This window comes from Silene latifolia, chromosome X (assembly GCF_048544455.1).
Source record: "Silene latifolia isolate original U9 population chromosome X, ASM4854445v1, whole genome shotgun sequence".
In the NCBI taxonomy this organism is placed as follows: Eukaryota; Viridiplantae; Streptophyta; class Magnoliopsida; order Caryophyllales; family Caryophyllaceae; genus Silene; species Silene latifolia.
In genome coordinates, this window is record NC_133537.1 from 38,437,393 (window position 1) to 38,509,481 (window position 72,089).

The 72,089-nt window shown below is 39.6% G+C and overlaps 1 protein-coding gene and 1 non-coding gene across 2 annotated transcripts; one reads left to right on the forward strand and one right to left on the reverse strand.

Moving 5' to 3' along the window:
• The first annotated feature begins 17,748 nt into the window (after window positions 1–17,748).
• Window positions 17,749–17,855, forward strand: LOC141625936 (small nucleolar RNA R71). The gene has a single exon (XR_012535677.1). It is a non-coding gene; the product is annotated as a small nucleolar RNA R71 (small nucleolar RNA).
• Window positions 17,856–38,408: 20,553 nt separating this feature from the next.
• LOC141617208 (uncharacterized) lies at window positions 38,409–39,932 on the reverse strand. Its single transcript, XM_074434393.1, has 3 exons — window positions 39,617–39,932; window positions 39,375–39,526; window positions 38,409–39,260 (listed from the first exon to the last, which is right to left on the reverse strand). The coding sequence occupies exons 1-3, from the start codon at window positions 39,930–39,932 to the stop codon at window positions 38,409–38,411; spliced, it is 1,320 nt and encodes a 439-aa protein (XP_074290494.1).
• Between the last annotated feature and the right edge of the window lie 32,157 nt (window positions 39,933–72,089).

Consider the following 72,089-nt stretch of genomic DNA (forward strand, 5'->3'; position numbering starts at 1 on the left):
TGTCACCATTGTCAACCAGATTATGCTCATTTATATTACTCACATCTGTCATGTTCTCATTCTTCTCAGAAGCATCATAGCCATCTGGTATAATATTCCCTTCTGTACAACTTACCTCCATTCTTCTCTTCTTAACCCTAACAGTCTCATTGTTGTCAGGGACACCAATATCATCGGTACTCTTCTCTTTGTTTCCAACTACCTCATCTTCTATCTTCTCATCCCCAACAGTCTCATCACCCTCGTAGAATTCTTCATCGACGAATCCGTTTTTCTTTGGGAAGGGCTTCTCTTGATCTTCGCTTCACCTTTGTTAAAACGTCATCACAAACAATGTTGCACTTGGATGAAACCAAAGTGCAAAGATATTTGATTCTCAATATTCGAAGTCCATCCATCTACAAAAGTTAAAATATCTTGAGGATAGGTAACTTATAAACAAGAATGTGCTTTTAATATTTTAAGAAAGATCATTTAATTAAACCAAAAGTACATTTACAATTATTGGATATAAATTGTTTAGAAACTTACGTTGTTTTTTGTCAACCCACAAGTCCAATATCGGCCCCCTTGTACGTTTTCATGTGTTTCATTGTGTAAATACCACAATCAATAACATTTTGATGGTTTCTCCAAGGCATTTTCAATACAAAAGGCTCCATTGCTCTTACTCTTTCCTTCAAATCACCAATGTCATTGAAATATTCTGCCAAAGCATTACGCTGCATGGAAAAATTCAGATCAAATCAGTATAGAGAGACCGTGCAAAAAATATGACATTGTAAAAGAAAAAATAACCAATGAAAGGCAATGAACAATTACCATATTCCAAGGTTTGTTTCCATAACGAGTTTTTGGGGTTTCATCATGCTGTTGATTATCAAGAATGACAAACTTGTTCTTCTCCATATTGAATACGAACAGGTAAAAATGCTTGTCGGATATTATTGGGAAAAAAACTGTTTTATATAAGAAATGATTAGAAGATACAATGAGACATAAAATTTGTTACGAGAGTAAATTAGCAGCAGAAAACACTTTGTATTGACTATATATATTGTTTGAGCTAACCATATCAACTTTTGTCACATCAATAATCCCAAAGATGATTTAACTCATTTCTAAAATGCCTCTTGAATACTTCCAATTCTCTTTCAAATTTGAATTCTTTCATTTGCCCTTGAAATGCTTCTTTCGCACACACAGTAACATAATATTCTTCTATTAATATACACTTGTATAACATAAAATTATTGTAATATAGAATGAAATAAAATTTTACATACAAATACGAGGGTTGAAGCAAAGAATCGACGTGGTGCTGAAAATTTTCTTTCAAGTTCATTGAAATTCACGTAAGTCGACCAACAATCAACCACAAAGATCTGCTATATACCGAGGTGGTTTTAGAGATGCAAAAAGATATCGGGTACCCACGACATTCTTAAACTCAAAGAGCTTCTCACGGGTTGGACGTTACACAAAACAAGTCATTAATTACACATATGTACATTATCTTTATTAATAATGCACATAATACCCAAACGAAATGTACAGAATGATTAAATAAAAGAAACATAATGAGTAGAATAAAATATACCTAGCAAGAACAGTGCCTTTTCCCTTGGTGTAGTAGACGTAGTCAGCAATACAATGCTGAAACTTAGATGGTTCTGTACATGGGTCAGTGTCTCCTCTTAGTAAATCAAGTTCAGTACTAATATCTAAGCTTGGATTGGGATTGGTTGCCTTGGGTTCTTCACTATAATCTTCAGATAACATGCTACATACAAGGGTATTTATAAGATTATCCGTATTGGCTTCTTCCTCATTCTCCACGTCACTATCAACATAAAGATGCTTCGAATCATTTCGTACATTTTTGTCATCATCTTTCTTGTTGTCAACATTCCCATTTTCACACTCCCCTTCTGACACCCCTTTCTTGTTGTCACACTCCCCTTCTGACACCTCTGTCTTGTTGTCTTCATTCCCATTTTCAACCTCAACTGTTTCAACTTTGTTTTCTTCTGACTCTCCTTTTGACACCCCTTCCTTGTTATCTTCATTCCCATTGTCAACTAATTCACCTTCTTTTCTCAATGCACAAGGCTTCTGGAATAGTTGAAATGTATCAAATTAAAGAACAATACAATTAAGCACCAAGTTAACATAATATAACAAAAAATATGATCAACATATTTACCTTTTTGTATGTATAAAAAATCGGCCTCTTCAATGACATGCTTTCAACCTGAATACTATTTTTTAAAGTTATGTTTACATTATTCAAAGCTTCAACAACCAAAGGATGATTACTAACATCAATCTCAGCAGAACAGAACAAAGATCGGAATATCAAAGCAACATTAATACCAAATTTAACTTTCACTATCAATGAGTCGTGCTCATTTGACAAATTGAGTAAACTAAATGCATGATCACAGAGCTTCTGAGCAGTCCTATTCTCCTTAATTATTGATGCTCCTTTTTCTAACTTAGCCTTAACAGATGATATGTTCTGAGCTAAACTAGTTATACATTTAGCAAGATCAAGAATATACTCCTCCGTGTAGTCCTTTGTTTGATAGATGATTCGACACCGTATTGTCAACCACCTCCTCCATTGGTGCTTCCAACTTACCATTTCCAAACATACCGCTTTTCATCTCATCCTTCTCTCTCGATGATAACAAACTACTAGTCCAACCTACCAACGTATAATAATCTCTTTCAACTTTTCGTTCCACATGAACAACGCGATCAACATAGATAAGCTGCAAAAAAAAAAAAAAAAAAAAATTAATTACAAGAGAATGAAAACGTACCTTCCAATGTTAAATTAATTTATGAACTTCAAATATATTTTTTGGGACTTTTTACCTCCAAAAACATCAGTGGCCCGCCGAAGTGAGTCTCCTTTTCCACCCACTCAATCTTGCTTTCTTGCAAACTTTTTAACAAAAAGGAACACCAATTGTAATCTTTGATTTCATCAACATTCATCAACGATTTTAAAACATGATGATTAACCAAAGGCTTTTGCGTGTTTCTCATTAGCAAAGAAACAACAAACACAACAAAGTTAACCTTGAATTCATCACCACCATGATCATGATTTATCAACCAATTCTCAAGCGTTTTGAGTGGAACTTGTCCATCTTTTATACCAAATTGTTGCTTCTATTTGCCATAAAACTCTTGAAACTCTTTCGATTCAAGATGAGTTTTGGATAATTCAACTGTTTTAGGGCCTATTGGAAATCCAAATGTTGATCTTACATCGAAACCTTCAAGTACAACTTCTCACCATCAAGAAGATCGACACGGTTTTGGTATGGGTTATACCGCTTAATTAACCAAGACTCCAAGCTTTAAAGGAATGGAACGAACTCTTAACCAAAAACAGCCCACTAAATCCAATCTCTTCTAGCGCACCACTGTTCGTATGACAAACGTTCAACTACCTCAACTACTCCTGTAGGAGACATTCTCGTATATGCACTTTTAAACGAAGAGAAATCAAACTTCTGCTTACACTTGGAACCCAATACCATCTTATTACTTACTTTACCCATTTGAGGACTTTCTTTCTTTGCAGTAACAATTTGTTTATTAACAGAAACAATTTGTTTCTTAACTGCAAGATCATCGTCACTTTCTTCATTTATCTTCTTTGCGAAAGATTTTATAGACTTAGATTTACTGTTAATAGTAGCCGATTTACGCTTTCTTGTAAATGGAGCACACTCATTTTTACCATCAGTGGAACTTTCATTGGTGAAAAATAAAAGTAACTTTTCTCTGCTTTTGATTTTTTATCTTCTGCTCCATAGTCCGTAATAATAAAATGAAATTACGAAACAAGTAGAGATAATTAGCGATTATCTAATTTTAGGAAATGTACATTAATCGCAAATATAATGTTCTTTTAGATGATTCAGAACAATTTCTATATTAATAACAAACGGCACATTAATTTAAGCTGAATGTCCATTATATTATTACCTTCAATTAAAAACCCAAAAATTCACAATTAGAGATAATCAAATATTACCTAATTTTCGAAATGTACATTAATAACAAATATAATGTTTACATATTTGAAGCAGTTCCTATATTAAAAACAAACGGCATATTATTTTAATTTGAATGTATTATATTATTACATTCAATTGAAAATATAAAATTGACAAGTAGAAATAATCACCAGTTACCTAATTTTAGGAAATGTACATTAGTCACAAAGATAATGTACTTTTAGATGATTCGGAAAGATTTCTATATTAAAAACAATACGCACATTAATTTAAAGCTGTATGAACAATATATATTATTTCCTTCAATTAAAAATTAAAAATTAACAGAAACTAGAAAGTAAATGTTAAAAGAATACTTTAGAGATATAAAATTGGGGAAGAACAATGCGAATGTGTTTCTAAAGGTAGAAAAAATAATTCATGCACATTAATCCGAATTAATTTTTAAATAAGAAAGCAAAAGATAAATATCGAAATCAAAACATCAAAATTATACTGCTATTGAACAATTAAGTGATCCAAATTAAATATTATATTAAGTTATGATAGAGAAGAAACGAAATTGAAATGAAAATACCTTAGTATAACGGAGGAAATTGGGCGTAACTTCAAAATTATCCGCCTTTGTTGAACAATTCTCCTATGACAACGTCTATACTTGGTAATATAAAACGACCGAGCTAAAAATCGGTTACTACTTTTATTTTTTTACTCCGTTTCTTTTTTTCTTGTAGGTAGTTAGTTACTATTGTAATGTAACTGTTAAAAAATAAAGGAAATGATAAATACATTTAATACCCTAAAATAGTTAGTTAGTTACCTTGAAGCTTGGCCACTGCAGTCCCCTGAAAGGGGTGGCTTACATGCTCCATGTGTTGGTGCGAGAATGCATGGACCCGGGAGGGATTCAACCCCCTCGTCAACATATTTTTTTAAAACAAAAAAACAAAACAAAAAACGACACCTGAACTTTTTTTTTTTTTTTTTTTTTTTTTTTTTAGTATAACAGGGGGGGACGGGACGAGAAAGAGTTTAGAGTTAAAAAGACACCCTAGAGGGGCCGAGTGAAACTTTTTTTTTTGGGGGGGGGTATCCTAAAACGGGACGGGAAAGGGTTTGATTAGGCGGAACGCTACCGCGGATCCCCCTAATCAAACCCTAAACCCTTTCCTTGCTTCTCATTCGAAGGCGGCAAGACAAAAAGACACCCTAGAGGGGACGAGTGAACCCTTTTTGAGGGGACCGGGTATCCTAAAACGGGACGGGAAAGGGTTTAGGGTTTGATTACGTGGACCGCTACCGCGGATCCCCCTAATCAAAACCTAAACCCTTTCCCTTGCTTCTCATTCGAAGGCGGCAAGACAAAAAGACACCCTAGAGGGGACGAGTGAACCCTTTTTGGGGGCACCGGGTATCCTAAAACGGGACGGGAAAGGGTTTAGGGTTTGATTAGGCGGACCGCTACCGCGGATCCCCTAATCAAACCCTAAACCCTTTCCCTTGCTTCTCATTCGAAGGCGGCAAGACAAAAAGACACCCTAGAGGGGCCGAGTGAACCCTTTTTGGGGGCGTCGGGTATCCTAAAACGGGACGGGAAAAGGTTTAGGGTTTGATTAGGCGGACCGCTACCGCGGATCCCCCTAATCAAACCCTAAACCCTTTCCCTTGCTTCTCATTCAAAGGCGGCAAGACAAAAAGACACCCTAGAGGGGCCGAGTGAACCCTTTTTGGGGGACCGGGTATCCTAAAACGGGACGGGAAAGGGTTTAGGGTTTGATTAGGCGGACCGCTACCGCGGATCCCCCTAATCAAACCCTAAACCCTAAACCCTTGCTTCTCCTTCGAAGGCGGCAAGACAAAAAGAGACCCTAGAGGGGACAAGTGCACCCTTTTTTGGGGGGCCGGGTATCCTAAAACGGGACGGGAAAGGGTTTAGGGTTTGATTAGGCGGACCGCTACCGCGGATCCCCCTAATCAAACCCTAAACCTTTTCCCTTGCTTCTCATTCGAAGGCGGCAAGGCAAAAAGACACCCTAGAGGGGCCGAGTGAACCCTTTTTGGGGGGACCGGGTATCCTAAAACGGGACGGGAAAGAGTTTATGGTTTGATTAGGCGGACCGCTACCGCGGATCCCCCTAATCAAACCCTAAACCCTTTCCCTTGCTTGTCATTCGAAGGCGGCAAGACAAAAAGACACCCTAGAAGGGACGAGTGAACCCTTTTTTGGGGGGCCGGGTATCCTAAAACGGGATGGGAAAGGGTTTAGGGTTTGATTAGGGGGATCCGCGGTCCTTGCTTGTCATTCGAAGGTGGCAAGACAAAAAGACACCCTAGAGGGGACGAGTGAACCCTTTTTTGGGGGGCCGGGTATCCTAAAACGGGACGGGAAAGGGTTTAGGGTTTGATTAGGCGGACCGCTACCGCGGATCCCCTAATCAAACCCTAAACCCTAAACCCTTGCTTCTCCTTCGAAGGCGGCAAGACAAAAAGAGACCCTAGAGGGGACGAGTGAACCCTTTTTTGGGGGGCCGGGTATCCTAAAACGGGATGGGAAAGGGTTTAGGGTTTGATTAGGCGGACCGCTACCGCGGATCCCCCTAATCAAACCCTAAACCCTTTCCCTTGCTTATCATTCGAAGGCGGCAAGACAAAAAGACACCCTAGAGGAGCCGAGTGAACCCTTTTTGGGGGGACCGAGTATCCTAAAACGGGACGGGAAAGGGTTTTTGGGTTTGATTAGGCGGACCGCTACCGCGGATCCCCCTAATCAAACCCTAAACCCTTTCCCTTGCTTCTCCTTCGAAGGCGACAAGACAAAAAGACACCCTAGAGGGGACGAGTGAACCCTTTTTTGGGGGGCCGGGTATCCTAAAACGGGACGGGAAAGGGTTTAGGGTTTGATTAGGAGGACCGCTACCGCGGATCCCCCTAATCAAACCGTAAACCATTTCCCTTGCTTCTCATTCGAAGGCGGCAAGACAAAAAGACACCCTAGATGGGACGGGATTAAAATTAGGGGGCTGAGTATCCTAAAACGGGACGGTGAAGGATTTATGGTTGGATTAGGCAGACAACGGTCTGCCTAGTGCAACCTTAAACCCATTCCCTTATTTTAAGAGGATAATCTTTGAAAGAAATACGGGGTTAAAGCTTTGGTACATCGTTACATAGTAATATGGACATTTGTAAAATGTTGAAAGTACATTATAGTTGATCAGTCTTGTAACTGGCTTTACATTAGAAAGGGTCAATTCTAAACAGTTAAAGCTTAGGTAGATGATAATAATTTAGATTCAAATAAACATTCATAATAAACCGCTAATATATTCTGACAATAATACTTAATGAAAACGCCTATGTTTCTAAACTTAACCGCATATTATAATTATACATAAATTAACATCAAAGTTCTTAACCCTTTCTGCGTTTACTGCAAACAGATGGATGAACACTGCTCTCACCCTCTAGCAAGTCCTCCTTTAGATGTTTCTTATAACTGTCTATTAATTCCATAGCCTTCACGACTGCTGGCCAAGGTATATTATTTTCACCATCAAGAAGAGCATATGATTCTCTGTACAAATTGTGACACCGGTGAGAAACGACGGTTCATGTCACCTCTGTGTATCTTGTTTTTATCTATTAGCTTCAAGTTGTCGGGCTATCTTTGTCTCTTTCAGTAGTGATAAACTTCATCTACGCTTCAAAGAATGTCCACCTCTGTTGTAGTGACTTTGGATTCACTTTGACTATGTCCATTTCTCGCATGACCCTTCCCCGATGTTCTTCTAATACTTCGTTTTTACCAAGCACCTCAATAAGATGTTGATCTAGTGAATCTCTTTCACGTTTCGTTTCAGCGAGATCATACTCAACGTTAGCGAGTTTTTGCTCGATCCGACATTATTGATCGGGTCCATTTCGTGTTCACAATTAAGCATATGTGATCGTTGGTCAATGGTCGATACAAAACACAATTTATACTTCACAAACAACTCTACAATTAGTAAAGAGGCAAGTAAAGGTCGGATCCGAAGGGACGGGTATTGAAATGAGAATTCTATTGTAACTAGTAGTGTCTAGGGGGTGTCACAAATTGGGTTGATGTAGAAGGTTACTAAACTAAAATAGCAATGAAAATAAACTAACAAGGTAAATAAAATTGTTGGGAAATGTGTCCTCAACAATAGTGCGATCACATGATTTAAATATCATTATTAAAATCTCATTTTAAGAATACATGTGGGATGTAATATTTTACAGTCAACTGGTCCACACATATCGGTAATGATTGGCTGAGTAGAGTTTGACATTACTGTCGTGCGACGGTGGTGATCAGTTGATCCCCTTAGGTCATACCTATAGGGAAATACTCTTAATTGATTATTTAATTAATCGTATACCGATCTGAAAAATTTGATTAAATTGCTTAAAATTGACGGATAATTTTGTGAGTATAATTTATGTATCTTATTGTAAATATGATTAAATAAGACACGGTCTAAGTAATCGAATTGTTTAATTACTTAGATGAAATTATTGTTTACAGAAACAATTGAAACGGAATGAATAAATTATTATAAATACAGAATGTTGTAGTTTATAATTCGGAAACATTTTTGGTATAAGTAATTATGATATTACTAAGTCGATTTTTGTATGTGACGTATTTTTAATAATACGTTGATTTTTAATATGATAAAAATACATTACATTGTGACATGTCATGTAACATGTTACATGTGACAAATTTGACAAATGACAAAATAAAATGGATTCTCCATTTTATGCCAAAACCGAAAATGTGGGTGTGTGTACATGGTTTATATTGTGTTGTTTATTTTTAAATAGAAACACAATCATAACACTTGATAGTAGGCTTGCATGCCTAGTCTCTTGTGAAGAGCACAAACAAAAGGCATTGGGCATACTACCCAATGCTCCTCTTTTCGGCCACCCTAATAGATAGAGAGAAGAGCTTCTCTTTTTCTATGCATTATTATTATTCATTCTTTTGACTAACATTTTTCCTAGAGTAAGAAAAATTCACATGCTCTCTAAATATTATGAAATCTAGAGAAATAAACTCACAAAGATTACTATCTCTTGACCGAAATTTTCAAGAGAACAAAAATTATTTTTGTGTCATATTTTAATGCAAAACTAATATTATTGCTAGATCTAAATAATATTGGTTATTAAGATGTATTCCTTGGGTATATGCTTTTGGGAGGGATTCTACATTTGAGTCCTTGTTCTTCCATTTGGAGAGCTCAAGAACAAGTGAGTAGGTGAACTCACTTGTGCCCAAAATTCCGATTTTATGGTGAGAAAATTATTTTTCTTCCTTATTTTGTTTATTAGTTTGCATGCATAAAATCCATATTTAATTTTATGACAAATTAATTTATAAACATATATGAATATGTTAGTATGTATATAGATCTACATTTCCTTCAAAAATAAGGGGTGTAAACAATTGATTAAAAGCACTAGGGTGTCATGGGTTCATAGGGGAATCATGGAATATGATCATACAAACATGTTCTCAAATTATAAGCAAGCAATTATTGTTGTGATGGATTGAGTTGGGTTATATCTTACAATCCTAGGAAAGTTTGGGTCCCGGAGCCAAATCGATTAGATTGTACAACACCTACAAGTCGACTTAATCTTTCCTACTCAACACATGCATGGTCTAACAAGACTCGAGTTGGGTTATGTCTTACAAGTCAAGTTGAAAGGATAGAAGATGATAGTAAATGCAAGGATTCATAGGCTTAGCATTTCATCAAATATAACATGTGCATGTATTAAGATCAAAACAAGCAAGCAAATAAGATATGAAAGCATATTAATTTAAGCATGAATCATTCCCCATGTTGGTTTCCCCTAATCACCCATTAAACCCTAGCTAAGAGACTACTCACTCATTATCATATTGATCATGCTAGAAAGGTTGTCAATCATACTAACATAATGAAACATGATGAATAAATGAAAGTAATTAGCAATAATTAAAAAGGGATTAAGAGATTATACCTACTAATGATTCCAATAATAAAGCAAGAATAATAGAAGTACTTGAATCCTAGATTGAGAGGTTGTCAATCTCCCAATAATAACCCAATTAATCTTCAATTACCCAAAATAAAGTAAGAACAAGAGAGAGATTAAAGAACTAAAACTTGGATTAAAACTTAATTAATACTTGATTACAATATTGAAGAGAGATTTGATTGATATTAACTACCCTAATTATTGATAAGAAGAACATGCTCCTCTAATTAGACTAATGGGGTATTTATAGTGAAAATTAGGGAGGATGCATTAGGGTTAACTAAGGGCTAAACTAGTAATTACACTTTTTAAGTTGAGCAAGGAGACTCCGGTATTCTCCGAGAGAAGGGCTTCTCTAATCGTAGCTTGAAGAATGAAAACGTGCTGTACTGAAATCCGTGCGGATGGGAGTCGGGACGGCCGGATCTGGGCTGAGGAATCCGAGCGGATCCTTGGGCAAGACGCTCGGATTGGTTAGGGGGAATCCGAGCGGATTCCTTTGAGGGACGCTCGGATTGGGCTTGGACGGACGGGCGGATTGTGTACAATCCGTTCGGATTGTATGGCAGCGTTATTTCTTCTTCTTTTCTTCCCTTTTCTTCATGAATTCCTTGGGGATTTCCTTGGGGACTCAAGGATCCTTTCTCAACAATGCTCTTCTACTATGCTATGTACAAAGGCCTTCTAGTCTTGTCTCTCCTTGATGCTTGGTCATTGAATACGATCAATTTAGCCTTGTTTTGCCATGAAAATGCAAGATTCTTACTCCTTTCCTACCAAGGGATCAAAATCTCAAAGAATATGCAAAACAAAGAACTAAAGATAAGAAATGACCCAAATAGGCACTAAAAAGCATGGAAACAATGGTAATTCGGGGGCTAAATATGCGCCAATTATGGTCACATCAAATATCCCCAAACCGAACCTTTGCTCGTCCCGAGTAAAGAGGTGACAAAGACTAGGACCAATACTAACCTAACCTAATAATAATAGCCGATATGAGACAATTAGCGGGTCTCACTCCGCCCCTTCAACTCACAACAAGACAACCATGAGGTAGGATGCCTTCTTGCAAGGCAAGGTGGGTCTTGCCAAAATGGCGACACATCCAAACATTAAGCACACAAAATCACATAATGGATGCATCTACAAAAAGAATAGCCACTTTCCTCATCTAAGTGGCGGAAATTATCTACAAGGGAAGCAATTCAAGGGTACACAATCCTTCATAGATGCAATTTGTTCAAACTACTAAGCCTAGAAGGATACCAATAAATCACCTCCAAAAGGTGTCAAGCTAGGGTACCTTTGTCCTCAATCGTTAAATGCTTTTGTCAAGAGTAGACTCCCTATGGTGTTAGAAACACTGGAGGATCGCGGAATTCCCCCTCTTGCCTAGACAAGAAGAAGGGTCGTCCCCTCTCTACCATGCACAAAAATGGATACGGTGGATAAAAGGGATCAATAGATATTTGAGTTTCATTTTGGGAGTTTGCTTTCATTTTTGTTTTTCCCCCCAATTTCATTGGCATTTGACATTTGAGAACACTTTCTTGCCATTTCTTTTGATTTTTGGCATTTCAATACTTGACAACTTTTTTGCATTTCTTTTTGAACATTTTCAAAGTCACCCCAATTAGTAACGAGGGTGCCTTGTATTTGAAGCTTTAGGAGTTCTATTTTTGCTCCTCTTTTCATTTGATGCATTTTTGCAAACTTTCTTTCACTTTTCATTTCATTGAACTCAAATTGATTTCTTTTTGTGCCCATTCCCTTTTTGATGACAAAAATGTGTGGTAGAACATGGATGAATGATAGAAGTATGCATGGTTTCAAGGGTCACCTTGGAATAAACGGTAGCCAAGGAGTTATCACACCACAAGGTACTCTTGACTAGGCCTTAAACCATGGGTCAAAGGATACTAGCATGACACATCCTAGGGTGTTTTACAAGCATTCTAACAAGCAAAGTCTTAAGAATAAAAAGCATCTACTAGGGCCTATATACACTTGTCAAGCTTCCCAAATAGACGGTTTCGCAAAATTTTCTAACATGCAACTACATGCCATGATGCAACTAACATATACACATCCTAATGCAAATGATTCTACCAACTAGTATGCCAAATAAACTAAATGCAAGTCCTAAGTTCACATTGTTTTTACCGCATCAATCAAAATAAAGCCACATAGTCATTAACATAAAGAGGAAAAAGGAGATTGGAAAGATCATACCATGCGGTCTTCAATATCCTCATGTCTCGGATGTGGCGTAGTCAATCAAAGTGAACAAGGATAAACAAACACAATATATACAAGACAATATATACAAAGGAAATGAACTTGTTTTTGGTTTTTCAATTTTTCAAATTTTTATGATTTTTTTGAAATTTTTCAATTTTTATGGGTTTTTGAATAAAAGTTAAGTGTTAGAATTCCCATCCCCACACTAATATGGGCATTGTCCTCAATGTCCAAAATGATGGAAATTATGCAAAGATGATGCATGATTTCTATACTAAATGCAATTCTACACTAAGCTATACTACATGATGCATGGTTTTTGTTATGACGGAGAGGATAATTTAGATTACCTCCCGTTGTGTATGCATTAACTTCCCCAAACCAAATAAGACACTATTGCTAATGTCAAAGCATGGGTATAGTTCATGCACACACTATGCTATGCATGAAACTAGATTGTCATTTTGGATTTTCAAAAATGGGAACAATAAAGTAAGAACACCTCAATGGAACCGAGGTGTGAGTCCTTTGATGTTGCTAGGACTAAACCATCAATGATCAAAATGAAATAAAATACAAAGAGATATAGACAAACCATGGGAGTGTAGGAGTCTCCAAGGCTAGTCTTCCATCATGCTATTATCATCATCACTTCCCTCATGAGAAGTGGTCACATTGCCACTTTCCTTGGCACTTTCTTCATCACTTTCTCCATTATCTTGCTCATCATCATCTTCACCATCTTCACCATCTCTTTCTTCATCTCCACTTGCTTCTTCCTCAATATTATCATCAATTTCTTCACCATTTCCAACAACCTCATTGTCTTCCACCACGTCCCTTGATGCACCCGGAAATAAGGCTTCTTTATCCGCCCAACTAGGCAAAGGACAAGATGGATCAAGGAGTCCTTGCCTAGCTAGATGTAGGAGGGGAGGATATTGAGCCAAATATGCATTCTTCCGATCTTCATAAGCTTGCTTGTGCATGGCTTGCATAAGAAGAGTGACATAATCTTTTCCAATTTCAATTCCTTCCGGTTTGAACTCTTCATACACAAAGGGGTAAGGCGGTATAACAATGGAAGAGGAGGGAGTTTCATGATCACCCTTTTGTTGTTGAATGATGTACTCGGCTTCTTCGGATAGGGGAAGTAAATAGTTGGTCCGGTGGACACTAAGACGGCAAATCTTTGCGGGTAAAGTGAATGATCGAGCCTCACTAGTAAGCCACCCATACTTGGTGTCAAGGGGATTGTGAGCAACCCACTTAAACTTGTTAATCATGATGGACATATCAATAAGATGGCCACCTTCCTTTGCCTTGTACTTGTTATCCTTATTGAAATTAGGATCAAAGTGCTTGGCTAGGACCGTGACTAGGCCGCCATTAACAATAACGGTTGTACCCTTCTTCCCACTATCTACATGGAGCCATCTATCAACCAATAGCCTCAAAGAATTGTAAGGCTTGGTGTGAATTCTTCCAATATTCAAAGTTGATTCAAGGAGAATAAAATCGAGTCCTGTGAAATGATTGGTGTCTTTCCTAGCAATTATGGTATTTCCCACAACTTTGTGCCATACTCTTATGCCCGGATGATGGACCAAAAGAGCACGACAAGCATGAAAATCTTCGAATTTCTTCCCGGAGATTGCCTCCCAAAGAGGCTCGGGGTCATACTTCCCATATTGCTTATAAAATTTATGTTCATCGCTAAGACCCAAGATTTCACCCAATTCCGGAAAGGTAATGCGTCTACTAGTGTTAGCTAGACGAAACTCAATATTTTCCCTATTCTCAACTTTTGTCACTTTTAAAGAACTTAAGAATTCCCAGACAAGGGAGGGGTATGTTACTTCCTTCATTTCAAACAATTTCTTCAAACCCATGGCATTGAAAAAGACTCTTGTTTGTTCAAGAACACCCAACTTCTCTAAGGCATCTTTGCATATGAATTTGGTGGATTGAATTTGTTTCATAGCAAACTTGACAAATGTATTTCTATGGGTATCGGAAATGAAAGTTACCTCCGGATAATGCAAGAGTTGATTAATTACCGGAGTAGAAGGTGATGCTTCCATAGGAATTTGTTGTTGTTGTTGCACTTCCAAGTTTGGTGTTGATACCACCATTGCCAAAGCTTTCTTTGCTTGTAGAGCTTTTTGCCTTTGAGAGAGAGCCTTTGCTTTTGGTGCCTTTGTTGCCTTTGTTGCTCCCTTTGTTCTTGCCATTTGATGAACTAACCAAGTAAAGAATCAAAAATCTTCAATTTGTAGAATGCCCAAATCGATTTTGAAAGTGAAAGGCTTTGCCTTTATGAGAACAAAAATCGACTCAAAGGGTGAAGATTTTGTTCTTGATTTTGATTGTTATTGAAGATGGAGTGATTGATTTGTTGTTTGAAGGATGGTTTGATTTGATTTTGGTGGATTTTGTTGAGGGTTTTTGTTTTTGAGATGGAGAGGATGAGGGTTTTGATGTTGTGGGTAGTGTTTATGAATGAATGAATGAATGAATGAAGGTGGGATGGTATTTAAAGAAGTCGAGTTTTTTCAAGACGCAGGGACAATCCGTGCGGATTTGGGCGCAATCCGTGCGGATTCTACAGCTTCAAAATTTTCAAAATCCCGCCTAGAGACGGGCGGATTCTGGGGAATCCGCTCGGATTCTTCTGTGATGGGACGGGCGGATTTCGTGCAGGACGGACGGATTCTAGTCCAGAGATTTTTCCTTGTTTTTCTTGATTTGCAAGAAGACGGGCGTCTTCTTCGAAAGACGGACGGATTCTGTGAGACGGGCGTCTTTCCAGTAATCCGCTCGGATTCTTCAACAGTCAAGAATTCTTCAATTTCAGCTCAGCCCAGGACGGGCGTCTTCTCAGCAGGACGCTCGAATTTGCTTCAGACGGGCGGATTCTCAGGAATCCGCTCGGATTGGTACTTGTGTACACGGATTCAGTTCCATCCGTGCACAAACGCATTCCCTTATCATTCTTTCTTTCTTTCTTTCAAATCTTGTGTTCTTCATTGTGGGGGCACTACTAAGGCATGAATAGCCTAGGCAATTGCCATCCCCACACTAAGGTAAAGCACTACACATCAATTAAAATTGTTAATCCCTCTCTCACTTCTCTCTTTTCATGACAATTATTTTGATCAAAGTAAATAAAAATCCAAAAATGACAAAAATGCAATACAAAAATTGAAAAGTAAGTTAGGGAGTTAGAAATATTTACAAGTGGTGGTTTAGGGAGGACTCCACCAAACTCTCATTCTTGATGAGATGTCAAGGGGGCATGTTCAAGGTGTTGTTGATGTTGCTCAACACCTTGAAGAAGTAATCAAAAGCTTGTTCATTGTTATGGTAGAGGTCCTCAATAGACCGTGGCCCTTGTTGTTGATCATGATCGATGGCATGCCCAATGTAGGGATTAAAGATCCCTTCAAATTCGTCGTCCCAAAGACCACAAACTTCATTGAGTTGATCATTGAAAATCTCTTGCTTAGATGGAGACAACTCTCCCAATTTCTTCTCTTGGCCAATGAGGCCATCACCTTCTTCCTTGGTTGATTTTGATGAGCTTTGCAAGCTCTCCTTGTCACAATTCGCTTGCTCTTTGAATGGAGCATCTTCAATTTTCTTCCTCCATTGGAGTTCCGATTTCTTCCTTTCATCTTTTCGGCTATAATGGTCAATCATGAAACATGGCTCATGCAAACGAGGAGCTCTCATGGTCTTGTCAAGATTAAAAGTTATGCTTTCATCTCCCACTTCTAGAGTGAGCTCTCCATGTTTCACATCAATCACCGCACCCGCGGTGTGTAGGAAAGGTCTTCCTAAGATGATTGGAATGTTGGAATCTTCCTCCATATCAACAATGACAAAGTCTACCGGGATGAAAAACTTCCCATTCGCACGGACATCTTCCCATATCCCTAATGGTGTCTTCGTCGATCTATCGGCCATTTGAAGAGTGATATTGGTGCATTTAAGCTCTCCCATTCCCAACCTTTTACTTACCGAGTACGTCATGACACTCACACTAGCCCCTAGATCACATAAGGCTTTGTTGATCGTTGTGTCGCCAATGGTACACGGTATTGAGAAGCTTCCCGGATCCTTTAACTTTGGAGGTGAACTCCCTTGAAGTATTGCACTACTCACCTTAGTGAAGGCGATAGTCTCAAGTTTTCGGATCGACTTCTTCTTTGTGAGGATATCTTTCATGTACTTTGCATAGGCCGGAACGTGATTGATTAATTCCGTGAAAGGAATTGAGACTTCTAAGTTCTTCACAATTTCCATGAACTTTCCAAGTTGATCATCAAATTTGGGCTTGGCTTGACGACTTGGAAAAGGAAGTCTAATCACAATGGGCTCCTTCTCTTTGGCTTTGTCTTCATTTTTCTTTGAACTTTCTTCTTTTGATGATTCCCCTTCTTTGGGACTTTGCACAATTTCTTCCTTTTCACTAGCTTTCACAACTTCATCCTCAACTTGCTTCTTCGGTGCTTCATATCTTGTACCACTTCTCAAGTGAATGGCACTAACCGTTTCATGTCTAGGGGGATTACTTTGAGGTGGTAATTGCCCCTTTTGTCTTTGTGAGCTTGAAGATGCTAGTTGGGTCAATTGTGTTTCCAACATCTTGGTGTGAGCTAGAATGTTGTTGATGGTGGTGTCTTTTGCTTGGCTATCTTTTTGCATTTGGGAGAAAAATTCTTGTTGATTCTTTTGCATTTGGAGGACCGCTTTTTGGACATCAAAACCTTGGTCATTGTGGTGATTGTATGGATTTTGATTTTGGTAACCTTGGTTTTGATTGTAAAAGGGTCTTTGATTTTGATTTCTCATGGGTGGTGGAGTGTATGTTGTTTGAGGGTTTTGAACATTTTGGCTTTTGTATGAGAGATTTGGATGGAACTTGGTGTTTTCATTGTAAAAATTTGAATAAGGGGTACCACTTTTGTAAGCTTGGAAAGCATTAACTTGTTCGGTTGTTCCCCTACATTCACTTGAGTCATGACCCAAGGTTCCACAATTCTCACATATCCCGCTTGGGATTGATGAGGATGCCGTCATGGCATTGACATGATGCTTTGATGTTTTTGAGTTTTCCTCAAGTCTAGCCATAGCTTGTTCAAACTTCAAGTTGATTGTGTCAATGTGAGCACTAAGTTGAGCACCCAATTGAGTAACGGAGTCCACTTCATACTTTCCTCCTATAGTAGCCTTGCGAGGTCTACTATATTGTGAATTATGGACCGCCATTTCCTCAATCTTGTTCCATGTTTGATTGTCATCAACTTCGGTGAACATTCCATTTGATCCCATATTGAGAATGTTCCTTGAATCTTCATATAAACCATTCCAAAATTGTTGCACTAAAAACCATTCGCTAAGTCCATGGTGAGGACATGAGCGACAAATACCTTTGAACCGCTCCCAAGCTTCATACAAAGATTCTTCATCCCTTTGCTTAAAACCCGTAATTTGAGCTCTTAGCATGTTAGTCTTTTCCGGTGGGTAGAATTTTTTGTAGAAAGCTAGAGCTATCTTCTTCAAAGAATCTATTCCAAGGGTGGCCTTATCAAGGCCCTTCAACCATTGCTTTGCGGTGCCGATTAACGAAAAAGGAAATAAGACCCATCTTATTTGGTCTTGAGTCACGCCCGTTTGAGAGATAGCTTCACAATAATCGCAAAAGGTTTCCATATGAGAATGAGGGTCCTCACTAGGCATTCCCCCGAATTGGCTCCTCTCAACTAGTTGGATGAAGGCGGACTTGGCAATAAAGTTTCCGGTGAGATGTTGTGGGGTAGGGGTACCATTTGGTAGATCCTCCTCGGTGGGTATAGAGTGTGACGAGAATTTAGGCATTGTAGGTGGATTTTGTGTGGTATTGTTTAATGGGTTCTCTTCTCCTTCTATTGCGAAAGGATTGACAAACTCACTAGTGGGTTGAACAACTTCACCAACACCTCCCAAATTCCTCCTAACAAGTCTCCTATTATTCGTCAAGGTTCTTTCGATTTCACGGTCAAAAGGTAACAAATCTCTTTGTAACCTTCTAGACATGCAAAATATCAAACAACTCAAAAACAATTAGAACAAACCTTGAGGAGTTTTACTTCCCCAAGGTGAAAAAGACACAACTAATAACAATAAAAGAAATCTTAAATCAATTAAACACCGTCCCCGGCAACGGCGCCATTTTTGATCGTGTCCATTTCGTGTTCACAATTAAGCATATGTGGTCGTTGGTCAATGGTCGATACAAAACACAATTTATACTTCACAAACAACTCTACAATTAGTAAAGAGGCAAGTAAAGGTCGGATCCCAAGGGACGGGTATTGAAATGAGAATTCTATTGTAACTAGTAGTGTCTAGGGGGTGTCACAAATTGGGTTGATGTAGAAGGTTACTAAACTAAAATAGCAATGAAAATAAACTAACAAGGTAAATAAAATAAGGGGTGTAAACAATTGATTAAAAGCACTAGGGTGTCATGGGTTCATAGGGGAATCATGGGATATGATCATACAAACATGTTCTCAAATTATAAGCAAGCAATTATTGTTGTGATGGATTGAGTTGGGTTATATCTTACAATCCTAGGAAAGTTTGGGTCCCGGAGCCGAATCGATTAGATTGTACAACACCTACAAGTCGACTTAATCTTTCCTACTCAACACATGCATGGTCTAACAAGACTCGAGTTGGGTTATGTCTTACAAGTCAAGTTGAAAGGATAGAAGATGATAGTAAATGCAAGGATTCATAGGCTTAGCATTTCATCAAATATAACATGTGCATGTATTAAGATCAAAACAAGCAAGCAAATAAGATATGAAAGCATATTAATTTAAGCATGAATCATTCCCCATGTTGGTTTCCCCCTAATCACCCATTAAACCCTAGCTAAGAGACTACTCACTCATTATCATATTGATCATGCTAGAAAGGTTGTCAATCATACTAACATAATGAAACATGATGAATAAATGAAAGTAATTAGCAATAATTAAAAAGGGATTAAGAGATTATACCTACTAATGATTCCAATAATAAATCAAGAATAATAGAAGTACTTGAATCCTAGATTGAGAGGTTGTCAATCTCCCAATAATAACCCAATTAATCTTCAATTACCCAAAATAAAGTAAGAACAAGAGAGAGATTAAAGAACTAAAACTTGGATTAAAACTTAATTAATACTTGATTACAATATTGAAGAGAGATTTGATTGATATTAACTACCCTAATTATTGATAAGAAGAACATGCTCCTCTAATTAGACTAATGGGGTATTTATAGTGAAAATTAGGGAGGATGCATTAGGGTTAACTAAGGGCTAAACTAGTAATTACACTTTTAAGTTGAGCAAGGAGACTCCGGTATTCTCCGAGAGAAGGGCTTCTCTAATCGTAGCTTGAAGAATGAAAACGTCTTTTGCATCGAAATCCGTGCGGATGGGAGTCGGGACGGCCGGATCTGGGCTGAGGAATCCGAGCGGATCCTTGGGCAAGACGCTCGGATTGGCGAGGGGGAATCCGAGCGGATTCCTTTGAAGGACGCTCGGATTGGGCTTGGACGGACGGGCGGATTGTGTACAATCCGTTCGGATCGTATGGCAGCGTTATTTCTTCTTCTTTTCTTCCCTTTTCTTCATGAATTCCTTGGGGATTTCCTTGGGGACTCAAGGATCCTTTCTCAACAATGCTCTTGTACTAAGCTATGTACAAAGGCCTTCTAGTCTTGTCTCTCCTTGATGCTTGGTCATTGAATACGATCAATTTAGCCTTGTTTTGCCATGAAAATGCAAGATTCTTACTCCTTTCCTACCAAGGGATCAAAATCTCAAAGAATATGCAAAACAAAGAACTAAAGATAAGAAATCACCCAAATAGGCACTAAAAAGCATGGAAACAATGGTAATTCGGGGGCTAAATATGCGCCAATTATGGTCACATCAATTATTTCCACATTGGTAACCGAACTCATATTCTGGTTCAGGCAAAAAATAAACGTATTTTAAAAAGAGTGACAATAAACTTAAGGCATTATGGGAAGTACCAACTTCAACCATATTTAAGGCCATACTGTAGGGTAAAACAAATTAACGTGGGCTTTCACATTGTATAATCATGCAAAGAGCAAACAATGTTATTGTGAAAACAGATTTAAAGAAAAGGTAAAATAATCTTCTCCCGCAAATATTAAGCACATTGCCGATTGAAATATCTACTATACTTAATTTTGGCAAAACGTTCGAGCCACAAATGCGTTTGATTTTCGGACCAAACAACTTTTAATTCGTCAGGGACTATAGTATATATTTCTTTTCACAAGATTAAAAACATACTGATTAATCAAATAATACTTATAAATGAAATAATCAAAATGTTATATAGGCTACTATATTACATAAACCAGATCACCTTTTCAAGGGAGTGAAGACGTTTTCTATATGATTATTCCATAGATTTTGTAATTAGCACACTTGTTTAGACAAATATTTATAGTGAGTTTTATATTTAAACTGATTTTGAAACAGTCTTGAATGGCTTTTGTAAGTATTTCTAATATTAGTTAAATAGTATTGTGTCGTTTACTGTCATTAACATTCAATACATTTTTTATATATGCTATATCAAAGTGCACAACAATATTTCCTATGAACATTATCAATAAAATAAATGTTCCTTTAAAGGCATGACAATGGACATTGGCAGGAATACATTAGATAGAAACATTTATTTGTATGAAATAAATTACCAGAGCATATTACAATTCAATTACTGCATTATTCTTGCAATAATATTCGATATACTTATTTACATGAAGATATGCATTTCTTTTTGCGGGGAAAAAATAATAAGAACAAAAAAAAAACAGAAATTAGAGTACCTTTTTAAGGCGGTGAAGAAGACGGTTTGTATGATTATTCCTTAGATTTTGTAATTACCACACTAGTTTAGGTAAGTATTTATAGTGAGTTTTATATATAAACTGCTTTGGATAAGAATAGGAGAAGTTACAATTTATGAGTGTAGTATTATTTGTCTTTTCACATGCATTAGTTTACAACTGCCATTTGACACATGTCTAATTTAAGCAAATAATCATGAATAATGGTGTCTTTTCACCTGAATTATTTTACAACTTGCATCTGAGAGTGTAATCATTAGATGCATTAATTTATATTATTTAATTTAAATGGTACATTGTTAATGCACGTAATGGACATTGTAAATACAGTGATGGGACAATTCTTTTCATGATGTATCGAAAATTCAAAAATTACAAAAGGTACTACGTCAATATAATGAAATATCATTAACAAATAAGAGAATGTACTTATATTCTTATATTCTGAATGGACATTGAAAATCAACAGTAGGTACAAGGGGTATGAGGTAAATATAAAACTTATACTCAAATGTACCTCAGCTGTTTATATATAGTATTACTCGGTTTGATTTAATAGAATAAAAGCAAGTTCGACCGCTGGTCGGGAAATTGATGTTGGGATAGAGTCAAAATCTTCTTCTTCACAGTCTACAACAACAAGATTTTCTAACTCGTGTGCCAAATGATATTGAAACAGGTGCAATGTCCTCCTTGTTAAGAGATTGTCTGTCAAGTAACAAAGACACCTTCGGAAAACCACTACATTATCCCTGGTAGTCGTTCTAAGCCCAAATGAAATGCTTGTCTGTAATCTGCTTTCATATTCCTCTCTTAAACGGGCTTCCTCATTGTGTAAGATAAACATCTTACCCCAACACTTGCATACTGCTTCCATGTTATGTTTGTCAGCTTGATTAACTTTTTGAAAGATTTGTAGCATGTAAGTTTCATCTTGTAGTACTGTGTTTTTTGCATAGTTATCCTCCACCCCTGCAATTATAGCGTCCTTCCCATTGAATAGCCATCCTAGCATTGTCTTCTTTGCATCAAGATGATGTGCAATGAATTGTTTTCTGTCTTCCTCTTCAGAATTTGTTACCAATCCCAAGCAAAATAATGACATGATTTGCTCTAGAGATGATTTAAAATGGTTATTCCAAAATGTTCATTGGACGATAGCATTTAGAACATCATACTGTAAACTTTAAAAACACTATTAATTAAACGATGAACACTGTGAGCAATATTCGAAATTGAGTAAATTGTACAATTAGTATTTTAATTTACCTATTACTCGTATTTCATATGTTGTACACAATTTTCGTACTTGCCCCAATTATCCCAACACACGTAAAATCTCACACAATTGTAATCAATAAATAACATCCCATTAAACTTGACATGAACATCCAATTAAACTGAAAACGATGAAAATGGAACCAACAAAAGAGGCGTGATTTTCAGGTGATTTTGTCAATGATTTAAATCAACCAAGTATAATTACCTAAGAAATACACCAAAAGAATGGACGAAATTCAGGACAATTTAATAAATGAACGTGATTACCTGGCAATGAAGAAGTATTGAAAACGAAGGTGGAGTATAACCAAAATTTATGGAGAAGTTACCTAATACTCCGTCGTTGAAAGAACTATTTTCTTTGGAAAGATTGTTTGAAAGAAGTATTCCTTTTGTCTATTTTAGATTTACACCTAATTGTGTGTTTTATAATTGAACATAAATTGGCTATACTTCCATAATAGGTATTATTAGGTCCACCCTAGATTTACGTGTGTTGGGGTTATTTGGGCAAGTAGGAAAATTGTGTGCAACATATGATATAGAAGTAATAGTTAAATTAAAATACTACGTACTAATTGTACATATTTACTCAATTTCGAATATTGCTATTAGTGTATACGGAGTATTAGTGTATACGGAGTATATTTTTTTGTTTTCCTTAAAATGAACATTCTTGTATTAAAATGACCACGCACGATATAAATTAATTGTATCAATTGTGAGATCCTAAAGCAAGAAAGTTACACAGGATGTAAATTTGTTTTCCTTAAAATGAACATTCTCGTATTAAAGCAAGAACATCATTGATTTTGGTGAACATTTGTTTTCTTTAAAATGGACAACTGATCATTATAGAATGTACATTATAACAAGTACCTTGGGTGAATGCACATCCAGTACAACTTCGATGTACATACGCCAAAGATCAAAAGTACAAAAGGAAACTAATAAATCATATTCAGGAACTATTTGTGAATGTCGTTACACGCTAATGCATGTCTAATAATGCTGTTACGATGTTTGTTGTGCTCAAATGTTAGTAGCGTGCATAGGTACTTGAATCTCAGCATTGTCAACGATCTCATCTGCAAAAAAAAAAAAACATGAAATTAGAATTTAATAACCAACAAAATAACATTGATTTGTTCTAAATAAGTTACAATTAAAATGTAAAACTCACATCAATTTTGGACAGTCCACAGTCCCAAGTGGCTATTCCCATAAATGTTTCCATGTGCCTCATGGTGTAAATACCACAGTCAAAAATATTTCTGTTATTTCTCCATGGAAGCATTGCTATTGTAGGATCCATGCCCATTACTATATTACTTTTCTCCATAGTTGATTGATTTTCACCCAAAAACCGTGCAAAAGCATCACCCTATAACACAATAATAAAAATTAGACGAGATGAACCATAATATAAATGAATTTACCAATGCAAGTGAACGATAATAATTCATAGTTGAGGAGAATGTAGATTTACCAGTTCAAGTACACTATCACCATACTCTTCTAAGACATTCCCCCTTCTAATGCGGTTGTCAAGAATAATGAGACATTTCCTTGGCAGGTCGAAAACGTACAACACAAAATGATTCTCAAGTGCAATAGGGAAGAAGAACTAGCATCAGGGAAAGAAACTATTGTAAGGTCACTGACAAATAAAGGTTAATTTCATGTTAAGTAATAGCACATTTTGAAAACTTTGACAAGTACATTCACCGACTTCTATTTAAATAGACTACTACGATATCTGAATTTAATTTCAATTACTAAATGAAGTGAGGGACTCACTAGTTCAATGGATGGAAGATCAATCCACTCAAACTCATTTAATTCTACTTGGCGCTTGAAAGGTTTGTAACGATGATAATCAATACAAGCACCTGTGTTCTTCATTAATAACAACTGCACAATGAAGATAAAATTTTAGTAATGTAAAAATGTTGGAAATAGTAAACTGAAACACATGAAAACAATGACCAAACTTACATATGTAAGTGTACTAAAAAAGAATCGTGTGGGATTGGTTGGATTCCCATCCTTTTCTTTGTAGTTTAGATATGCCGACCAAGAATCTATGACAAAGCTTGAGATATAGTGATACGGTTTTAATGACAACAGTTGATCCCAACCAAGGACATTATTTTTGAACTCAAATAACGTATTCTTGCACAAAAAAAATAATAGAATTATGATTAAAGCAGATATGTAAAGATGAACTATGTAAATGAATATAAAATATTAAATCTTCTGTATGTAATTACCAATTGTTATCCACAGAAGCCGTGGCAAGTGAACACATAATTTGAAATCGATATTGCATTGATGTCAAAGGTATGAAGGGATTCGTGTCGTCAATAGCATCAAGGAGAGGTTCACATGAAGGACTCTTACTAAAATGATATTGATTCCCTGTTTTCGGATATAAAGATGGACGATCGTGAGACAATTTTTTTCTTTTTTACCCCGCTCTGGTGCTTTGCATAAACAGAAGAGTCCTCATCTTCGGGAACACACCTAAACCGAATGACAGCAGCGTTTGTAGGCGCATCCTTATTCCTTTCAAAGCAATTAATTTTCTCACTTTACGAAGAGCCGCTATGTGTTTGCTAGCGAAGTGGGTTGTTTGTTGAAAACCTGGTATGTTTGATATGACGTTTGAATTGGTGTTTTGATTAAATGAGCAAGAATTTCTATCGGTGGCACTTCGCATGACTTGTTCCTAAGGTAGCCCTAACAATGTCATGTTTGTCCCTCACGATCATTTAATGCGTGGCGATTCAAGATGGATCAACAATCCCATCTTCAATGGGGCTGTCGGGAACATCAATCAACAAAGGATAAGAGGAGTTTTTTAAGATGCTACACGAAGTGCGGCGAACTCTAGGACAATTAACAATCTCGTTTATTGTAGGGCTGTCGGGAACATCAATTATCGCAACAGAAGAATATTTTTTGTCAACTGTTTGTAAAGTATGACAAATGCTAGGATGATGTACTACTCCTATTGTAGGACTGTCAAAAACTTCAATTATCTCAGCAGAAGAAGAGTATGTGGTGAATCTTGATGGAGGTTGACAAACAGTAGGTGAATCAGGACTGATTTGCACAACCATAGTGACATCTGTGTTCTTCAGTTTTAAATGTTGTTTTTTTTTTTAAAAATAAAAAGAAAAAAAAACATATAAGACAGAAACATAAAGCCTTTAAAAATACAGATATCCAGAAAGAACATGCTAAACATTAAGAAAGTACATGAAGAAAATACATCCTAAATATTAAGCCATAGCAAAGAACATCAAAATTATTAGGAAATAATGTGTACAAATTCCGACATATTAATATGAAGCAAAGGTATCCAGAAAGTAAATGCTAAACATTAGTAACAAACTACATCAAAATCATTAGCAAACAATTCGTATAAATTCCGACATATTGATATGAAGGACACGTATCCAGAAAGTAAATGATAAACATTAAAAAAGTACATGAAGAAAATACATCCTAAACATTTAAAAATATTAAGCCATAGAAAAGTACATCAAAATCATTAGGAAACAATGGGTATAAATTTAGACATATTGATGCACCTGAGAAATAATATTAGGACTGATTTATAATGAACATCTTCGAACATTAACAGCTAAGGAAACTATGTAAAATTCGAAGCAGATGAAAAGTAAACACAGTTATTTTTAGCAAATAATTAAAGGCAAAGAGTATAACCTTCATTCCGATAGAGAGCGATAAGAGTAAATGAATGATCTGAGAATGAGAAAACGTGCAGGTACAATTTAATTGACAGGTTTATCAAAAAGTAATAAGATATTAAAGAGAAGAAGTTTAAAGTGGCGGTTTTTTTTAAAAAATTGGGTCATACTATAATTCCACAAGTCCATTTTTTATTTTATTTCTTTTTTTGTTTATTCCAACTACTAGAACCATTTGAACCTCTACTTTTATATACCCATTTTATAATTTAAAACTTCAGATTAGGTCAAATTAGGATATATGGCCATTTAACAAAATGGTAATGTTATAATTTGTCAATGTATTTTCTAAAAGTTTTAAATGTACTTTTTCGACATTCATAATGTACAAATTAGATCAAGTTGTTGGATTACAAACGACCACAAGATCAAAAGACACCATAGAGGGGTCGAGTGAACGCTTGTTGGGGCGGGATTAAAACTAGGAGACCAAGTATCCTAGAACGGCATGAGAAAGGGTTTACGGTTGGATTATGAACGGCCGCAAGACCAAAAGACACCCTATAGGGGGCGACTGAACCCTTGTTGGGGACGGGATTAAATCTAAGGGGTCAGGTATCCTAAAATGGGACGGGAAAGCGTTTAGGGTTGCATTAGGCAGACCGCTACCGCGAATCCACCTAATCCAACTCTAAACCCTTTCCCTTATGTGTGGTTTGTATAGCCGCAAGACCAAAAGACACCCAACAAGGGGCGAGTGAATCCATTTTTTGGGAAGGGATTAAAAATAGATCTTTGTGATTTATTAAACAGGTTTTCCTGTTTACACTGTATATATTATGTAATTTATCTAAACAGTTTAATTAAAATGTCCATTATCTATATTCATAATGTGCATGTTTTGATAATTAGGTGCAACTAAAATATCATTAAGCACTGTTTCAAAAATGTACATTATATTATATTTAAAGGTACATTAAATTATTTTAAAAAGAACATGAAATATTAATTAAATTGTAATGCATGTGATCGTTTAATAAGATAGAAAACTTCAAAAGTTCATTCATATACTTAGATTATGATGTCGCTATAGATAGATCTTTGACGTGATTTTAGACCTATTTCCCTGTTTTCAATGTATAATAGAAATAAATGTGCTTTCAATTTAATTCAAATGTCCATTATGTATGTTTATAATGTGCATGTCTTTGTTTTACAAAAGAGATTTAAAAGCGGACTGAAATATACATTATATTATTTTGCTAATTCAGTACATCATAAGTCGCTATTCAAGGAGATAATAACGTTCAAGTAAATAGCACGCCAAAAATAGACAAAAAAGTACTTTAATTAAGTGCAACAAAACATTAGTTCACAAATTCAACATTTTGCTTATGCAATTACAAATCATTACACATACTAACGTACACTAGAATTTAAAATATCATACTACATGAACAGGGATGTCATCAGACAAATTCTAACATACTGCGTAGATAATATCTGAACATTAAATGTAATCACAAGCTTTAGAGAAATGACCCTTCTTCGCATGATCAGCAACAGTTTCATGGCAATCGTTGTGCTCGAACATAAGTAATGTGCATAGATATTTGTATCGTAACACTTTAAGCACGCTCCATTTGCAAAAAGAAGCAAATAATTAACAAGATAGGCAAAACACAATGAACATGAATTTCTTTAAAATAAGAACCAACACTCACATCATTTTTCATCAGGCCACATTTCCAAGAGATTAATCCCATAAATGTTTCCATGTGTCTCATTGTGTATATACCACAGTCATCAACATTATAGTTATTTCTCCAACTAAGCTTTGCAACAATGGGATCCATAGCCAACACAATGTTGCTAGAGTCAGAAGTTTTTGGGTTCTCACCCAAAAACCTTCCAAAAGCATCAATCTATGACAAAACATTGTAAACCAGTGTTAAGCGTGACTAATAGTCAAAAGTCAATAGAACAACAAAAATGTGTCAAATTCAAACATACTGTTAACAGTGGAGATACACCATATTTCTTGATGACATCTTCATCTGAGATTGAGTTGTCAAGAATGACGAAACGCTTCCTCACCAGGTCAACCACGTATAAGAAAAAGTGTTTCTCGTGTACAATTGGGAAAAAAAACTGAAATTACAAAACAAATGACGTACAACCATAAGTACAGTCAAACTCTTCAAATGGTACATTTTAACTAATCATGAGGCACACGTAAAAAATAAGAACAGTACATTGCAATATAAAGTGACCTTATTTAATACAAACGCAAAGAAAATTTCCTTTGACTCAAGCAGTTGAAATAAAACAAAAGCAGAATGTACACATGGAATGATAGTATGACTCATGGTCTATGTTCCCGACGTGTGCATATAGTTGCAACTGCTCATGCATATTAGATATTCCCCACATTGAGAAATTACAACATTAACATTGTAAATGTTTAAAAAGTACATTTAGTACGTTTAGAAAGTACATTGAGAAATTATAGCATTAACATTGTGTTAAATGGCCATTTATCCTACTTTGGTCTAATCTGAATTTTTTTAATATAAAATGGGTATATACAAGTTGAGGTTCAAATGAGTTTAGTAGTTGGAATTAATCAAAAAAAGAAAGGACTTATGCGATAATAGTATGTCTCAATTTTTAAAAAATGCAATACAACAATGACAAAGAAAATTGCAAAGTATGTCAAGCAAACAATAACAACTTACGAGTGCGATTGAAGCTATGTCTATTCCCGGGAAAAGCTGCAACTCCATTTTTACACGAGCCTCGAATAATTCATAAATTTTTTCATCACTTAAACCTGGGCTGGGTTTCGCTAATACAGACTGCATGGGAAAGTAACGAAAGAGGGAAGTACAATATTTCAAAATACATATTACACACAGCATTTAAGAGTGTATGTAAATGTACTTACATGCACAAGCGTGGTAAAAAAAGAACCGCTTCGGAGTACCAAGATTGTTTTCTTCCTCTTTACAATTCAAATATGATGACCAGCAATCAATTACAACACTCGAAACATGTTCAGACGGCTTTAATGACCACAAATGCATTCGCGTTGCAAAATAAGTCTTGTACGAATATAAGTGCTCACTAGAGCACAAAATATAACAAATTACTTGTCGGTGTGAAACACGAAAATGACATACACAAAATGGTAATTTAGCAAGTACACATTTTAGATTACCTGCAACGACGATTGTTAGTGCCCGGTCTTTGAAAACATAATCACCACTTGATGGTGCACCGCAGATTTGAGGTGTTAACACATTGGTGTCATCTTGGATAGCGAAAAAACAACGGATCAAAACGAGATGACTGTTGCTTGTTCTTTGGATAGAGGTATATAAGAAGGACTTGCCATGAAATGAACCCTTTTGGTAGCAGAAGAAGATTCACCAGTGACACGGCGATCCCGTTTAACCCCTTTAGCTGCGGCTAACCTTGCCTCACTCTCAAAGAAAGTCTTTCTCCACCCCTAAATCGAATGAAAATTCACAGTGATGTGTACAAATGAATTTCTCCACTTAGCACATTGTTCTGTGTATTTAGCACGAGCAAGTTTCAATTTGTACGCTTTCTCAGCTGCATTTGCTACGATAATAAACTGTTCATCCTCATCTAGTGTCTTTGGATTCCCACGGTGGTGCACACGACACATCTTGGTACCACCACCATATGTCAAATATACAAATTCAGTTGCCGAATGGGCCTGTTTGACACACTCTTCACCTGAGAAACATTGCAAACCAACCGCGTATTTCTCATCTAACACAACCATATCTTCGATGACTCTCTTTCTTTGAGCGGTGTAGTCATCCGCAAACTCTGGACAAGGCACGAGTATGAAGGTACATATTTAGTACTATGAAGGTACATCTTTAGTACTATGAAGGTACAAAGAAAATATTTCAAAGTGAATCTTGAAAAGGAATAGTGAATACTTCGAGAATCAATGGATATACCTCCGAAGACGAGTATGAAATTGGAGATTTTGTATCAGTACTAACATCCCTCGACACTCTCCGCACTTTTTCAACCACTTGTCTACATGGATTAGAAAATCTAATTCTTTCCATCAATCGACCTTTTACACGACCAAGACCAAACCGACCAGACTTCATCATCTCCGCTTTTCCTTGAGAAAAGTGCGTGAGATGTCCAATTCAAAAGAGTATAGTAATCTCTTTCTACGAATCGTTTTTCATGGACAACACGGTCAACATAAACAAGCTGCAAGTGAAAACAGGATTATGACTGGAAAATGGCAGGTTTTAAAACCATAATAACTAACAATAAATGTAACCCAGAAGATTTGTACCATTAGAAACTGGAGAGGTCCACCAAAGTGATTCTTCTTCCCCTTCTTGACCCAATCCTTTGTGTTATACCGCAAACTCTCCATGACAAATTGACACCAATCAAGTGACCAATGGCGGACACATTCCTCGGCGATTTTAGTACATGGTGATTTGACGAACGGCTTCGATTGTTGCGCATTAACAAAGACACAGCAAGCACCACAAAATTAATCTTAAATTGATCACTGTAATCATCATGACAAATAATATGCTCTGCAAGGGTCTTGATATCCACTTGACCATCAACATGAAATTGAGCTTTCCAATGCGCGTAAAATGCATCACATTCTGCATCTTCATCACTACAGCATGAAAGTAAAACAGGTTTTCCTCCAATTGGGAGGCCAACAGCATCATGAATACAAGAAGCAGAAACACGAAAGCGCTGTTTATTAGGTAGAATGATAAAATCCGAATACGGGTTGTAGTTCTCAATTAACCAATAACCAAGCCGTAAAGGAAGCCTTGTAACCCTTAGCCAAAACAATGAAGAAAAACCAATCTCTTCCAGAGCACACCGTTGATTGTAATCAAGGTATCGAAGGACATACACAAAACTTTTAGGTGACATCCGAGTGGTAATACGGGAGAACGTTGGAGTGGGATCATCACAGAGGGGCGAGGTTGTTCAACCTCGGAGAAATACGGCGTGTAACAGTTCAGGGATCGCTTTGCGCTTCAATAATCGAAAGTAGTTTTGCATGTAATATTAATCAGTTCTGTTGTGTTGTACACGTTTCACGAAGAAATGTCCTATCAGTTTTATTGAAAGGTACATGATCTACAACAATAATGTGCACGCAATTATGACCTTTTGCATGTGGTATTAAATTGATGCTACTTACGTTAAAAGTACTTTAAATTCAACAAAAATTCAAAAAAGCACAAATTAGATCAAACTAAAAAACAACAAACAAATCGAAATGTATAAGCAAGTTACGAAATCAACAAACAATGCGACAAATACAAATTCCGATAGCATGCAAATGAAAACACAAATTTCGATTTTAAAAACAATACTGAACTCAAAATTCATCAATAAAATGAATAATCCGGCAAAATGAACATAAGAAACATTAATTTAGATTACACTAGAGTTACATAAATTAAGGACGAAATCGAGAAAAGCTTGAAGCTAAACAGTACTCACCTTCATGACGAAATAGGTAAGAGAAAATCCAACAGAAAGACGAAAATGCAACTCCACAGAGAATAAGGAGAGAGAAATAGTTGAAAGCTTAACAAAGAAGGTCGGAATCCATGGTTGAAAGCTTAACGAAGAAGCGCGAGGTAAATTTCAGTGAAAAAGAAAGACAAAGCCCTCAAGTTTTGGTAAAGCAGCGCGCGTTATAGGCCCTTAGATTAGCCGCGTCAGACAAGATCCAACGACTGATGCGCGTTCTTACGGTTCTCACGCTTGTGTCATTCTCATATGATCCGAAATCTTATTATTATTATTATTATTATTATTATTATTATTATTATTATTATTATTATTATTATTATTATTATTATTATTATTATTATTATTATTATTATTATTATTATTATTATTATTATTATTATTATTATTATTATTATTATTATTATTATTATTATTATTATTATTATTATTATTATTATTATTATTATTATTATTATTATTATTATTATTATTATTATTATTATTATTATTATTATTATTATTATTATTATTATTATTATTATTATTATTATTATTATTATTATTATTATTATTATTATTATTATTATTATTATTATTATTATTATTATTATTACTAAGATTATTATAAGGATTATTATTAGACTAGTAATTAGATGACTCCCCATATATACACTCTCACACATTACATTAGACTACCAATTAGACTACGTTAGTTTATTTTCTCTCAACATTTTTAGAACCCTAGAATATTTTCCTCTCTCAATATTTCTTCAATAAAAGTTGCAATCTTTCTTTAATTATAGTTTAATTACTCTCTAGTTTATCCAAGTCCTTCTCTTCTCATTAGTTTACATTTAGTCATTTGGGTTGTATTTTGAAGATTTGAAAAAGTTCATTCTCCATTATTATCCAAGTTCATTACTTTCCTCTTAGTTGGTATAATTCTCATCTTTAGTTTATATTTATTTTCCTTAGTTTACATTTCTTATGTTGTTTAATTATTATTCATCCAAGGTAGTAAACTTTACCATGTTTACCATGTTTAGTTGTGTTTTGTTCCATCTTATTGTTGGTTTTTCATTGTTAAACATGTGTGAATAGTTCTCATCTAGGGCTTAGGGGAATCTTGGGTTTATAATGGGTGTGATTTTGGGTTAGAATTATAAGGATTTGAGTATTTTAATGGTTGTTACTTTCATGCACATGAAGTGTTTGTAGAATTGCTCCTATGAAAGTTTGAGTATTTTCTCACATGTTTGGTTATCTTGGTGTCTATACTAGTGGATGAGTAATCTTGGTGTGTGGACTATTAGATGATCCTTGTGTATGTGTGTGACGAATTTTGGTTAATCACATGAAAGTTGGTTAATGAACTCTAGGTGTCCTAAGACATTAGGCAAAATTCCTTGACTATTTGCATCACCCATTTCTCATGTTTACCTTGTTTCATGCCTAATTACCCAAGTGAACTCAAAAGGTCTAGTCTTTCTCATATTGATCAACTACACTTTCATTTTAGCATATTTTCATATTATTTTGCATATTAGTTAAGAATCAACCAACCTTACTTTTATTTAACTAAAATAGGATTTAAACCGACTAAGTATACACCCCCGTCATCCTTGTGAATTCGACCCCGATTATACTACTTAATTGGGTTGTTTTATAAATTTTTTTTGAGCCGATAATCGACGACTAGAACCGGTCATCAGCGATATGTCCCTTTTGGGATATTTTCGTTCACCAGCAACCAGCAATAACAACCAGCAACAGCACCAGCACCAGCATTGGCTGCCTTCTCGAATAGAAGGCTCAACCACCTCAGCACATATAAAGCAGTCAGTTTGGTATTAACTGGCTAAGAGCATATTCACAAGTTTGAGGCGTCCAGAACCGTGCTTCAGGTATGATCTTTGCGTATGGCTGGCGAGCTTATGTAAGCAAGTCTAATGGACTATAAACGACCCGCGGAATCCTCAGGTCATTGGACTTGGGGTATACTTTGACTTTCGCCTTGTCCAAGCCTCAGTCAAAGTGGGGGCTCTGTAGATATTCGTATCTATCGATACTGGAATTTATAAACTCCCGTCAAACACCCGATGATGATAGGACAGCATGTACTCCTAGGTCCTAGCTGGCATTTGTCATTTATTTAAATTCGTTTTACGACGTAAAACAGGCGTTGTCGATGAAGCGTTATTTAATTTAAATGATATTCAAACTAATAAAGATTTTAAATTCATTTTATATATTTTAATTTGAATTTATTTTCTAATTTATTTTATTGAAAATAAAATAGATTTTGATTTGGAAATTTGTTTTGAAATTTAAATTGTTTTATAAATCATATTTGAAAAACTCGATTTTAAGACGGTTTTATACACGATTTGGAACTCGTTTTCTATGTGATTTGGGCACGACTTTCGATGCAACTTTTGACCCAATCTCTTCCTGTACAACCCATGTTTTGGCTCGTCCCTTTCATGAACCATGGCTCGAGCCGCCATCTAGCCACCTAGCCACGACCTTCCTTGGTCCCCAAGCTTTATATTATCTCTATAATATTTGCCAAGTCGAGCCATTATCCCTTGCCATAACCGAAACATACTACTTACCAAAAACCCGCAACAATCTTTCGATGTTTCCTATTCCCGTCTCATTCCGCAACTTTGCTCCTCTAGCATCTCCACACACCCATAATCTATTGCCAAGCTTCAACTACCAGAAAAAAACCCTAAATCGTACTCGATTTGGCTCGAAAAACAGAATGTTCAAACACTCCGTTTTCGCGTTATTTCTAGTGTGAAACAACAGCTTTTCTCCCTTAATTTTCATGCCTATTGCATAAAAAATATCCCTGTTTGTTTACACTTTCAAAATCCACGTTATTCCACAATTCTAAAACATCTTTTCAATAAAATTTTCATCAAGAAACGAGTGAGATATTCGAGTTTGAAAAACGTTGCGCAACTCCCTCAAAAACACGTGTTTGCTTCAACTTTCGTCGACGACGGCCCCTCGAGATTAATCTACAATCAATTACGACCCAAGACGGTGTCAACGATTTACATGTAGGTTGAGGGTGCAATATTACCCATCTCTTTCCTTTCGGTTTTTCCTTTTTTTTATACTTCGTTTATTTATCGTTTTATTTCGTTTTTTATTCGTTATTACTAACATTGTTTATTTTTCTTTGTAGTTATTTTCTTAACATGTTTGTTCGATTAATTTTTCCTTTGTTCATGTTTACTAACCATGTTTTTATGTGAGTATGATTATTTAATTTAGTTTGTTTAGATTTTAATTCGCATTAGCATGTTTTAATGTTTAATTATGAATAATTTTGATATGTCTGTAATTTTAATTATCAATTTGAAGTTATTGATGTTTAATTTAATTATAATGAAATTCTTGTTAGATTTTCCATGTTTTATTCGTTCTTATGATTTTTCACATGTTTAGTTTAATTGTTTGATTATTTGGCATGTTATTAGATCTAATTTGTGTTTATTTATTTTTAACCATGTAAAAATTGATTTGTGATGATTTTCCACACTTATAATTTGTTATTTGAATTTAGGTTAATTTTCGTGATCTATTTCATTAATTTAGTATTTATTTCGCAATTAACATTGTTTTTATGCAAAACCCGCGCAATGCACGGGTCAGATTGGCCTGTTTCGTGATTTCTAGAACCGTTCAATGCACGGGTCTGTCTAGATTATGTGTTCTAATTTGTTTTCTTATTTGATGATTTTTTATTAATTTTAGTTTAATTAATTTTAGATTTTAATTAATATTGTTATTGATTTAATTTGCGTTGTATTTTAACTAACCACTAATGTTTGTTAAGTCTATTTTATGCTAAGAGTAAGAATATCTCTTTCCCTCTCTTGTTGGTTGCTTTACTAGAATAGCTAAAGAACTCACATGCTAAATTTACTCGACGAGTTAATTGCATTAAATTAACATAGAACGGAATTCACATGTTAGGGTTAAAACGTTGTTTGCACTTCAACAAATACAATTCATTCGACTAGCCATCATTTTTCTAAGTAGAGGCCGTCATTACAACGGGCGGAGTTAGGTGTCTTATTAACGGACTTACTAACACGTACCCACACACGAGTCCTTTTCTTTAAAACGGTTTCCGAATTTTCCTTAAAATTTGGTGGCGACTCCTTTTTCAAAAACCCCCGTGGATTATCAAATTCCCACATCCACAATGGCTTTCCGACTGCTGCATGTCCACGGGTTGGCGTGCAGGTGACCCATGTCCACAACTCTCCTCACCATAAGCTCACTGCTAAAACAGGACACACATTGACAGGGCCACCAGGAACTTTGACACCACGCAATGGCATTGCAATAGCGGGGGAAAAACACTAGGAAGCCTGCTCCTGGGATCTTTCTTAGGCCAAAAAAACCCCAGTTTTACAAACATTAAGATGAAGGCCTGACCGAGGACCATCTTCCATAATCAGCTCTAAAACCTTCCCCGCAACCAAGGTATCACATACAATAGTGTCATCATCTAAGTACCAAGCTTGCAAACTTAAGTCAAAAGAGTCCCTGATCTTACAGACCAAAGGATACAACACCAATGCAAAAAGTAGAGGACGCAAAAGGTCACCCTGTTGGACCCCCTGGTAAGACCATAAGCTGTGTTCCCTATAATAATATATTATTATTATTATTATTATTATTATTATTAGTAGTAGTAGTACTAGTAGTAGTAGTAGTAATATTAGTATTATTATTATTATTGCTTTCTATTATTCCTAAAACCTATATAAGCTTGTGACCTCAAAGCCTAATACTCTTTTACATATCTCAAATTCACACAAGAGAGAAACTACAATTTTCTTCAATCAATTTGTGGGTTTTATTACTTCTAAAGCCATCTAATTCAATCCTTTGCTTTGTAAATGTCCTCTAATCTTTATAAGAACCCTTTATAAGACTATATTAATTAATCTTTCTATTCTTGGATCATCTCTATTAGTCATTTTATTCAATTAGTTTATGACCTAACCCTAGAAATTTAGGATTTGGAGGAAAATTGATTATATTGGATAATTGATTAAATTATACTCCCTCTTATTCTAAATAACTCTCCCTATTTCTTTTTTCGTCTATTCACAATACTCTCCCTATTTCCTTATTTGGCAAACTTTTATACTTATTTTAATCACCTCACCCCACAACACTCATACTTTATCTTATTTTAATCACCTTACCCCACAACAATACTTATTTTAATTACCTTACCCCACAACAATACTTATTTTAATCCAAAATTGCTATATCACGCCCCCTATTTTACTTGTTACGCCCCCTACTTTTTCATTTATTCCTATTTTACCCTTGGACTGTTTAATTAATTAAAGTAAAAAATATTTCTCGTTTTTTAGTTTATGGTTTTCGGATACGGTTTTTACAAAATTATAATCGGAGACGTTTTTAAATTATTGTTTCATAATTATTGGATTTTGGTAATATCTTTTACAATAACTAATAATAAATGATTTTTGTTGAACTTTTCATTTTTGATTTAATTACCGCTTTGTCGTAACTAAGTTTGGGGCGATTTTTAGAATAATTAATTTAATATGTACCCGGTCTTAAAAACGTATTTTTCACCAACTATTGCATTTACTTAAAATTTCACTAAAAAAAAAAAGTGGCCTTGTCTTGTGAATTACACGACAGAACCATGGGTGTGTCATGTGGTTTACATGACATGTCCATGGCCATGTCTTGTAAGCCACATGACAGTGCCATGGTCGTGTCTTGTAATTTACACGACAAGTCCTTGGCCATGTCTTGTAATCCACATGACGGGTCCTTGGCTGTGTCTTGTAAGCTACATGACGAGGCTAATTTTCGTATTTTTTTAAATTGTGTTATGTGTGCCGCTAAATTTTATTTTATTTTTTAAATCTTGTAACCATTATTCTTGAAACGATATAATCTTTTCATTCATTCATTCAAGACGATTTTTTGTAACGATTTAAAATCATCTTGAATGAATGAGAGTACGCTTTAATTTTATTTAATTTTATAAAAAACCGTCTCCAAAAATCATAAAATAAAAAACTAGAAATATTTTACTTAACTAAATACATAATCTAAGGACAAAATAGGAATAAATGAAAAAATAGGAGGCGTAACAAGTAAAACAGGGGGCGTGATATAGCAAATCCCTTTTAATCACACAATACCTTCCCTCTCTCCAAACTCCTACCCCCACACAAATACTTTACCATATAATACTCCCTTCCTTAATTCTTGTGCCCCCTTAAATAGGGAGGGTTATTTAGAATAGGAAAGAGTATGTAGTAATTATGTTAAATAATGTATCGCCGGCGACGGATTTGTAGAGGATCACTACTATTTGGCTATAGTCTCATGTACTAATGTACATCAGTGCTAGCCTCATGTACAAGCATATAAAGTAATCAGGTACTGGTCTTCCTTTGCCAAAAAAGTTAATAAGAAAAAGGACAAGAGTTTTTTTTTTTTTTTTTTTTTTTTTTTTTTTTTTTGACAATCGGGTTAAAGAGTTCTACAATTTAGTATCACGCTTAGCTAGCCTATGAGCGGCTTTATTACAAATTCTAGGAACATAAGCAAAAGAAACGCAGTGAAAGTTTGCTGCAACTTTAGTGATATCTTCAACGGTATTCCTAATCCAATGTTTGAGTTGATAAAACTTTAGGACTTGAGCAAGAACCTGTAAACAATCAGAGAAAATGGTAATATGAAGGATATTGCGAGAGAGCGCCCAATTCAAGGCCTCCCTAATTGCCAAAGCTTCCGCTTGCTCAGCATTCTCAGCACTTCCTTTGATACAGAATTCAGACAAAACCTCATTATCAACCATGATATATCCACCCAAACCAGCAATAAGCTCTTTAGACCACGCCGCATCCACATAAATATGAGACTGATAGAAATTCAGAGAACCCTGGATCAAAGGAAAGAGAACTCCATTCCTAAGGTTTGCCAAGTCTTCCTCCAAAGATGTTTGGAAAGTTAAGGACCCCGATTTCCTATCCTCCGCACAAAGAGTCAATTTAAGAGAATCTTGATAAAGTAAGATAGCACCAATAGGGGAACACTTTGAATCATCAAAGACCCTTCTGCACCTTGTCACCCAGATAGTCCAGATAGTACACAAGAAGGAGAGACAAGCCTCTTGTTTATTATCAGCCTTAAAAAGAACAGAAAGCCAATTACATACCCAAGACTGGATGTTCAAATTATCCCCTGATTGAGCCCGAATCCCCAGAACACTTCCAGCCCAAACTCTACTAGCAAATGAACAATCACGAAAAAGGTGATCAGGCGTTTCCGTTTCTTGTGAATCACAAAGCACACAGGTAAAGGGGCCATCAAAACCCCTCTTTAAGAAACCCTACCCACAGGGCAACGATTCAGTGAGGATTTTCCAAATAAGAATGATCCAGCTTTTCGGCCCTGGTAGATTCCATAGGATTTTATGAAAGACACCCATGCACGCAGCTGGAACTCTTGAAAGGTCCTTCGGAGTAGCTGAAGTATTCCATGAGTTTTTTAGTGCAATGTGATAACCAATCTTAACTGAGTAATTTCCAGATGACGAAGCCGACCAGAAAAAATTGCCACTGCCTTCAGAGCATTGAACCGGGATAGCAAGAATGTCTTTCACAGAGGTTTCATAAAAAAACATTGACACAAGTCTACGGTCCTAACACCTATTGTTACAAATAAGATGTTTGATTCTCAAATTACTCAAATTAGGGGAATCAGTAAGAAGCCCTGAACATAGAGTTTTTGGCACCATTCCATTAACCCATTTAGTATTCCAAACACTAAGATCAGAAAGTGGAGAGATGTTCCAAGATAAAAGAGGTTTAATGAGTTGAAGGCCCCAAACGATACCTTTCCATCCCCACGAAGAATTACTCTTGCCATCATTAAAAAGCAGATCGCCATCACGCCACCTTAAGCCATATTTAGCTCCAATAGACTTACTAAGAATAGAATCTGGCTGGGTGATCATTCTCGATCCAATCTTTGCTAAGAGAGCTTGGTTAAACTCTTTCATACGTCTAATACCTAGACCACCATTCCCTTTAGGTTGGCTTAGGAAAAGCCTACTACACTAACTAATAGAAGGAGATTTCTTGTGACCCGCCCACCAAAAATGTGACAAGATAACATCTAATCTTTTTGTCACACTTATCGGTATTTTGAATACCGATAGAAAGTAAACAGAAAGGGAAGACAAGACAGAAGAAATCAAAGCCAATCTACCAGCTGACGATAGAAGGACACAATTCCATGAGGATAATCGTTTCCTAACCTTGTCAATGATAAACTCAAAAATTTCTCTTTTGCTTCTATTACACCCAGAGAGACCCACATCAGTAGGAATACCCAAGTAGGAACCCATATTAGTGACACACGGTATATTGAAGGTTTTCAAACATTGCCGAGCAAAGGTAAGGCTAAAGCACGAGCTTAGAGTCATAGAAGATTTATTATCATTAATAACCTGACCCGATGCATGACAGTACTCCTTAAAAATTTTGTTCAGGTTAACACAACTCTCATAGTTACCTTCGATAAAAAAACATAGAATCATCCGCGAAGAGCATATGAGAGATAGGGATACTCTTCCTGCTAACCTTAATTCCTTGTATAAGCCCCTCCTTTTCCAACCGCAGAATGTTTAACGAGAGAATTTCAGTGCACAGAACAAAAATATATGGAGAAAGTGGATCGCCTTGGCGAAGACCGCACCTCGGGTGGATAAGCCTTGAGGGAACACCATTAACGAATATTTCATAGGACACTGTCGTAATACACTTCATAATCAGCTGAATGAAGTTGCAGGGGAAACCCATCAAAACCAGCGTACCTCTAATAAAATTCCAGTCTAACCGGTCATAAGCTTTGCTCATGTCTGCTTTAAACGCCATTCTACCCATCCTACCATTTTTAGACGATGAGATTTTTTTGTAATATTTCATTAGTAATTAATATATTATCGCCAATATTTCTCCTAGGAACAAAAGCATTTTGGAAATCACCCACTAGTTTTCCAATGAACTTCTTCAAACGATTAGTGATACACCTTGTAACTATTTTCATTATAACATTACACAAACTGATAGGGCGGAAGTTATCAACCATTTCAGGAGCACTAGATTTATGAATAAGAACTATGAAGGTCTTATTCAGGAATTCTGGTGAACTATTACCATTCAGGATGGCTAAGACAGTCCCAATAACATCATGCTTGAGAAAATGCCAACATTTATGGAAGAAAATAGCAGGAATACCATCAGGGCCTGGAGATTTTAGTGGGCCGAGCTGAAACATTGCCGTGCGAACCTCCTTAGGAGTGAAAAGGTTGCCAAGAGCATCACTGTCATCCGGAGAGAGGAACCCTTTATTGACAGTGAACAAATTCTTAACAATAGGGAAGTACTCATCAAAAGAGACCTCATTCACTCCTTTCTTAAAAAGACCAGAGTAGAATTGAACGAATAATCCCATAATGTCCTCGATGTCAAAATTCCACTCCCTATTGGTCATTTTAATCCCCGCAATATAATTCCTCCCAGCTCTACTCTTAACCCAATTAAAGAAATACTTGGAGCATGTATCTCCCTCTATATTCCATTTAATCTTGGCAGGCTGTTTCCAATATTTAGCTGACACTTTGGCATACTCCATTTGACTAGCATACGCAGTACTGAAAGTCCGAGTCACTCCCATTGTCTCGATTTCATGTAGACCTTTTTCCAAAGTGTCATCAAAATCACTCCATTTCTTATTCCATTCTTTTCTCTTAGAAATAGACCAGATACGCATACAATTTCTAGCCCTAGATAATTTCCGTATCATTCTGACCGTAGTAGAGCCTGTGACAGGCACAGACCATTCACTATGTACCAAGCAAATACATTCCTCACAGTCTAAGTTCCAGGCCTCTATTCTATAAGGTCTTCTACGATTACAAGTAAGTAAATCTGTTTCAAAGATAATAGGTGCATGATCCGAAACTTGAATAGGAAAGTAAGTAATACCAGAATTCGGAAAGATATCATTCCAATCCCACGAACCGTAGCCCTTATCAAGCCGTTCCAATACTATACTCTGATCTTCCCTTTTGTTACACCATGTAAATCTTGGCCCCTTATACGGAATATCCATCAAAAGGTGTTCAACCTTCCATTTATTAAAACATGAAGCTCCAGGGATCCTACCTTTACTACCCCCCCCCCCTTCATTTATCCTCTTGATAGTCTACTTGGTTAAAGTCCCCTATAAGAAGGAAAGGGTTTTCAAAAGAGCGGATCCATACACCAAGATCATTCCACACAGCTTCTCGCTTATGAGTGACTGGTTCACCATAAATAAAGCACAAGTACCAAAAGTTATTTTTGCATTGCATGACTTTGATGATAATGAAGTTTTGACAAGCAAAAATACACTCAAACTGAGCATCAGACTTAAAACCAAACCAAAGGCCTCCTTTGGTTTCATGAGCATCTACACCAAAACTCCGAGAGAACCCAAAAGAACGAAAAATAGGATCAACTAATTCTACATTACACTTTGTTTTAGTTAAGAACAAAAAATCAAAATAAGTACTAGAAAGAATCGCTCTAGTCTTCGCAATCGTAGGAGCAAGGGGGTTATTTAAACCCCTGACATTCCAACAAAGTCCTTTTATAAAGAAGAAAACCACCACTGTAAAACCACCAACTCCACACCAGGCTCATTTCGACACGACCCAATGATTCACCCCAGTCAGGAACGGACGTCATCAAAGACTCACCACCGACACACACTCACCACAAACAGGAGGAAACAACAAACCCGCTCATACATCACACACATCCGATACAAAGAAACCGGGTCCAAAAGGTGGGGGAAAAGGGGGGGGGGGGGGACACCAAAAAAGACCCAAAAGACACAAACAACCACGCACACCTGACCATATATCCATTTAAAGAAGACCGACTACGCACTAAGCTTAAAACAAATTACTCTTAAACCAACAAAAGCTATTATCAATAGCACTTCTTCAAAAGTGGTAGCAACCATCAACATGGACCAACCTGGTCCCTTACCATTTTCAAGTCAAAAAACAAATACTAACGGGAAGAACAGGAAACCCAATTTCGCCAAACGATACCTCCCAGGACCACCGCCATACAAGCAACAAGGCCAAACAAAAAAAAGACACAGACACTAGAGACCTAGAAAATGGGTCAGACAGGTGGGGGAGAAAAGGGGGGAAACACCAACCGTCCCATACCAGAGCCACAAAGACCAACTCCAAAGAGACAACTGTAAAATCGTAAAACCATAGCCAACGGAAAGTCGGATTATCAGAACTGATCAGAAAACACAACTACAAGGCCATACCAGGGGTGGGGGAGTGGGGGGGGTCACCCCTTGATTGCACGCATGGTAATCGGTGACAGGACGAGGAACGGAGGGACGGGAACCCGACGGAATCCGGCACAGAAGGTGCTTTAATCAAGGCTGCAACTTAAAACCCCATACAAGAGTGTGTGCGATAAATGTAATCACGGCGAAAGACAAATAAGGTGAGACGATCACGTTCCAAATCCTCCGTGGATGAAAGCTTGGAGAAGTTAAACCATGGTGAGGGGAATCATTCCGCCGGAGATGAGTTAAGAACCCGACTCATCTCCGGCGGACGGACGATCAAAGGAGGAGCACAGGCGTTAAGAGGAGGCGGTTGGAAGTGGTGGAGCAGATTAGGTTAAAATTGGGGGTTTTTAATTGGGGATTCTTTTAGAGAGAGGACGAGAGCTTATAGAGTTAAGTTACTACACCCATCGTTTCTCCATCGCCCTTTGTTGCTGACAGGTCATATTGATTAGGCTAAAAAACAAATTTATTATCTCAACCTGTAGATACCCGGTATCTGTTGAGACTCCAACAAACACCCGATGATTATCGGACTACAATATATTTTGGAATCGCGGCGTTTGATCGACAGTTTGTGTACAACTTTACGTCGGAAAACTTAAAACGATTTCGAAAATAAAACTTCTCAAAACATTTCAAAAATACCTGGAGTGTTTAATGCACGACGACGGGGTCACAATGACACTAACTAGGGTTAAAACCGACACCGGACCAAAAACCGACTCAAAAATTCAAATCCCGACTCCAACAACGAGTCAAACCGAGTCAACCACCAAAAACAAAACATTTCAAACCTTCTACCTTAAGTTTTCCCGGATTCATGTTGGTCAAGTACCAAACATGTGACTATAAAACCTAGGATAGAACAAATCATGATTGCGTTTGTTGTGAAAGCGACAACTCACCTCGAAGAACCGCGACGTGGCTCGCGCCTCTTTGAGCAGCCCAAGTGGCCACATCGCTCAAAACTCACACAACCACTCATTCTCCTATAAATACCCCTCAAATGCCACCCATTTGAGAGTTACGCGAGTGTCCGCCCCCTCTTTTCTCCCTTAAAATTCTCGACTCGACTTCTTAAGTCACAACCCGGCGCGTATTTACGACCTACCGATCGTAAACACGAGCCTTACACATTGTTTGGTACCGTCATCGTGCATTAAATCACTTGACCGACCACTTCGACCACTACGCCATCACTAAACATTAAAACACTCTTTTTACTTACCAAAACGGTTTTAAACCGAGTTTTTTCCGATCAAACGAGTTGTTATACTTACGTCGGTCACTCGCCATAACCAAACATGTAAGTATGAGGGTGTAAAAATCCTCTTTTATTATGTTTTCATTTGTTTCATGACTATAACATGCTAAAACACGCATAACATGAACCAAAACATGGAATAAACGAGCCAAAACGATTTTTTTGATGAGGCGAAGCCCCCCTTAGGTCGCCAACTTGCCCGCGCCTAAATGGGGTGTTCAGACCAGAGATCAACCATGTTTGTTCTCGTCATTTCCTTTTAATCCATCTTCATATTTGTAATCGGTTTTCACCATTTCAAGTATTTTCGAACCCTTTTTACTTTATTTCATTTGTTTTAACCATAAAGCATTTTTCACCCTTGGTTCCTCATACAATGACGGTTAAATCCGTGTTTCGGTGATAATATTTGGTTAATGATATTTAAAAGGTATTTTAAAGCCTTTTATTTCATTTCTTTGCATTTTCAAACAAACATATTAGTCAGTAACACAAAGTCATCCTTGGTTCTACATACCATGCCGGATTTTAACCCGGGTACGATGATGAACATCGACTAATGATATTCAAATGGACTTAAAACAATTAGTCCATAATTATTTTCAAAACTATTCATGTCAAGTTTGCCAAATCGAACCCGACACCGAATATTATCAAAATAATGATGATTATTCGAGTCTAGTTCTTCAAATCAACAAATGCGGTCTAAACGACCCCTTCAAGTCAAACCGGGTTCAAACACCCATTTTTAATACGTTTTATAACGTTTTCTAAAAGATCAGAACACGGCACATAAACTGTGGGCTAACCTGCGCCTAAACAGGCTATCCATTTCTCATTTTCAAAACCAGAGGGAGGCCCCTTACACCGCCGGCTGGCTCGCGCCTCATATAGCCGTGCAGGGCCTGTTCCCTTCCAGCATTAGTCTAGGACGATCCCGACTCCGGTTAACCCGGATATAGGACGGATCAGATGACTATTTGATTATCCAAAACCATATTTGCAAAATGCCTTACTAAGACAAATGAATCATGTTATGCACCCCAAACCTAATACGGTAAATGGATGTTTAATTTGCGTCTTGCATGCACATCAATCATTAATCCAACTCGACATCTTATGCTTGATACTTGGATTAAATAAACCGACTTAGAAAGCTCTCACATGTTAGGTTTAAATTATTGGATGCGCATTCATGCATTTAAACCGTTTTATCAACTTTTGCATTCAACCAACCAAGATCGATCAGTAGAGGCCGCTAACGCGGGCGGGATTGGGTGTCTGATTAAAGGGCTTTCCAATACGTACCTTCACCTCTTACTCAGAAACTTTGGATAGTGGACGACCTTATCCAGGGCGTACGAGAGTCATTCTTGAGATAAGATGCTAAAGAGGGACGATTTCCTTATCTTTAGTACCTATGTCAAACGCTGATTTGTGCTTCGATTTGACCGAGGTATAAAGTGGATTTCAAACGGGTTACAGGCATCCCACAAATGCTTGGTGGCGACTCCGAACATCTCTAATCGTTTCGAGACCCTTACCGAGACGAAACCGACCGATCTAAAACGATCCGGTCGAAAGCATTTTTACGCCGCCGAGCGTGGCTTTCAAAAGACCGCTGTATGTCCACAGATCGGCTGGGCTTGCAGGTGGGCCATGTCCACAGATTGGCGACTCCGCTGGGGATAACTAGAACACTTACGTCTTTGTGATCCCTAGATGGTGAGACTCGAACGAGGTCTCGGTTGGAATGCATTAATTGATATTACGGTCACGGTCGGGTTCCTTGTCGGGGCCCACAACCTAACCCTTTTAGACCAATTGGCTCGTCTCGTCGGCGTGAGTTTTCTCATCCCCGTGTTTCGAATCTCGATTGAGTCAAGCATACCGTTGACGTTACACATTTCTGTTTCGTCAAAGAGCTTTCATCACTTTCGAGCACGAGGCTAGGGAACCCTCCTTACACATTTTGTTTGGATTGGTATCCCTCTCGCAAATCGGGGTTTGATTGCTTGGTGTGTAACCCACCCTTTTAAGCCAAAACCCGTGTCAGCATAAAGCATAATATAATGAACTGCGAGTGCTTATGTGGTACTTGATCATAAGTCCTTCCGTGTCATTTTCAAAACTTTCAAAATCACCCTTTTTGCGCCGTTATAATGGCCATTTCAAAACTCGGTCTTTCGCCGACCGCAACACGCCTTTCTAGGCCGTCGTAATGACGATTTTCAAACCCGGTTTTGTATAACCATTTCAACACGCCTTTCTAGGCCGTCGTAATGACGATTTTCAAACCTGGTTTTTTATAACCATTTCATCACGCCTTTCTAGGTCGTCGTAATGACGATTTTCAAACCCGGTTTTGTATAACCATTTCAACACGCCTTTCTAGGCCGTCGTAATGACGATTTTCAAACCCGGTTTTGTATAACCATTTTAACACGCCTTTCTAGACCGTCATAATGACGATTTTCAAACCCGGTTTTGTATAACCATTTCAACACGCCTTTCTAGGCCGTCGTAATGACGATTTTCAAAACCCGATTTTCTACAACCATTTCAAATTACCTTTTTACGCCGTTATAATCGCCGCGTCTAGACACGGATTTTAACCCATTTCGCGCTGATAATGGCTCTTTCAAAACCCGAGAAAAGGACACACCCTTTTTCTCGAGACACTTTCGAGATCCCGAGGACCATACACCGTCCCCGAGACCTTTTCAAACATTTCAAACCCGATTTTCAAAACATACGATTTTGAATTTCAAAACCGTCTTGGGAAACGACACTGTTTTCCGAGCCGACTCAAACTCAAACCGTCTTTTGCAAATAAACTTAAGACGACCCTTTCAACTGATCAACTTGCGGAGATTTCTATCTTCGGAAGCCGTCCATTTAAGCGACAAATGAATCTTTTTGAAAATTTCTATTTTCGAAAACTTCAGTCCACCATTCCAATTCCGCCTCGTGTCTATCGAGTCAAAGCAAACGTACTTATGGGTCTTTACTTATGAGTCGTCTTACCACGAGACCCGTCCAATGGCGTCACGCCGTCATGTTGGACTCGTGTCAAAAGTTCGGTCAACACCGTCACGTCATAAGTCGAGTCAGCACCGAGGGACCACACACGGTCGCCCCGTCTTGTTGAGTCTGATGTTTGTCTCGTCCTTTGCGTTGTCTGCGTTCAGTCTTGGAATCGTGTCGGATTGAGTTGTAATGTGAGCCGTTTTTCTGCCTCAGAGCCATGGCCCCGTCTTCAACTTCATCCAACAACAATGATAACAACAGAGATGTCACAACTGATCAACTAGCCAGCCTGCTTACCGCTCTTAAGGTCACTCTGGATCGCGTCGAGACCCGTATCGACGCCCTTGAGAACAAGGAAACTGGGGAACATAACACCCCACCTCTCGATGAATCGAAAAGAGGCTAAAGCTTTTGGAGGAACAGCTCCTAGCCCGGGTAACAATATCCATCTTGAGAACAACCGAAGGTTCGAACCTGTTGGGGATCAACTACCTGACAACTTCACCCTAACTGATGTACCTAAGTTCAAGGGAGTGGAGGACCCACTCAACCATATCCGTGCTTTCAAGGACTACATGGCCATTAAAGGGGTCAAACAGGAACTTTTTACCCGGATCTTCCCATCCTCTTTGGAACCGATCCCTCGCCAATGGTACTACTCCCTTAATCCGAAAAACCTTACTACTTGGGATGAGATCGCAGTTGAGTTTTCCAAACAGTATGCTGACAATGTCGAGATCCAGGCCAATACCAGTACTCTCGAAGTGCTAACCCAGAACGACAAGGAAGGGTTCACTGAGTTCTTAACCCGTTGGAGGAGGGTGAGTACTCAACTGGTCAGTAAGCCAAGTGAATCAACTTTGGTGGAAAAGTTTGTCAACAATCTCCGCCCAGTTTATGCCAACCTACTGAGATATCAGAACATCAAGACCTTCCAAGATCTGCAAATTCTTGGGACGCGCATTGAGGACGACCTCCGAAAGGGTGTCTTAGCCAAGACCACTGGCAGAGGTTACCAGGGATCCACCTCAACCGGATCTCGCCCTTACGGCCAGACGAACAAGATTGATGAGGTTAACCTCGTCGAACCATCTGTTAAGAAAACTGAGCGCCCTCAGAGAGTGTTTACCAACATAGGGTCGACTTACGCAAGTGCCCTGAAAAGGCTCATGGACCAGGGGAAGTTACAAGATCGGACCCACCCCGGATCCGACCGATGCCAAGAAGTCCCGATTCTGGAACCCCAACGCCTACTGTCAGTATCATCGAGGGAAAGGGCACGATACCGAAACCTGCTTCAAACTCAAGCACCTCATTCAAGACATGATTGAGAAAGGATATTTGCCTATACCCCCACCAACTAAGCCGAACAACAAGACGAATCCTCTGGGAATCCATGCCATCTTTGACGATGAGCCGACCCTAGACTCCTCTCACCTCATCCTGCCGATTGACGACGAGGTGAATACTTTGGGAAAAGATTCTTCGGACGGAGTGTTTGTGTTTAGTGCTGCCACTATGCTCACTATGTTTCAACAAGTTGAAGAGGCCATAGCCAGCCTCTCTGAGAGAATCACCAGACTCGACGACGCCTACCGTCGACTCATCTTCAACCCTCCAGCACCGCTCCCAAGGGAGAATTCCCCAAGCATTCAAAACTACCCACCCCAGGATGGATTGCTCCCGCGACCATTCTGACATAGACCTCACGAAAATCACCCTCAAAATAACTACCCTCAAAATAACTACCCCCATAAAAGTCACCCTCACAAAAACCATCCTCACAAAAATATCCCTCACAAGAACTACCCACCGAGGAATACCCCTCCAAGGTATCCTCGAGACTTCGAAATTAACGGCAAATGGAGAGATGATGTTGAGGATGTCTATATCATCCCAGAGAAGGAGAAACGGGCGAAAGAAATCGGACATCTCACCCGGTCCGGACGTCCCTATCAGAATCCGAACAATCCAACGGTCGTTCCAACAACGAATGACCAAATCGTCCCAGAGATGGACACTCAACCAAAGGCTCCCAAGAACTCAATCCTGAAACAGCTCCAGAAAGCAAAAGCCGAAATCTCAATTTGGCATTTGATCGCAACGTCTTTTGAGCATCGACAGGCCTTGTTGCAGGCCTTGGGAAAATTAACCGTGCCCTCCACCTCTTCCCCAGAAAAAATAGTGGCGCTTATGACAAGGGACGCCCCTGATCTAAATAACCCGTTCGACTTCTCCGACGAGGATATCCCTCCGTTCGGAGCCAATCATAACCTGGCCCTGTATATCACCGTACAATGCCTCCAGAAAAATATACCCATGGTCCTCGTGGATGACGGTTCCGCAGTAAATGTCATTCTTCTCAAGACTGCCCACAAGCTGGGTATCAAGGAAGCTGACTTGGTCCCAATGAATCAAGGAGTACGCGCCTACGACGGCACTCGTCGCAAGGTCATTGGGCTTATCACTTTGACCGTCGCAACCAGAGCACTGGAAAGACAAACCAGTTTTCAAGTGGTCGACATCGACGCTTCCTTCAACATGCTCCTGAGACGTCCTTGGATTCACGCCGTCAAGGCGGTCACCTCAACTCTCCACCAGAAGATCAGGGCCCCCTCCAACGGGAAAACGATCACAATTCCCGCCTCCCCGATTAAAGCTGTCATGAGAAGGGGAGTAGCCTCCCAAGCCATTGAGGAGGACGACAACGAAATGTGGGGTTTCCAAGCCGTGAACTCCATAATTGATGAATTGACGCCCTCTGATGGTGAGCCGTTCACCAACCTCACGGTCAACCGTATCATGATGCGTTAGGGTTATTTCCCGGGTTTGCCGCTCAATCCACTGAAAGACCCATTGCCTCCCTTGAAACAGACTAAGGTCCCCAACATTCCCTTTGGGCTGGGATACGAACCTACCGACGAAGATGTCCAGGAGATGAACCTCCTAGTCCGGAAACGCAAGAAGCACGGGGTTATCCTCCGTCCCTACCATCTGACTCTCAATGGGTACTTTGTCCCCGAGGGAGAGTCCGAGCTCTACCACGGCTTTCCGGATCCAGTCTATGACTCTGTGGCCAGGGCTAGATACCCGGGAGTGGAAGTCTTCCAGGACTGCTACTTTATCCCCGACAACATCGAAACCGCATCAACTGAGTCCAAGCCATCACCGTGCCTTGACGGACAAGCTCTCACACTCCTCTTTAGGGAAGATAACGTCAAACACCTCGACTATGAGGACATCATCAACATCGCCCTGAAGGACAATCAATTTGATCCAACCGCCTTGATCTCCGATACTGACCCGGAGAAAGCTACCCAAGGTTGGAGGAAGACCGTCAAGTGGACCGATCGCCAAGGCCGCATTCTCAAGATAACAACTGGAGAAGGCCCTATGTTCAAGAAGGGAAGTGTGGAAGAGTCCGAGTCTGAGTCGGAGTCAGAGTCTGTCATAGCTCCTAACGCTCCCGATGTCCCAGTCAAGGTCCCCTTCCCACTGTTTTATCACAAAGTCGTGGCTGATTCAGAGGCTGAGTCTACTAGGGTCACCCCCACTCCCATGAAAGGTGACAACCTGGAGCCTGTTCCAGGGGCCACTTCCTCTGTTGCGTCGCCTCTGACTGACCACGATATGTCTGTCCTTTCCGAGCTTTTCGCTCGTGTCAACTTAATGAACGCTAAGTTTTCTTATGACTCGTCTCATTTTAACTACAATGCAATTCTGAATGACTACGAGGAATTTGACTTGAGTGACTACCCGCCTCACCTAGCCAAAAAACTTGACAAAAGGGAAACCAGAACCCCCATCATTGAGGAGACCGAACCTATTAACGTAGGAACCGACAATAAACCCCAAGAACTTAGGATAGGGATAACCCTGGACCCCTCGGAAAGACAACAGTTCATTGACCTCCTCCACGAATACAAGGACGTGTTCGCCTGGTCTTACAGAGACATGCCTGGGATTGACAGAAAAATTGCAGAGCACCGGATACCCATTAAACCCGAGGCTAAACCTGTGAAGCAGAAGCTACGCCGGATGCGTCCTAAGTGGGCCCTAAAAATCAAGGAAGAGGTGGATAAACAGTTCAAGGCTGGTTTTATCAAGGTGTCCGAATACTCGGATTGGGTGGCCAACATTGTGCCCGTACCAAAGAAAGATGGAAGGATTCGGGTTTGCGTCGACTTCGGGTATCTGAACAAGGCGAGTCCAAAGGAAGACTTCCCTTTGCCACATGTTGGGGGCTCAGTAGATACCTAATTTCTGCACCTCCCGCAAACCACCTAGTGATGATTGGACCGCATGTTTGGTACGCGGAACGATTTGTGACAGTTCATAAGTTTATCGTCAAGTGATTGCTCAAACACTAATGTCTACCTCTTAATTGTCATCTACGCGCCGATATGGTCGTTTTGACAGTAATTAGAGTACATTTGGAGTCCGGGCCTAAAACCGTCTTCATTTTCTGATAACCGCTAAATCCCGAGTCAGAATGTTCTGGAATATTCCAGATATTTCTATTCCATATTTCACAATCTTTTAATCTTTGGTAAAGGATTTCCCGTAATATTCACACAAAATATTAAGGAAAATAAGAAAAATCCGTTATTCCATAAACTAAACACGGAAATCTTTCTTCCGCAGGAGGAAACCACCTGGGAACAGATGCAGCAGGTGTTGCGCCTCTTCCAAGAGACGCAGTGTCTGCTGCGCCTCTTCCCATGTCCTTTTCTGCGTATTTTTCGTATCTTTTCATATCTTTTCGAGATTCACTTCCAAAGTTTCTCCGAAAACCCTAATTCCTCCACGTGATTAGTATAAATAGGAGCCTTCGCTCCTCATATTTCTCACGCGAGTGTCCGCCCTTCTCTTCTCCCTTTGCATTCTAGACCACGTTCTTACTTTTTGGCGTCTACGTCTTGAACATTCGACCACGTAAGCTCAGATCCTTCTGAGTACCAGCCTCGTTTACATGACCGGCCAATTTGACCAACTCCACCATAATCAACTTAATTAATCTTAATCGTTTTCCTCTTACGAGGGCACTTTCGTTACATTCGAGTCAAGCATCACTAAAACGTTAACTTAGTTCATCTCGTTTCGTCAAACATGTAAGTCTGAGGGTGTATAATCCTTCTTTATTTATTGTTATTTACTTCTTGTATCATTAATGTAAGATTTATGTCGAAAATACTTCTAAAACCGATTTATAAAACCCTTAGTTTATATCCCTTTTTACAGATTATCAGAGAACAACCGTCGAGAAAGGACGCAGCAACTGCTGCGCCTCTTCGAAGGGACGCAGCACCTGCTGCGCCTCTTCGTGAGGCTGCCGCAGTTCCTGCTTCATTTCTTCTTCCTTCGTCCTCTGTCAATTCGTTGTTTTTTGTTTGTTTGCGTTTGTTCTTCAATTTCTTGACATAATAGCATAATAATTTCACATGTACATTGTTCATCATCATTAATACATATAATTCATCATTAATTCCCGAGTTAAATCCCTTATAAGCCAATATTCGCGGGTTTTCGTTATTAAAATCAATCCGGTTTGTAGAGATTCGATTCTTTCATATTGAGTCTCTGGAATTCGATCTTTGGTATATTTCCATCTGTCTATTGTCGTATCCGTCATTAATTCGTCATTAATTCGTTATATTCACCCTATTTAGTTCGCCGATGTCACTAATCAATCTTTCATTCATGTAATTAATTCATTCACATTCGTTTGTTCTATGTTTTATCGTTTGTATGTCCCATTTGCATGTAATTAACCTATTAATCACTTTCATCCGAGTCGAATATCATAATCAATCATTAAATTCAGCCAAGAATATTAACGATTTGCAGTTCCGGCTTTACAGCCAGAACTCAGCCTTGGAACAGACGCAGCAACTGCTGCGCCTCTTCCAGAGGGCGCAGCTCTGCTGCGCCTGTTCCAGGTTGACTTCTGTCTCTGAACTTCCATTCTGCTTTGACCTAGTCTAGTTAGTTTACGTATTTAATTAACTATTAATCGTATTATCGCCTAATTCTTGTTCGTTAATTCGTTTGTTTATTCTTTCTCAAACTATCCGTTTTGGAAGTATTTTCGACATAAATCATTGAATCCGATGTAATCCATTGTAATTTTCATTATTGTATTTATTATTGTATTTCTTTTATTGTACCATCTGTATGCCTTCACATGTAATCGATCCTAATTCCTACTTTGACATTAATTATGTGCTAATTACTTGTTCACCAACTTAGTTAATTTCCCTAATCATTAGTAGAGGCCGTTATCGAGGCGGGCGGGATTAGGTGTTCGATCAAAAGAGCTTCCTAATACGTACCCTCACCCCTTACTCCAGATCTCTGTGAACATCCGTGTTCATTGGCATCCACGAGAGTCATTCTAGACATAGAATGCTAAGGGTAACGAGTTCTTGGTGTTCATGTCACTACTTTGTGTCTTGACATGACACGAGGTATTCGAACGATTTTCAATTTTCCACAATAAATTGGTGGCGACTCCACAAATGCAAATGCTTGTTCTCCTCCCAAGCGCCCTCGTGGGCCCGCGTCCACAGTTTGGCGACTCCGCTGGGGATAATACACTTACGTGTAGCCAAAAGAGTGAAACTTGAACAAGGTTAGGGAATAGTTTGTACAAGACAATTGTCGGTTTTCATAACTCGGTCTTCCTAGATCGTTTCATTCGGCCTTCCTAGGCCCAACCCAACCCATTCGACCAATCGTCCCGTCTAAACGGTCCTAATTCTTATTTGGGCCTAAGGATGGATAGCGATTGACGTCATCCATACCATGGCACTTACTCTTGTTTGTATCAAGGACTTTCACTACTTGAGGAAATGGACTAGGAATCGGCCTTACTCTTGTTTGGTACGAGCCTCTCCACAGACTTCGGGTTTGATCGTTCGGTATGGCAACCCACCCTTTAAACCAAAAGTCTTTTAAATGCACTCAGCATCCCGTTATAATGCTTGTATGAATGTTTGTACCTTACGTGATCACCATTTCTAAATGAAACCATGACGATTTTTGTAAAATCAAAATCCTTTTAAAGTGTAAATTTCGAAAAGGCCAACAATTAGCGCAAAACCGAGTCAAAACTCTGTCCATTTGTCGAGTCAAATTTCGGGTCCAAACCCATTTCAAAACCTCACTTCGAGTCCACTCCTACAACTACACCAAAGTTGACTACGACCAACATTTTTCAAATCTTGTCATTTCTTCAAAAGCTCACTGACACAAGTGGCACACACCCACTTCACGAGTCAAAACATTTCTTTCTTAGTAAGTGTGTTAGAATGGTCGATCGTGTTTTGATTCGTCGTCGATCTCTTATCCAGTTTCCAAGATGCCAGAAACAAGTGACGCGAACTTCAATCAACTCCAAGATAGTAATGATCGAATCCTAACCGCGCTAGCTCAACTCCAAGTTACTCAAGACCAAGTGTATGATCGCCTTGACACCATCGAGGGCCGGATCTATACCGTAGAAACGAGGTTGCCTCCTCAGGAAAGTGAAGTCGTTGATGACTTCGTGAATGACTTCAGGGACGAAAACCCTCCCATGGGTATGACTGCAGCTGAGAAACGACTCCAATACTTAGAAGAGAAATTGATGTATCTTAAAGGGGATGACATTTATAGGGAGAATAATCGCAAGTATGAAGCCGTGAGTTCCAAGTTGCCAACCAACTTCAACATGACGGATATCCCTAAATTCAAGGGCCACGAAAACCCTTTGAACCACATCCGTGCTTTCAAGGACTACATGTCTATCAAAGGCATCAAACCCGAGATGTTATTAAGGATCTTTCCTTCATCTCTTGACACCATTCCAAAGCAATGGTTCTACGCTCTAGAACACAAGAAAATCGTTACTTGGGAAGATGCCGTGATTGAGTTTGCTAAGCAATATGCGGATAATGCTGAGATCCAAGTTAACATGCGCACTTTAGAGGTTCTTACCCAAAATGACAAAGAAGGTTTCACCGACTTCCTAAGTTGGTGGAGGAAGACTAGTACCCAACTAGTTGAACGCCCGGATGAGGCTACCCTCGTGGAGAAATTCGTGGACAACCTAAAGCCCATCTATGCAAATCATTTGAGATACCAAAACATAAAAACTTTCAAAGACTTAACCGTACTAGGAACGAGGATCGAAGATGACATCCGTAAAGGGCTCTTGTCCAAAACGGTAGGCCGAGGATATCAAGGCTCAACAAGTCGTTCATATGGCTCCACTAGCAAGACCGATGAAGTTAACCTCCTCGAGCCATCTAAGAAGAGTACCCCACCAAGGAAATTTACAAATCTTGGGGACACTTACTCCAATGCTCTAAAAAGGTTAATGAAACAAGGCAAACTACAATCCATAGGCCCTACACCCGAACCTGAAAAGAAATCCAAGTTCTGGGACGAGAACTCATACTGCGAATATCATAGGGGTAAGGGACATGACACAGAAGAATGCTACAAATTGAAAAATGTGCTTCAAGACATGATTGAGGATGGTCGACTACCAATACCGCCGGGAGGTAAGCCCAACAACATTCAGAATCGTCTTGGAATTCTAGTGATCACAAGTGAAGAATCTACCTTAGATTGTTCACACCTCATTTCTCCAGTCGAAGAGGAGATCCACGCGATCGAGAATGAAGGGTTCTACTCTACCATTTCCCCTACCATGGCCGACTTCATCGCATGGGCCAGGAGTGTGGATAGGCAAGTTTCGGAATTAGAAAATGTGGTGACAACTTTACATGACCCCAATGCAACACCTAAAGAACATGCGCCACTAATCTGTTCCCAAAATGCTACTGTGCAAGAAGTAGTTGCCGTGGTTGATAACTAATCGACCAAATTACACAATTAGAGGACGAGATCATGAGAATGAGGGGACTAGCTACAGTCAATGGAGTATGGGCCGATGATGATGAAGACGAGTATCTCATTGAACACTCCCTAGTCAAGGAAATAGTCTAAAATGGTGAAGACCAAGATGTGGGCCACCTAACTCGTTCGGGGCGTCCATATCAAAGTACTACTCAAAATGGTCCAACCAACGTTATCACACCAAATGATAACGAAGATGACTCTACTGATCATTTGCTCAAGCAATTACAGAAGACAAAGGCTGATCTTTCAGTCTGGCAACTAGTAGCAAGCTTATTTCCACATCGCCAAGCTTTACTGCAAGCTTTGGCCAAACTAAATGTAGCACATAACTCCACGCCCGACGATATAGTCAACTTGGTCTTCCAAGAATCACCGAAGCTAAGTAATCCTATTACTTTCTCAGATGAAGATTTGCCACCCTTTGGCGCTAGTCACAACCTGGCTCTTTACATCACTGTCATTTGCTTAAAGAAGAATGTGCCAATGACCTTGGTAGATGATGGCTCGCGGTCAATGGCATACCCTTGAAAACGGCATACAAACTAGGCATGAAAGAGTCGGATTGGACCCCTACCAATCAAGGTGTTCGCGCATATGATGGTACAAGACGAAAGGTAGTAGGACTCATTAACCTAACCATAGCCACAGGGCCAATTTAGCGAAAGGTTAACTTCCAATTAGTGGACATTGAAGCTTCCTTCAACATACTTCTGGGAAGACCTTGGATTCACGCTTCCAAAGCAGTAACATCCACCCTTAACCAAAAGATCAAAATTTCACTAAATGGCAAAGTGGTGACGATCACTTCGTCGCCCATCAAGGCAATAATCGAAAAGAAGTCAAATAATCAAGTCCTTGCGGATCCAGTACATGAACTTGGGGGCTTTCAAAGCATAAGTGTCATAGAAAGCGAGTTGGCACCCCTATACTGCGATCCTTACTCCAACTTGGTGGTCAACCACTTACTCAAATCCCAGGGATACTTCCCTGGAATGCCTTTGAACCCTGTCCAAAGAAATACCTTCGCACCCTACAAGGAAGGCAACTCAAAAAGGATACCACTTGGCCTAGGATATAAACCCACTAAAGAGGAAGTTCTCGAGATGCTCGCCCAAGTTCAAAGCCGTAAGCACGTAGGAGTCCAAATGCGACCCTATCTCCCTACCCTAAATGGATACTTCGTTAAGGAAGGAAGTCAAGAACTCTTTCACGGATTTCCCGAACCTTGGCATTATCTCGAAAGGAAGCTAGCCGGAATCGAGATCTTTCACGACTGCTACTTCATTCCTCCAGAAACGGTTCCTACCGTCAAAACTCGTCAAGCACCTTGCTTAGACGAACAAGCTGTTAGTCTACTATTTGGAGAAGATCGATTTGTTAGAGCCGCGCAGGATGAGATCATCACTATGATACTTCAAGACAACCACTTCAACCCTACCGCGTTAATCACAGAAATAAACGCGAACCAGTAGAAAGGATGGAGAAAATCAATCAAGTGGATCAACAATCAAGGAAGACTCTTCAAGCTCACCACTGGAGAAGGAGAGATGTTCAAGGGAGAACCAGAAGACGGTGAATTTGAGTCAGAGTCAGAGTCGGAGTCAGAGTCGGAGTCAGAGTCGGAGTCTAGAGAAGTCACTAAAGAGTCTCCTCCTGTCGTCATCCCCATTCCCTTTGTTTCTCCTAGCTTATCCTCAAATAGTAACAATAGTTCGGGAAATGTCCCAACAACTCTCCCTTTACCGCCGCTGACCACAGATCAGATGGCTTCTTTGTTTTAACTTTTCTCAAACTTTAATATGAATAAATCAGGTTCTGCTTACTCTTTGTGTTATCTTGAATGCAATTCTGTTTACGATGATACTGAGGATGACCCAGACCCAGACTCGATTGAGATACCTCCCTACGTAGCCAAGGAAATACTACAAGAGGGGGAAGGTGGACCAGTAATAGAGAACACCGAACCCATCAATGTAGGAACCGAACTAGAACCCCAAGAACTTAGGATAAGGACTACCTTGAGCTCTGCCGAAAGGGCCAGTTTTATAGACCTCCTAAACAAATTCAAAGACGTTTTCGCTTGGTCCTACAAAGACATGCCAGGGATCGACATGGATATCGCCGAACATAGAATCCCAATTAAGCCAGGTTTCAAACCCGTAAAACAGAAGCTTCGTCGAATCAGGACAGAATGGGCTCTCAAGATTAAGGAAGAAGTCGATAAGCAATTCAAAGCCGGGTTCATCAAAGTTTCTGAGTACTCAGACTGGGTAGCCAACATAGTACCCGTACCTAAAAAGGATGGGAGAATCCGTGTTTGTGTTGATTTTACAGACTTAAACAAAGGAAGTCCTAAAGATGACTTTCCTCTACCACATATCGACATATTGGTGGACAATACCGCAGATCACGCGTTATTATCTTTCATGGATTGGTACGCGGGTTACAACCAAATCAAGATGGCCATAGAAGACATGCATAAGACCGCCTTTGTCACTCAATGGGGAACCTATTGCTATACAGTCATGCCATTTGGGTTAATCAACGCCGGAGCTACATATCAACGCACCACAACTACACTCCTACATGACATGATGCACAAAGAAGTTGAGGTATATGTAGACGACATGATCATCAAGTCCAAGTATAGAGAGGGGCATATTGCGAACCTTCACAAATTCTTCTCAAGGCTACGAAAGTACAACATGAGGCTCAATCCTCGGAAATGCGCATTCGGAGTAACATCTGACAAACTCCTGGGATACATCGTTAGCCAACGAGGTATAGAAATAGACCCTTCCAAGATCAAAGCCTTGATCGAAATGCCACAATCTCAAACGGAAAAAGAAGTCAGAGGAATCCTGGGAAAAGTGCAATATATAAGTCGATTCATATCAAAACTCACCATGATCTGTGAACCTATCTTCAAAAAGCTCAAGAAAACAGACCACACCATGTGGGATGATGACTGTCAAAAGGCATTTGACCGGATCAAGGAGATATTAGCTAAACCACCCATGCTCATGCCACCGCAACGAGATCAACCTCTTGTTTTATATCTCACAGTAACCGAAACAGCCATAAGCGCCATGCTAGCTCAAACCGTAGGAAAGGAAGAAAGGTCTATCTACTACCTTAGTAAGAAGTTCTTGGAGTACGAGTGCAAATACTCACAACTCGAAAAGACATGCCTCGCTCTTGTGTGGGCAACGAAGAAGCTACGTCATTACATGCTTAGCTACTCCGTCAAAATATACTCTAAAATGGATCCAGTCAAATACCTCTTCGAGAAACCCGTCCTCAACGGACGACTAGCAAGATGGACTTTGATGCTCTCAGAGTTCGATCTCAAATACGTACCTCTAAAGGTTATAAAAAGGGGGCGCCGTTGTCGAATTCTTTGCAGAAAATCCCATCAATGATGCACAAACAATAGATACTTGGTCATTTCCAGACGAGGATATACTCCAAACCGATGTAGACTCCTTGGACCTTTACTTCGATGGAGCATCAAACTTAAGAGGATTTGGAATAAGAGTGTTGCTCATTTCTCATGAAGGCGCGCATACACCGATCTCTGTCAAACTTGACTTCGAGGTGACAAATAACGCCGCATAATACGAAGCTTGTCTCATTGGACTACAAGCGACAGTGAGCTTAGGCATTAAAAACCTCCGAGTGCATGGGGATTCGTCCCTGATCATCAATCAAGTTACGGGATCTTGTAAAATCCGAAGCGAAAGCCTAGCACCTTATCAAGCCAGAATAGACCAGGTTGCCCAATTATTTGATCACGTGACCTATCTGCACCTACCTCGGGAAGAAAATCAATTTGCAGATGCTCTTGAAAAACTCGCATCTTTGATTAATATGCCAGATGACATGGTGGAAATACCTTTATGTATCGAACGACGATCGGAGCCAGCTTATGTCCACCAAATCACCGATGAAGAGGAGGTCACAGAGGAACCTTGGTTCCAAGCAATCCCAAATTTCAAGCTCAACGGTACCTATCCACCGGATATGGACAAAGGGGGACAACGTGCTATACGCCTACTAGCTTCCCAATACGTTCTCATGCAAGGAGAGCTATACAAAAGAACACCTCTTGGTGTAGTCCTACGTTGCCTTGATCATTCACAGGCACGGAAAGTGATGGAAGAAGTTCATGATGGAGAATGCGATCCTCACATGAGTGGGCCCATGATGGCAATAAAAATCACACGTTTGGGGTATTATTGGACCACAATGGAATCCGATTGCATCAAATACGTAAGACATTGCCATAACTGCCAAATCTTCGGAAATGTACAGCATGTCCCTCCTTCATTGCTCTATACGATGACATCTCCTTGGCCATTTTCTGCCTGGGGAATTGATATAATCGGGAAGATAACTCCAGCCGGAACAGGAGGTCACTGTTTCATCCTCGTGGCAATTGAGTATTTCACCAAATGGGTAGAAGCGGCTTCCTACACTAGTCTCACGGCTAAAAATGTGGCAAAGTTCATACAAAACAACATCATCTGTCGATACGGTTGCCCACATGAGATCATTAGTGATAATGGATCACATTTCCAAGCCGAGACTGAGCAATTGCTAGCCAAGTACAAAATTAGGCATCACCACTCTTCGCCATATAGACCACAGACTAATGGCTCGGTAGAGGCGGCAAACAAGAACGTTGTCACAATTATCAAGAAAATGATTGACAACTATCGAGATTGGCCAAGCAAAATACCCTTTGCTTTGTGGGGATATCGCACATCTGTAAGGACGCCCACTGGGGCCACCCCTTTATATTTGACCTATAGCATGGAAGCATGTCTGACCCGGTCGAGTTAGAAATACCATCATTGCGTATCTTACTCGAAAGTCAAATCCCGGAAGCCGATTGGAAGAGGGATAGATATGAAGAACTCATCCTCCTGGATGAACGTAGGCTACGCGCACTGCATAATGTCCAAACATATCAAGCACGTATAAAACGAGCCTTCAACAAAAGGGTCAAGCCAAGGAACATCAAGGAAAGAGACTTAGTGCTCAAGTCGGTTAGAGCTCTTTTACCTGTCGATCCACGGGGAAAATTCAAACCTAATTGGGCCGGGCCATTTCTAGTCAAGTCCATACTTCCAGGGGGTGCGGTTAGAATCACAGACCTAGATGGGAATGAATTTGCCAACCCAACAAACCTTGACCAACTAAAGCGGTATTATGCCTAGAATAGGAAGAAAAACGCGCCTCGCGTAACCTTACGTGTCGCTCTTGGGGCACTAAAATAAACGGCCCCTGGCCAAGCTAAAATAAGCTAATGTCACTATGCTCTTGCATTTTGACAATTTGTCATCCTCACATCATCAAATAAACTGAAATTGCACCTTAAGAGTAAGTAAAAAGCTCATGCTTATCTTCTAAGTTCATTACAAGCTCTTGCTTAGAACAATTATTCTTTTATATTTACTCGAACTACGCGCAAGGGTTTGATTTCATTTTTTTAATGAATACATAAGCAATCCTTCACAGGATACAACCCATTAATTTCAAAATGTAAATAGAAGGACATTTGCAGTTGCATTTGGAATTCGACAAGAATAATAAATAGAAAATCACAACGGTTTCATAACCAACTAACCTCCTTTTTTTTCATTCAATAATAATAATAATACGTTACATCATAATAATAATAATAGTAAAGAAAAAGAAAATAGGCTAGGATTCTAAAAACCCCACCTTCTTATTACAATAATAATAATAATAAATAATAATAAAGACTAGGGCTATTCCTCCATTTTCCCTTTGCCCTTGTCATTTTTGTCATATTTCTTGTCACGACCTCGAGCCGGACGCTCTTGCGCAACTTCGAACCTAATCACCAATGGTCTTTCTCGAGGCCTAGCCTTCCCATTCTTGCCAATCACTTTGTCCACGACAGGAGAGGTCTTCGGTTTCTTCGAAGGATGAACAACTCGAAACCCGGCTTCCTCCTCTCCCTCGGTCAGATGCTTCTCTTTCTCCTTTTCCACCTCGCACACCTTGTAGTCAACGGGCTCGCGTTTCCTCAATCTCTCGCGCTCCTCCGGAGTAGTAGCTTTCCTCCACCGCAGATAGGAGTCCGACACCCATAAAGCACTAACAGAAGAGTTCAAGAACCACGCGTTTCTTTGAGCCCATTTAATGGCCCTCTCCCTTCGGCTCTCAGTATTAAGCGCCACGGCAGTCTGCGGGACAGTGTCAAGCTTCAGGATTGTCTGCTTCAGTCCAACTTGTCTCATCAGCCTCTCCGGGAAGATGCATACCATGAATTCTAAGCCAGGAATGCGCACAGATCGGGTAGGATCCAAGGAAGATACTCTAGTGACAGATTTGAGATGCCCCCACGGTACAACCCATCTAATCAAAGGGCCATCATCACTCTTCAATTTGTTTTCCCAGTAATTGCACACTCGAGAGAAGTCCACCATGTAAAGCCTGGTCCTCATTGCAATTGAGCGAGCATGATAAGAAGAAACATGAAATGGGGGCTCGATCAATCGAAGACGCTCCATAAGCCAGACCTACCAAAAGCAGGTTAAAAAAAACGAAAAAAAAAACGAAAAAAAAAACGAAAAAAAAAAAGAAGAAACGAAAAAGAAAAAAAGAAAATTGTTCTTTTACCTGCAAAATAACGAGACTTTCCAAATAAGGTAGGTCGCGATTGGCTTTCCTGTTATCCAAACCCAATAGGATCTCTCCTAAACATAAACAGGCTGGGCTCCTGCGCAGCTCCATTTGCTCAACTAGGCCCAGAAGACGGGGATTACCTCTCAAATCCTCATCAACATGCCCTTGAAAGAAATATACATCTAACAAGCAAAATCCGAATGCCCTTCGCCTAGAAACATAAGAGATGGTGGGGTCAGCCTTGTTAATGAATCGGTCAATAAAGTCCAACATTCGCACTCCTTTCGAGGTCACTAAACGGTCCACCTCAATTTTTGTCAACCCGAGCAAGTCCCTAAACTTGTTCTTATACCCTTGTGAAGTAGAAGGAATAGCAGGCAAGTGTTCTGGGTCCCACCCACCGATCGCAGCGATTTCTTCAGGGAATGGGCAAATGTAACCTCCCGGGAAAGCAAAAACGTGATAGTTCGGGTCCCAATAATCAAGGCAAGCATCTAGGAATGGTTTGACTACCTTGATAAGCTTCAAACTCAACAATGATCCAAGATTATAGGCACCCATGTCATACTTCTCCATGGTGGAAAACTCGTTGGTCCACTCTTTTAGGCAAATCTCTAAAGTATTCATGATGAAGGATTGTTTTGAGAATTTTATGTAATAAGACGAAGGAAGAGACGGAATAATTGTGTGAATAAAACCTCCATCGACGTCTCTATTTATACTCTATTTATACTAAAATCTGTTTCCTAAAATCCGCCAGGACGGATACACCTGGGAACAGGCGCAGCACCTGCTGCGCCTCTTCAAAGGGACGCAGCTCCTATTGCGCTTCTTCCTCAGCAACGTTTATGTGATTTTTCGCGTTGGATCTTTCCTAAATTCCTTAGCGAATAATTTCCTATTCATACGGTTTATTATTTTGGTAAATACGTCAAAATTACCATATTTCGTGTTTCCTAATTTCGCGGATGCGTATTTCGAGACGATATCGACATTTTCATCATTTTAGTACACTCGTACACTTCTTTTTTACATTTTCTTTTCAAGGAATCATTTCACTCTCCATTTCCAACTTATAGATTTCTATTTTTTTTTCTTTTTTAGGGGGTAACCCTCCCTACCGTCCGGTCATTTCCGACCAAATTTTTGCATTCATTTCCGACTAAATTTTTGCATTTTCGAGTCATTGTTTTGCGCTAATTTAGGCCATATGTACAAATACATGCTCTATATGATTTCTATGTAAATGTCGGCAGCATGACGGCGTAAACCGTCATCTACCAAACCTGTTCAAAACTAACCTGCAGGAACAAACAACGCAACCCAGCAGCCAAGGCACTCAGGCCGTCGTATATACAACCAAAAAGGGATATCTACACCAAACTGGGGGCTCGAGCCCCAAGCAAAATTCAAAATGTCCAAAATGTAGGTCCTAAAATGTACAAATGTGCAAGATACAGCCAACAAACAAACAAACAACAAAACAAAACTACTGCCGGTTGCCGCCTAACTCCGCAACTCTCGCCTCGAGAGCAGCAACCTCGGCGTCGCGAACCTCGAGCTTTCTCAGCAAACGAGCTGTCTCCTCCCGAGACTGGGCCAGCTCTCGCTCCAGCTCACGCTCCCTCTACAAACAACACAATTGGCTCATGTCAATCACCTCAAGCAATCATAAGAAAAGTTAGAAAACTAGAAAACGGGGTAGACGAAAGGTTCATACCTGACGACCTCGACCGCCGACAAGTGCCTCGACGGCAGTAGCTCGCAGCCGGTTGGTCACCCTCCATAACGCCACAAACCGGAACGGCGCAACCTGCATTTTCAAATAAGAAGTTCTTAATAATTGGATAAGTTCAATCAAACGTGTTCTTACACAAAAAATCATACAAATTAGAAGCTCACACTCCGAATCAGATGCTGCCAATCGTCCAAGCCAGCATCCGTCACAGCCACGTCAAAGTCATGCAGCTCGGAGATCGTCGTCCTCCCAGTCGCGTCAGTGTACTTGAGGGTCTCGGGGTACTCTGGGGGCTCGATGCCCGCCGCCTCAACCTCCTGTAAAGACAAAGGATTGCCATTAAATCGATGATCATTCATCATGCTTTAGAAATGGTCATAAGGAGGGTAAACACTTACCACAACCGGCCAGTACGCCAACCTCCCGTAGAGTAACGCCGAGTAGTCCTCACCAGGAAGCAAAATGGCATCACCACCAACGCCAGCCAAGTCAGCCTCCCTCTCAGCCTCAGAAGGCTCCCTAAACATCGTCCTAGGGGGATCGATGGGAACCGTCAAGACATCCCGAGAGCACTGACGAGCCAAGCGCTCGCCCAAGTACCACATAGGACCCATCGATGTCCTCAGCAGCAACCGGCTCGAGGTGTAATACTCCGTATTTATGGTCTTGGGGGTACTCTATCGAGTAGCCCTTACTCTGTCGAGTAAGGGTATGTTGCAGAATAAAATAGTTTCTGACCTGTTGGGCACTCGATCGAGTAGTATTTGGGGCACTCGATCGAGTAGGGGGTACTCGATCGAGTACCTTGGGTACTCGATCGAGTGTCCGGGTTTTACGGGGAGTTTTCTCGGGTTTTGTTAATTACGCGATTAAGGTATTTAAACCAATTCGTCTTTGTTCTAAATCACTTTTTACAAAACCTAAAACCTGCTTAAGAGAGAAAGCAACTTGTCTTCTTCCTAATCGCGTTCTTGACAATTCCCGGAGTTCAGACGGTCGGTTTGCATCGTAGTTTGTGTCGTTGGATTCCTTGCGTCGAGGGTAAGCTTTTAATGTGATTTATATAATGTTTTGTTAAGATTAGTGAAACCCTAATTTAGGAATTGGGGGTTTTTATGAATAGTAAGTGAATAGTAGTATCTATGTGTTGTATGGTAGGAGGAGAGTTCATAGAAGAGGCGTTTTGAGACAGCTGTAGATACCGTCTGCGTGTTGTGCTTTCCGGGTAGGATTTCTACTCGATATTAGTCCCATAATGGGATATTGGTGATGTGCTGTAGTTAGTTGATTGATATGATGATTGTAATTGTAATTGTGATTGTGATTGTGGTTGTGTTTGTGATGGTTCTCGAGATGCGTTCTCGGCTGAGTGGGGTCACTTGCGGGAGTGATCTCACGCCCTAGTTTCGCCCTTCGTGGAACCCGCCACGAAAGGGGATGTGCACATTAATGGACAGGGTTATCGCTCGTACGATGAGCGGGGCTTAGGTGGGAACGGCTGCGGTCCCCCACTGGCAGGGCTGGTCCAGTGGACAGTCAGTATTGAGATGTTGGGAGTTGGTGGTGTGTGTGTGTGTTCAGCTATCTGTTGTCTTATTGTTGTTATCTATTTTGATTGTGTGATTAGTACTGACCCCGGTGTTGTTTTCTAAAACCTGCGGTGATCCATTCGGGGATGGTGAGCAGATATTGAACAGGTATAGAGATGATACGGGGATAGCTGGGATGGCCACGACATGACGATAGAGTCTTTCATTGTAGTTTAGTTTTATTTACATTTCGATTGAGAATAGACAGTTTGGAATAATGTATTGTACTTTCAGTTTGGTTTCGAGGATTGTACTTATTCATTAAATTACTTATAATAAATGTTGTTTCTGTTTTGTCTATTTGATTATCATACCTCGGGCAACCGAGATGGTGATGTCTTCATACCTGAGTGGTCCTGGTAAGGCACTCGGAGTATGGGGGTGTTACAAATGGTATCGGAGCGACGATCCTGAAACCCGTAACCAATGAACTTAATGAACATAGGGAGTCAATTAAAATGAACCCGGGTAAAAGTTGTAGGAGCTAGTGCAAAGGCTTGGGAGACGTCCTAAAGTCGCGGGGGTCGCCCTACAACTTTGAACCGGTCACATGGGAACGTGTTTGTTGAGTCGTCTGTGTGATTGTTTAACTTGTGCAACAAAGCGATGAAGTGTGTTGATTGTTTGGTGTTGAAGTAAGAGGTTGAGCATGTGAAAGAGAATGATTATATGTTGAACATGTTAATGAGTGATAACAAGTTGAATGATTTACGATGTGGCTTTTAATAGCGTAATGAAATGATTTCGTAGTTAGTAGAAGGATGCGTAACATGTTTATGATGATATAATATGATTTATAAATTTAGCATGTTAGTATGTGGCGTAATATGCGGTATCTCTTACGTATTGGGGGGTACTTGATCGAGTGAGGCTGACTCGATCGGGTAGGTTTTTAGCGATTTTGAGTCCAGAATCGAGTTTTGGGGCACTCGATCGAGTAACTAGGGGTACTCGATCGAGTAGGGGGTCACTCGATCGAGTAGCCTAGATACTCGATCGAGTGGGTTAGAGATCAGAAGGTCTGTTTGGTTCTGGAGTTTGGGTGCTCGATCAAGTACATGGGGGCACTCGATCGAGTAGCCCGTTACTCGATCGAGTGGGTTTGGATACTCGATCGAGTAGGTCCTATGCAGCGCGTTTTCGTGTTTTGAGGTTTAGTACGCGTGTTTATGTTTATCCCTTTCTTATATAGCTTCAAGATGCCGCCCAAGAGAAACGCTTTGTATGCGAGAGCTGAGGTTATGACTACGGATGACATCGTCAAGATGTTAGAGCACCAGGACGCTCTTACTGAGACCTTGAAGAGAGTGAATGAGGAAAAAGATAAGAGTAAGGAGAAGGAGGTTGATCCTTCTAAGATCAGTCTCTATATTGCGAGGTTTAACCCGAAAGAATACAAGGGAGTTGAGGAGCCTAACTTTCTTGATAGTTGGTTGAGGGAGATGGAGAACATACTAGATTTAGTTCGCTGTCCTGATGAGATGAGAGTGGATCAGGCTGCATTCTATCTGAGGGAGGCAGCTGGCAAGTGGTGGGATTCAGTAAAAGTGAGTGCCAAAGAGATATATACCAACCAGGGGTTACCTGCTATACCTTGGGAGGAGTTTCGAAGGGCTGTGAGGAAGGAGTTCGTACCAGAACATGTGAGGAGTAAGTTGAGAGAGGAGTTCGACAAGTTTAAGATGACTTTGAGATGTCCGTGGGTCGAGTACTACAGCGGTTCAATGAGAAATCCGGATATCGAGGACATGGGTTTGAGTGAGGAGAATCGGCTTTGAGGTTTGAGAGAGGACTAACCACGAAAATTATGGATAAGTTACCCGTGGGAGTCCTTGCGATGTGAAGGAAGCATATGAGAGGGTGGGAGAGCTGAGAGGCTAGTGGAGATGGCTCAGGAGAGGTCAGGTGGAGAGAAGAGGAAGTCTGAGAGCGAGGGTGGTGGCCAATCTAATTTCAAGAAAGGCAACCACAATCAATCTAAGGGATTTTCTTCGGGTCCGGGTTTAGTCTTTGGAACTTCCTTTGGGCGAGGTCGTGGGAGTGTGAGCAACACTGGGAGTGACTGCTTTGGTTGTGGTGGCGTAGGCCACAAGAGACATGAGTGCACGAGCGCACCGGGATCTTTTCGAGACCCGCAGAGCTTTGCGAGCAATGACCAGGTGGATCATGGCCAAACCGGGAGGTCGAGCTATCGAGTGGAGGCAACCGCAACGGCGGTAATTCTTATCGAAGACACCGATGAACAACAACAACAATCAAGGGTCGGGTGCTAAGCCGACCGCATCGCCTAATCTTGTCCGGGGGAGGTGGGCGGAAGACCAGTGGCAAGTTGTTCATGATGGACAAGAAGGCAGCTGAGGAGGATGCGCACGTTATCACCGGTACATTCCTTGTTAATGGTATTCCTACGTTTGTTTTGTTTGATTCGGGGGCTTCTCAATCGTTTGTGTCTTCGAGTCATGTAAAACAATTGGGTTTGAGAGTATATGAGTCTGTTAGGGAGCAAGTTTTCATACCTTTGGTGAGTACGTGTCGTGTGGGAGGTTGTTTAGAGATGTATATTTGATAGTTGGGCAAGTCGATTTCCATGTAGACTTGCTAGAGTTTCCTTTTAATGGTTTTGAGATGATAGTTGGGATGGATTGGTTAGGAAAGTATAAGGCTAAGATAGATGTCATCAAAGAAAGTGTCCCTTAGAGGTCCTAAGGGTGTAAGTGTGTCTTATCGTGGGTTTCTAGTCAAACCCAAAGTTAAGTTGATTGCATCTGTCACTTTGAAGTCGTATCTGAGGAAGGGATGTCCTCGGATTTTGTGCCATGTGAGAGATGACCGGATAGAGAGCCCTAGCGAGTTGAGGAGATACCGGTGGTGGGAGAGTATGCGAGATGTCTTTCCGAGGAGATTCCGGGGTTGCCACCGAAGAGGGAGATAGATTTCACCGTTGAGTTGAAGCCAGGGACGGGGCCAATCTCTAAGGCACCGTACCGTATGGGTCCTAAGGAGATGGAGGAGCTTAGGAAGCAGTTGGATGATTTGATAGAGAAGGGATACATTAGACCAAGTGTATCGCCTTGGGGAGCACCGGTTCTTTTCGTGAAGAAGAAGGATGGAACTTTGAGGTTATGCATAGATTACAGGGAGCTGAACCGTGTGACGATAAAGAACAAGTATCCTTTGCCAAGGATAGATGACCTGTTTGATCGGTTGAGTGGTGCAACGGTCTTTTCTAAGATCGATTTGAGGTCGGGATACCATCAGGTGAAGATTAGAGATGTGGACATACCGAAGACGGCTTTCACGTCGAGGTATGGCCATTATGAGTATGTGGTGATGCCATTTGGGTTGTCCAATGCGCGGCGGTGTTTATGGATTTGATGAATAGGATCTTGACGTTCTTGGACCAGTTCGTAGTAGTGTTTATCGATGACATCCTAGTCTACTCTAAGACTAAGGAGGAGCATGAGGAGCATCTGAGGATCGTGTTGCAGACGTTGAGAGATCATGAGTTGTATGCTAAGTTGTCCAAGTGTGAGTTCTGGTTAGAGAAAGTTGCTTTTTTGGGGCATGTAATCTCTAAAGATGGGGTAGCTGTGGATCCGGCAAAGATTGAGGCGGTGACAAAGTGGGAAGCACCAAGAATGTTCTTGAGGTAAGGAGTTTCTTGGGTTTAGCTGGATACTACAAAGGCGGTTTGTGAAGGATTTCTCCAAGATAGCTAGACCGATGACAACGTTGATGAGGAAAGAGAACAGGTTTCGTTGGGATGAGAGTTGTGAGAAGGCGTTCCAAACCTTAAAGGAGCGTTTGACCACGGCTCCTGTCTTGGCATTACCCGAAGGGAGCGAGAATTTCGAGGTCTATACGGATGCCTCGAAGAATGGGTTGGGATGTGTGTTGATGCAGAATGGTAAAGTGATCGCCTATGCTTCTAGGCAGTTGAAGCCTTATGAGGAGAACTACCCTACTCATGACCTGGAGTTGGGTGCGGTGGTGTTTGCTCTCAAGATTTGGAGGCACTACCTTTATGGAGCAATCTTTAAGGTATTTTCTTATCACAAGAGTCTCAAGTACATCTTCACGCAGAAGGAGTTGAACATGAGACAGAGGAGGTGGATGGAGCGATTAGTGATTACGACATGGAAATCATCTACCATGAAGGAAAGGCCAACGTTGTTCCGATGCTTTGAGTAGAAAGAGTGTACATTCCTTGTGTATGACTCTATCTTTGATGAGGCCGAGGGATGAGGTAGCGAGCTTTGGGATTCATATGATGCAGAAAGGAGATGCTATGGGTGATATGACAAGACACATGGAATTTTATGATGATATTCGAGGTAAAAACAGGCTTTGGATCCTAAGATAGTGGAGTGGAGAGTGGAGTAGAGAAAGGGACGGTGTCCGGTTTTCCATTCATCTGAGATGGTAGCTTGAGGTTCGATGGTAGGTGGTGTGTTCCTAATGACGAGGAGTTGAAAAAGACAATCATGACATAAGCGCATTGCACACCATATTGATTCATCCGGGTGGAGACAAGCTTTACAAAGATTTGAAGAAAACGTTTTGGTGGCCTGGGATGAATAAAGAGACAATTTGAGTTTGTGTCCCGTTGTTTGACATGCCGGAGAGTTAAAGGGGAACAGAGAAGACCACAAGGTAAGATTCAGTCTTTGGAGGTGCCTGAGTGGAAGTGGGAATCCATTTCCATGGATTTCATTGTGGGTTTACCTAAGAGTCAACAAGGTAACAATATGATTTGGGTGATAGTGGATCGGTTGACCAAGTCCGCTCACTTTGTTCCAATGAAAGATACATGGACTAAGGCACAGCTGGCTATGGCCTATCGAAAGAACGTGCTTAAGTTACATGGAGTCCCTAAGGACATAGTGTCCGATAGAGATGCGAGGTTTATATCAAGGTTTTGGAAGGAGTTGCAGGAATCGTTGGGAACAGCCTTTGAAGATGAGTACGACATTTCACCCGCGACAGGATGGGCAGACGAGAGAACAATCAAGACTCTTGAGGATATGTTGCGAGCTTGTGTGATGGATTTTGGTGGTAGCTGGGAGCAGAGGTTGGACTTAATAGAGTTTTTTTACAACAACATGACTATCACAAGTATTGGTATGGCACCGTTTGAGGCTTTGTATGGGAGGAGATGTAGGAGTCCGATCTGTTGGGACGATAGTCTTTGAGGCAGTGGTTTTAGGACCAGAGATGGTACATGAGATGGTGGAACAGATTAAGATGATCAGGGAACGGATGAGAGCGGCTCGGGATCGACGTAGAAGAGTTATGCAGATCTACATCGTCGGGACATAGAGTTTCAGGTTGGGGACAAGGTTCTTCTGAAAGTGTCTCCTATGCGTGGAGTCATGAGATTTGGGAAGAAAGACAAGCTAAGTCAGAAGTTGATAGGGCCTTATGAGATCTTAGAGCGAGTTGGGGAAGTGGCTTATCGTTTGGCTTTACCGGCTGCTTTGGAGAGAGTGCATAATGTGTTTCATGTATCGCAGCTGCGGAAGTATGTGAGTGACCCGTCACATGTGTTGGAGGCAGAGAGCTTAGAGCTGGATGAGTCTTTATCATACCTTGAGATGC

Bases quoted from the DNA above. Each gene is read 5' to 3' on its own strand.
- LOC141617208 (XM_074434393.1), bottom strand. From the start codon at position 39,932: ATGAAAGAGTTTAACCAAGCTCTCTTAGCAAAGATTGGATCGAGAATG. The intron at 39,527-39,616 runs GTAATTTGAGAA...CCTCTGTGAAAG, and splicing joins TACTGATTCCCCTAATTTGA to ACATTCTTGCTATCCCGGTT. The intron at 39,261-39,374 runs GTTCCAGCTGCG...CCCTGTGGGTAG, and splicing joins CTCCGAAGGACCTTTCAAGA to GGTTTCTTAAAGAGGGGTTT.